Below are 72,089 nucleotides of genomic sequence, written 5' to 3'. Positions count from 1 at the left end.
CTTCCATGAGAATCTGATTATAGCCTGCGTATCCATCCATGAACGAGAGAAGTGCGTGATTTGTTGTGTTATCCACCAAAATATCGATGTGTGGTAAAGGGAAGTCGTCCTTTGGACTTGCCTTATTTAGATCTTGATAGTCGACACACATTCTTACCCTTCTGTCTTTTTTCGGAACTGGGACGACGTTGGCAACCCATTCGGGGTATTTGGATACCTTGATGAAACCTGCAGTTATTTGTTTTTGAACTTCTTCTTTTATTTTAAGAGCTACGTCGGGTTTCATTCGACGTAACTTTTGTTTTACAGGTTTCATTCCCGAAATTAGTGGTATAGTGTGTTGAGCTATTTCCCTATTAATGCCTGGAATATCTTTGTATGACCAAGCAAATACATCGATGAATTCTTTAAGCAAGTTAATTAAATCGGTTCTTTCTTGTTCATTAAGTGTTAGTCCGATTTTAACTTCTCTTTTATTGGTTGAATCATTTGAGATATTAACCGTCTCGGTTTCTTCAATTATCGGTGTTTTCTTTTCGAATGTTTCCATTGCTTTAATAAGTTCTTTGTCTTTTTCATTGTTAGTTAAGCAATGCTCGTCATCTTGGGTTAAAGAAAAACACAAGGAGTAAGGAGAAGAAGTTATATTATTATACTCTGAGATCATTACATCAAAGAGTGATATGTCCTCAAGGACTTGATCACTAACTATTCTAGGAGAAGAGATAGAAGGGGAAGGTGCTACAACTAAAGACTTAGATGACTCTATAGGAAAAGACTCTGACTCTGACTCTGACTCGGACGACTCTTCGAACATCGGTCCTTGCCCTGTCGTGATGGAGATCTTTCTTCCACTTGGAGTAGTCACTTTGACGGTCTTGCGCCACCCTTGTATTGATCCTTCCGCTGAAGTGATTAGCTTCGAGGGATCAAAGTTTTCACTTTGTAGGACTATTTGAATGAGCGAGTAGTTATCCTCTTTGTATGTCGGCTCATCCTTTTCTTGCCCAAATAATAATCCCATGACGTTAAAGTCAAAGCATGGAGATGCTTTCTCCATATGGACAGGAGTTGGGATTTCGTCCATGAAATAGAAATCTAAGAAAATTTCGAATCCCGGCTGCCTTATGTCGTTTACGACAAATGGTTCAGGAAATTCGTAGCATGGATAGTCCTCTCCTTCTTTTATGAATTGGCCATTAAGTGTAAGAGGGTACTGATCCATTAGGATTGCTTTCTTTTGAATGCGAGCGTCCTTACGTGCCTTTGACTTTTCCTGGGCTCGCTTATGATCTTTCCGAGTCGGTTCGAAACCAAGTCCGAAAGTATCTAATTTAGGGATGACAGGTGATTCCAGCGGTTTTGCTATTCCTTTCGTCTTTCCTAGGGTCATCCTAGGGAAATGTCCTTGCTTCTTCATAATAGCATTCACGATCATGTTGGAATGGGAGCGTGGCAGAGAGGGGTCCTTTCATCCTCCTGGATTAAGGAGATCTCTTCGTTAAAGCCCCATAAATCTTCATCATCCTCATTGTGCTCCACGTTAATTATTGGATTTTCTATAGACTTGATTCTCATAGGTGAAGCATCGATGGTAATAGGAATTCCTCCAACTATAGCTTTCACTTGTTGGTGGAGGGATGAGGGGACGGCCTTTAGGTCATGAAGACAAGGGCGTCCCAACAATAGATTGAATGAAGCTTTAATATCTACTACTTGGAAAGTAGTAGCGTGTTCTATCGCTCCCGCCATTACATTCATGGTAATTTTACCGAGAGCTTGACGACGAGTGTTGTCATAAGCTCTAATTCCTTGCGTTGACAGGGTTAAGTCTTCATCCCTTATTCCTAACATCCTCGCAGTTCTAAGTGGACAGACGTTAATGGCTGATCCATTGTCTAGAAGAGTCATAGGGATGTTCATTCTCTTGCAAACTACTGTGAGGTTTAATGCCTTATAGTGTTTGTCACCTTCTGGGGGTAAATCCTTGTCGGAAAAGGTGATCAAATTGATGGGACTAGGGAGATCACTCGTGAGGAAGTTAGCCAACCCCTCAGGAGTGGTGTCCGAATCTATCCCTATTTAGTCCAAGGCATTCATTACAGCTAACCTATGTTCTCGAGATGTTGCCAGAAGCTTCCATACGTTCATTTCAACTTTTGTTTTCTTGAACTGTTTGACAATGTCATAATCTTCAATGATAGGCATGGGAAACTGCTGTGTGGTTGGCATGGGTTGTGTTGAAACAGGAGGTTGCATTCTCCCGGATCTTGTGAGGCTATCTATTGATGAATCTTCTTCAACCCAAAAGTCATCCATGGCATATGACACCGAAGGTGGAGGTCCTACAATGTCTTTTAAATAGATGTCTTCTTCGTCGCTGTCCCAAACTCCATTAATATTTACATCCTCTTCTTGTGGAACTTGGACTAGCTTTTTATCATCAATCATTTTCTGAATTAAATCCTTGAATTTAAAACAGTTTTCGATAGTGTGACCCCCTGATTGATGATATGGGCAGTAATATCTATCTGTCCTTTTCAATGATTCAAATGGTTTCGGTTCGAGAGGTTTGATCTCGCCACTCTCGAAGAGCATTTTGAACATTAGTACGCATGGGATCCCAATTGGAGTGTAGAGTCTATTACTCTTCTTGGGTTTTTCGGTGACTTGTAAAGAAAAACATTTCGCCTCATAAGTCGTTCCCATGGGTGTAAACTCTTCCTTGGGTTTACTTTTCGAGGGTGGAACCTCGTCATATTTCTGCTGAAGTTCATTTATAACTTTGAGAGCTTCACGTAGCAAGTGTGAACCTTCCATCATAGACAGTGTAAGCAATTGTATATCCTCTTTACTTGCTAATTCTGGAAGGTTATCCATGGCGTCGAAAAAGATCTCCTCCTCTTCTTTGATGGCATGGATTTCTTTAACAGGTTTGATGAGAGATGAGGGATCAACCTCGTTTTCCTCATCAGAGATGGCCAAGGAGTGAGCGAGAGACGCATTATCAATACTTGGCTTCTTACTGGCAGGGGGCAATGGTAGCTTGTTATTGTCGATTAAGTCTTGGATAGCTTCTTTAAGCTTCCAACAGTTCTCGGTGAGATGGCCCCTACCTTGGTGATACTTGCAATGTGCATTGGGGTTCCAGTTAACCGTCCTTTTTTCGACTAGTGGGTCCCCAAATGGTCCAATAGAAGTTATAAGACCTTTTGCATTTAATCATCAAATGCGGTGTCATAACTCATGCCAATAGGAGTAAAGTTCCTCCTAAATGGTTTCTTTTGTCCTTGATTATTCATAGCAAGGACTTCACCTAGGTTAAAAGTGCTAACATTGTTTGAGTGGGTGGTTTTGGAAGAAAAAGGATTGTCGTTCTTCTTGTCTTTCCAGCCACTGTTGGAGTTATTGTTGGCAGCTTTCAACTTAGCCAGGTTGTCTTCAATATTAATTCCAATGTCGTAGACGGCCTTGAAGGTATGGAGATTATTCTGATATTTGAGATGCTTGAAGTATTTTTCTTGAAGGTTTTTGATGAATAACCTTACGGACTCTTTTCCACTTGGCACCTCAATCATCTTAGCTGAGGTTTCTCTCCATTTGTTAAAGAAGGAGGTGAAGCCTTCATTCTCCTTCTGCTTGAGGATTTCAAGTTCCCTATGATCAGTCTCAACTTGAATGTTGCATTTGTATCTATCAACGAAAGCGTTTGTTATGGAATCCCAAGTGGAGGTTTTTTCTTTCTCGAGAGAAAAGAACTATTGCTGGAAAACGTTCGAGAGATAGTGAGAACAGGGAGGGGAACACCTTCTTGTCGATACCCTTAATACTCATTATTGTTTCGAAGGCTCTTAAATGAAAATAAGGGTTATCGGTTGCTTTGAATTTCGGGATGTCGTTGGCATTGAACTTCTGCGGAAGAAGATCTTTGTCCACCGAGACCCCTTGTGAGCTAATCCCTTGAAACTTGTAGTCGCTTGATAGCTTGCTCAGACTCTCTTGCATGAGGTCCATCTGTTGTTGTTTCACGGGATCATCGATCTTAAGGGTTAGGATCTTTAGTGCCTCAGTCAAGGTAACCAGTTGGTTCCTAAGCTCATTGACTTCTTCTTGTGTTGCCATTACTGTCCTAGCTTTCCTCTTACGAGCGATGGGTTTGTCGAAAAGTTTGACTTTTACAAAAAGATTGTATTTGATTAATCGCCCTTCCTTTCTTGACCACGCGCTGTAATTTAAACCATTTTTGTTTTAATACTTTACTCAAATCGACCTTGACTTTACGGTTTTAAAGAGGAAAAAAAAATAGGTGCATATATTTGGCAAAAATAAGGTAGATATTTTTAGGAATCAAGTGTGATTTTTAATCAAGGGAATTAAATTGGAGGATTAATATCCGACTTACCCCCCTAAAAAATGACGGAAAAAACGCGCATACAAGACTTTCTTAGACATGGTCAAAGTATGTGTATTGGTGTGTGCGTTGAGTGTAAGTGACATGTTTGGACTTTTGTGTAAGACCATGGGACTTGGTGCCTAGACTCAATTAATGAGCTAACAAGGTATTATTGACAGTAAAATTTAACCGAATTACTTAGCAAACTGGTTAATTAGTCACAAAGTGATGACTCGATCAATAATCCGAACTGTCGTCAAAACGACAGGACTGGCGCCTCTCTTTGAAGTGTAGCGCCAGACGACAGCATTGTCGCCAGGCGCCACACTCCACAGAGTGGTGCTACAGTTCAAACTTCGGCGCCATTGCTGGAGCGTCGATCTGAAACTGTTTTCGGTATTATTAATCAATAGGGGTATGCCTAAAGTCGTACTAGGTCAATTCTGGTTAAAATATTAGACTTTATTTACTTAAATTAATTAATTAATTAGGCAAAGTGCTTTTAGTCATTAATTTATTTAATCTTAGCACAAGTCAAAGAAACAGTTAAGAAAAACACATATACCATATGCACAACAAATAATGCACAATTAGTCAAGTAGGCACGATATGATGCAATGAGTTTGCAACCTAACCATGGCTCTAGTTCTCTAAAGTTCGGGATATGGGTTAGTCAAAGAGTGTCCATGGTTAATTGTCAGGATGCACCGCGCGGAATCCTAACCGTGAAGGGTTGGCGCGAGTGGATGGGACACCGCGAGTTTCAGAAAAACTCGCTTCCATGGTTTGGTGAATTCAACATTCTCGGATGTACCCTTTGTTGCTCAGAGCGTTCAATCAGGTATATGGAGCATGAATTCCCAGAGGGTTATGTCTATATGTAGAACACATATGGGTTTCAGAAAAGTGAGAAAAACTCAATCAGGAAGTAGGATCGAGCAAACAATGCTAAAAACTGGTCGAAATTAGGACGCATATTTCTGGCTCGGTATTGGAAGAATTTGGCGCCAGCAAACAGAGATTGGCGCCAACTTTTGGCTTTAGCGCCTGGCGAAAGAGCTGTTGTCTGGCGCTAAAGTCAAAATGCTGGCACTAACTTCTGTTCGCTGACGCTAATTCCTACATGCCTCAGCAGCTTTCTGTGCTCGATAAAATTTTCCAGTTTCGTGCAGTGTTATTTCGATCCTAGTTGTTAAAAAGATATTTCTCAAATTTCCTACGTGTAAAAATCCTATGTTTTAACTCATTACGGATGGTCTTTCCAATGAGATCTATTTTATGCGTATGACAATAATGTTAATCAAAATTACGCACATGAAATACTTAGAACGTTTCGAGTCTCATCCACTCATTATAAATCATTGCCGAAATAAATTTCGGGAATGAAAATAGAAATCCTCCCTAGTGGAGTCGCCAAAAACTGTAGGGAATATTTCAAGCATTACCCCCAAATTGAATCCCACTATGATCATACACTAAAGTACAGTGGCGTCCAAAGGGAAAGAAGATAGAACAAAAGAGTCGCCAACAAGTTTTAGGAACTTGTAAACCGTTCATGAGGTGAAGATTACACCCCTTAACGATCCAGGAGATCGTCAACTCCAATAGGTCCTGAACCATGACTGGTAGTTCGCGAATGAAGGTACAAATCCAAACTAAAAGAGATTGAACCTGCCCTAATAATAGGCCTCTACTTTATTCTGATCGTATTCATGTGCGCTTTCTGACTAACATACAATCAATAGGATTATCCTAAACCTTTTTATCTATGTTGGTTGAATATTAATGCACAAACAAATCTATTATTGGCGATCACTTGAATTATAATCAAATTAATCCTAAACAAAATTATTAATTATCTGATTAAGCGTGATTACAAATACAAATTCCCTTTAAACATGCAAAAAAGGTGTGATCAAGCAATAACAATAAATATCAAGCAACATAATAATAATCACAATAATTATAATCAAAATAATCATAATATTCATGTTAAAACATAATAATAGCAAGATCCTAGGCATGATACTAACAAGATTAATAACAAACCCTAGCATGTCACTAAACAATAAAAATCAAAACTTTAACCCTAACATTATACCAACAATCATAAATATTAGGAAGAACATAAAAGGCATCATACTTTTAATCATACATGGTGTTAAAGTTACCCTAGACATAATACTATGAGTTTATTGTTGTCACCCTAAACATCAAATTAAGGAAAACATCCTAACATGATACTAGGAATCAAAATAACAATCTAAGCATGATTTCTATATCATAATATCAATTAAACCATTAAAGTAATTACTTGGATGCCTCGTACCTCTTTCCAATAACAAAATACACGCGTTAGTAACTTCAAGGACAATAATAATACAAACAATTAAATTAAATAATTGAAATAGAGATTTGGGACCAAACCCTCATAAATTAAAACCTTTCACGTCTAGGGCGAAGGCAACTTCGAACAATGCTAGGTCTATCTAAGTCTTGCAAATGCGGAATTGTGTTTGTAAAAGGGTAGTTTAGAAAAGAGAGAGAGAAAGTAATCAAGAATTTCTTGATGAGAGTTGGTGAGAATTGGTGAATGAAAACGGAGTTTTTAGGAGGCTATTTATAGAGAAAATCAGCCAAAAAGATAAAAAAATCGAAACAGAGTTCTGACGCGCAAAACGAGGTTAGCGTCAGGCACTAATGCTGGCGTTTGGTGCTAACTTAATTATCGACGTGTTTTCTAAAATCAGATAGAAATTGCCGTACAGGAGGATAAAATCGTATTTTCCTCAAAAACATTCTTTTATTCTGATTAAAACTCTAAAAAAGTCAACAAAAGTCAATTTATCAATGCTAATTGAATTAGGAATAAAAAGAACCTTCTAGAAGAATCTAGAAGACTAAAACCATTCCTAATTGCATTAGGAATGATAAATCCATATTAGGCCGTCCTCTAGATCATTGGGCCGCATATAAGGCTCAAACCGGGCCAAGTTTAGTAATTTGGCCATAACTTCCTCAATATTCATCGGAATTGGGCTTATAATATATCGTTGGAAAGCTCTTTTCAAGCCCTATCCAACTACACTAATATCGGACCCATATCATGGACTAAACAAATTGGATTCACTGTTTTCTTAAAATAGGTTTTCAAAAATAGAGAGAAGAGAAAAAAAATTAAAACTATCCGCAACACTAGACTTTCCACACTTTCACTTCATTCGATTACGATTCGACGTGAAAGGTACTCATCACTGGGTTTGGTTTTGGGGAGACACAAATGGGTGTCTACAGTGGTCCTCACCTAACCATGTGACACTTGTTACTTATTCCTTGGTTTATTTAACTAAGGATTGAATTCATCAATCTTTCCATGTGGGATCTTTTTGTGAAAAAGTCCCACATTAAAAGATGAGTGGAATTCACAAGCTATCCTTCCTTATTAATAGCCAAAGCATGGCTTGAGAATTCTTTGCTTGAGTAGGAGTTAGAAAGAGCATTGCATTTTGGCAAAAATTCTTAAACTCCATTAACACTTGGGTTTTGGTCGGACCTTGCTAACTCCAAGGTAGCGGACCTAAAAAGTCGGTGTTCGTCCTTTGTGGGTGGATACCGTTGGAGGCTCGGTATTTTCGGAGCTAAAGCTTTCAAGTAAGAGCCCATTAGGTCAGGCGAAGCACGCGTCAAAGCTAAATTCCGATTTTAACCTTTTATGTACATTTGTTATGCTTTACGGTTTTATTAATTGCGAGTGGTTCTTTGGTTCGGGGTCGTTTCCGCGGTAAGTTGGACTTACCAAACCCCAACAGCGGTATCGGAGCCACGCTCGTTTAATTTTAAAATCACAATATTTTTGCAAGGTGATTTTTATGGCTTAATTTTTCTGGTTTAAGTTGCTAATTAGATTAGTAGCTCGTATTATCTATTTTAACCTCGTATTTAAGCTACCTTCAGTCCTGAACCCAGATTTCGACTCAAAAAAAGTGAATTTTGTGTGGAAAAGGCGTTCTGGAAATGGTTTTACCCTTTTAGAACTCGGTTTTTAGCCAAAAACGACCAGAAATGCACTTTTCGAGGGATTTTTCGTTTTGACAAAAAATTTTAAGTCTTTCTAACCTTGAAAATTAATTGCATATTTATGGTGGTTATGTAATTGGTTCAATACATATTTTATATGCAATTTTAAACCTCTTTAGGCATGATTACTTGGTAGTAATTTGTGCTTGAATGCTTGGTTTTATTTTTTCACATAATTGCAAACTAATTGCATTAAGTGTGAAATTGTTGTTCTTTGAGGCTTCCAAGTATTAAAGATTCAATCTTAATTATGTTAAGTGATTGAAACTTTATGTTACTAAATTCCATGAATTTTTGTTAAACTTTGTTAATTTAATCATTTTTTAGTTGATTGGAATCATAAAGTTTGAAACTTTGTGATAGAAAAATTGTTTATCTTCATATTGGAAGATATAATTTTTCAAGGATTCACAAGTATTAAAGTTGGAATCTTTATTGAACTTATGTTCATTTTTCCAACTCCCTTTTATTTTGTCGAAAACTCAAGATTAATTTAAATTAATTAAATTAATAGTGATTAATTGCCCTCTTATTTTTGTTGCACGAAGTTAAACCAATTTAATTAAAGAATGGTTCTTGGGAATTATTTTGGTAAGATGCACTTTAAAAATTTTATTTTAAGTTAGACTTGTTTAAATTTTCATTATTGCTCAATGAATTAATTCTAAAATTAATTTAGAATTGATTAGAGATGTCACACAAAATCGGGAATTAATCCCGAGGCACAAGCACGCAAACCAAGGCACAATAGCCATGTGCATCCCTCGGCCAGCTGGGCTGCTCGCACAGCCGCATGTGGCTGCCGAGGGACGAGGCTGCTGCGCTTGGTGTGTGTGGTGCTAGGTGTGTGCGAGGAGCCGTGTGCTGACTTGGTGCATAAGGGGCGTGCGAGATGATGCTAGGCATAGCAGCAATGCTAGGCAGCTGCAGCTAGACGCGCATCGAGTGCGCGCTTCCAAGAAGCGCCCAGCAGCATCACAGCATGCAAGGCCGAGGCTGCTAGGCAAGTGCTCAGCACTTGCGTGCGTGGGAGTGCTCAAGGGTGCTAGCCTTGGGTAGTCGATGCATTTTTTCTCTCGTTTTTAATTTTGCTTTTTGGACGTTTTGTTTATTTTAATTATTTTAAGGAAAAATTGATATTTACTACCAGCCAAAGCACAATGTATCAGATTTACTACCCATTTAAAAAAATATTTTATATTACTACCACCCAAAATTAAAAAATTAAAATTTCACTACCACTTAACAAAATCCGTTAAGGTTCCGTTAAGTTTATTCAAAAAAAAAATTAAGATTTTATTTTTAAAAAAAAATAACCCAGCCACCCTTCCTTAACTGCCACCCCTTCTCTCCCCCCAGCCGGCGACTGGCGGCCGGCGTCCAGAGCTTCGGTCGGCGCCGGCGCAAACCCACTCCCCTCCCTCTCCCCCACCCCTACGCAGCCAACAAATCCCCCTTCCCTTTCCCCGTTCTTGCTGCCTCGACCCCCACCCCCACCCTGAATTGAACTACTTCCATTAATTCCATTAATTCTGGCGTTTTCAACCTCGGTTCCTAGCACTAAAGCGTCGAAAATGGATTGAAGAGTCGTTGAAGTGATTTGATAGAAGATTTTGATTAAAATTAAATCACAATTGAAGCAATTAGGGTTTTGAAAAAGGGGAAATTTTTCAGCGGCGATGGTGGCTTAAGGTTGATGGATATGGAGTCCAAGCATTATCTTGCATCAATGGGAGCATTCATCTTGTATATATAGCAGCGACGTGTATTTAGCTTCAATTGATGGTGGTGCGGGGCTGCTGGTGGAGCGAGAAGCTTCTTGCGGTGGTGCTCGCTGCAGTGTTGCGTTGTGTGTTGCGGTGTGGGCTGAGCTTGGTGATGTTGGAGAGAGCAGGGGATCGGAGTTGTGGTGGTTCGGCGTTACGGGTGACGGTGTGAACGGAGGGGTCGGGGCACCAAGTATGGGAAAAGGGAGAGGGTTGGTTGCGCAAGTGTGGGAAAGGGAGGGGGTGGGGTCGCGCCGGCTGGGGGGGGGGGGGGGTGGGGTCGTGCCGGCGCCGGCAGGGGGGAGGGGGGAGGGGGTGGCAGTTGAGGTGACGGGTGGCAGTGAAGTGGAGAGGTGGCCGCAAGGTGGTTGAACGGTGGCTAAACCCAACTAACGGAAACAGTAACGGTCTTAGTCTTTGGTAGTGAAATATATATTTTAGGGATTTGTGTGGTAGCAAAATAAAATATTTTTTTAATTAAAATTTTGGAGGCTAGGCCTTGGGTTTTGAGCGGCATTGACAAATTTTATATTTGACAAAATTTGGAATTTACCGGCTTAATTAATTGGATTAATTAAGTTGGATGCGGAATTTAGTGGGAGCTTCGAATGTTAATTGCGCTTATTTACATACCCGGTTAAAACAACTTTGACTAGTTTTAATTAGGCGTGTTAATTGGATTAACCACCTAGATTAGTTACTAGTTCACCCGTGTTTTTTGCATTGTTACTTGTTTATCGTTGTAAAATGCATGGGCCATTCACAAATAGTGAATGGATGAATGGAATGTATATTCTCTCAGAGGTTTTATGAAATGGCAACTAGTGGGGCCCGATTAGGATAGAAAATACGGACTGCGATCCGTAATATATTTTTGTAAATCTAAATACGGTCTCCGTACCGTTGAGTATATTTGTACCTTAATATTTAGATTAGTCCTAATCGTAGATACTAGTAGTTGCATTTAATTATGGTCAAGTCTTGAAGATGGAGGTTCTTGGAAGACGTAGCCATGAAGTTGCAAATGAAGACCTGTTGAAGATTTGAAGATCTCAAGGGGTCATGCTAGTTGCCAAATGCATCTATATTTATGTTTTTCGATATATATATATATATATATATATATATATATATATATATATATATATATATATATATATATATATATATATATATATATATATATATATATATGTTTATGTATATGAATTATATGTTAGATGCATGTTTAGGATTTTGAATGTTGTGATGATTAATTAAGTTCACTTAAATCAACCAACATAGAAACCCTAGGTCCCTAAATATTGAGTAAAAACTTGTCATTCCAAAACAACACTTACCGGCCGAACGAGGGTAGTGGTGGGCTACGCCAAAGCGAGGCATCACTACCTCTCCTAGGAAGTAAGGCATACTAGGTATGCAAGTTGGTTTTGGTTGTACTCAACGACATGAGTGATGGAGTCCTAACATGTCGTGGCAAAGTGAATAAATTGTTGAGAGAGCATTAGATGCGACGATTTATTCAACCAAGAGTGGCTTAGAGCCATTAGCAAAGCGTTGCTTACCTTTGGAGATTGAGTGTTAAGACAAGCCAAAGCATGCTTAACCACTCTTTGTTTCTTTGGATCTTGGAATCGACTTATTCTCGCCAAATGGGGACAATTTTAATGCGTGGATAAGACGTTTAATAAGATTGAAGATTTGCATGAATACCTTTTAATTTTCAAACTTATTATGTTATTTACTTGATAAATGGTTATACTTTGCACTTATATTTGTAGAATTTCAAATCAAACTGTATTGTTTTCCATGATTGGTAAAGGAAATCTTTGAAAATGGTTCTCAAAGAAAAGTAAAGCATTTCTAAAATACAATTCTCATAAATGACTTATATAAAGTCCGAAAGGACGGTTGGACATCATGTATTCAAAATACTAGGTAGTTTTGATAAAACATGAAGTATTGAGTTGCAAACTCAAAATTGTCAATATTGACAACCAACATATCTTTTCGCTTAATACATAGATGAGTAGGACTCATTGATGTAGTCATTCAAGCGTGAATTAAAGGAAAAGATGGAACTTTGTTTTACGGCACATTAGATGCTTAATTATGCCTAACAAAGAATAAAAGTCAAAGACTCTTAAAGAAATGCTTCTTAAAAGATTATGAGATAAAGTATGATAAGAAATATAGGAAACGAGGAACGAAGAAAAGGAATAAGATTCCATTTCAACCCATGAGTTCATGTTATTGTAGTTAACTTAGAAATTCGTTATCTTCACAAGTATCGGATACTTCTTGAGTGTTCCACTTTGAAAGTGACCTCAAACTATTGAAGATAAGCTAAGTTATCGACTTACAAGCTTAAAATGAAGCAACTGGTGCTACATCAGTTGTAAGGTCGTATGCTTTGTTTAAAGACCTTTAAGCCAAGGCTGGAACAAATAAATGGTTATTGTGTTCCATAATCAGCAATTGATCCGTTTACACACGGAAAGACTCACATTCAAAGCAATGAGCAATAGTTGCAAATTTAGTTGAATGGAATGGATATCTAAACCATGAGTCAAGAATGCTTGATTATAAACAAACATTATCTTAACATGATAAACTAGCAAGAGCTCAAATTCATGGGCATGATTTGCGTTCCGAACATCTTTAGCAATGTCACATCGACAAGAAAGTACTCAAGGCTCTATTAGATAGGCTCTTGATAGTTGATCGATTCGGAATCGTTCTAAGATAAGCAAGTCTTACTTGTTGAAACCGAAAAAGTAAAGAGCTATTGTTCTTGGTATAGACAATTGACTCCGAAAGCTAAAAAGGAATCATTTACTTCAACGTCTCACAAATAATTTGAAAGAATATGGCTATATTCATCAAATGTGAAAAAACTTGACCTTGAATAGTTCAAGAGTTCAGTGAAGTACAGAATCGACTTGGCAAGACATCAAAACGTCTAGATTAGATCGAGCAATGTTTGCTTGAGCCAAGCGTGACCATCACAAAGTTATGAAATTGAAATTTTCATAAATAACTCCACAAAGAACATAGTGTGTCTTCATGGAGACCTCGATGCCATTTAAAAATGACTCGAACAATGATGGATCACATCCCTTCCTATAAAGTTATTAAGATTTGCACGAAGGACTAATGTTACACTAAACAAAATGTCGAAGCTAAGAAAGGATGTCATATTCAGTTATGGATAGAATTATCTTCTAAATGTCGTTTCAAGTATATGTCTAAAACTCTTAGTCACAGTGGGAGTTCATTGGCTTAGTGGGAGCTCACCAGCTTAGCAAGAGCTAGGTGGTTGAGTGGGAGCTTAATGGCTCATTAAAGGCTAAGATAGCTCAAGTGGGAGCTAACTGTTTGTTTCACAACGAACTTTTACCCAAAGACAATATACATGTCTCTTTGTAAGCATTCAAGTGAGACCATGGGCATTACCTCCATAACCTAATTGAGAACATAGTGTTTGTTGCTCAAAGTGGTGTCTTTCTGGAAAGTAACACGTTTCCAAAACGACAAGTGGGAGGAAAATGAACTCGATGACCATCGAGCTTAGCAACAAACTAGAACTGAGAATCTCATAAGACCTTAAAAGGACTTCGTGAGAATGCTTGATCAAGAATACTCAAAAGGACTTTACAAGTGCCTTAAAAGAGAATTCATTACTCACAAAACATCAGAAATGATGGAGTAAGATCAACATAATAAAAGGGCTTTGAAAGAGCCTTGAAACTCAGTGGTTGATGCAATTGCCCCGTATAGGTATAGACTTCACAAAAGGCTTGGATTGAATCCTATAAATTTCTATTAAGTTAGAAATAAACCTAAGACATACAAGCATACTATCTGATAGTAAAGGAATAATGTCTTGTAAGATAGCTACGACAAATCCAAATTCCGAATAATGGTTAGAGGCCATAAAAAATCCGAGATAGATTCCATGTTTGAAAATCATGTTTGAAACTAGATTAATTTGCATAAAGGGTGAAAGACCCATAGATTGCAAATAAGTTTTCCAGTAGAAAACTAAAAAATGTATAAATGTATATGCATACATAGCTAGATTGGTTGAAAAGGATACAATTAAATTCACGGAGTTGATTTTAATAAAAACCTATTCACCAATCAGAATGCTAAAGTCTTTTCGTGATTGTTTTAGCAAAATTGCTCATATGAAATATGGCAAAATAGATACCAAAACCGCCTTCCCAAAATAGGATTTTGGAAGTAACTATGGAATAGTCTAAGGGTTTTAAAATTCTAAATAATGCTAGATTTGAAAGCAAGCTCAAGGAATCTGTTATGGGATTTAAGGGAGCATTGCATATAAGAATTGGAACGTGTTTTCTCATAAAGTTAATAAGAGGATTGGCTTATGGAGAAACATAGAAATTCTTATGAATAAGAAGTTTAGTGGGAGCAAAAGTAAAGGTCCAACAAGAAGTTTACGAACACTATTGTGAAATAACTATCAAATGCTAAATGCTTATATTTGAAAGTATTTTCGACAATGGACCAAGCAAAAGACGATACTTAGTACGCATTGGGTATTAAGTTCTATTGTATAGACTTGATAAAATGTTTGAACGTGTAAAGGAATTTACCGTGTTAAACATGAATTGAAGGACTTTGAAAGACTTTTGACCCGTATGTATAAAACTAAGTAAATGTTTGAATTAAGTATAAGCTCGGCTAAATACTAAGTCAAACATGAAAGACTCTAATAGAGACTTTGAACCATATCACACAGAAAACTGTTTAGCAAAGACTCAGTGAAACTAAATGAGCTAAAATGACAACTTGATGGAATAAGATTGAGAACTACTCTGCAATTTAATCCATCATGTACGATGTTATATGGAATCGTCGCACGACTTACTTGCTTAGAGCATCTGAAGTATGTAGTACCAATCAACCTGAATCTATGTAATAGATCGTTAGATTATGGCCAAGAACATCCAAAGCACTTGGATAAGTAATAGGATGAGTTCTTGACTTGTGGAAACAAATAAAATTTGAGAATTGATGTTGCAAGCACAAGCCTTAACAAGGATTAGATCCTTAACAAGGAAGCCATTTATAAGCATGAGCTAACAATAAGTCGTGGCTTGAGAATGGTAACATGGACGTGGATCCATGTGTAATGTGCAGGAATTTAAGGAAAATTTCCATGATCACAAGTGATTAGGGTATCCCAAATCATTGTGAGCCGTTTGGAATGAAACCCAAGCAAAGCATCATCAGGAAGTCTACTAAAATATATGTTGAGAATATTGTTGCCTTAATGGCGATAATAAAGAAGATGTTCTATGGAAAGTTTGTTGTTGAACATTAATGATTGTAGGTTGTCAAGTTAAAGGCCTCAATCATGAAAATGAGTGGGAGCCACCACTTGGACAATAAATCCTAAATCACATCCATGACACTCTCAAATTTTATCATCTTATTATGAAAGTGATCAGTAATGAAGATGCTAAGATTAGCAAAGTAGTAATAACTAAACCTATGCAATAAGTGAACGACAACATTTACAATTGCATGAAAGAAATCAAGCATATTAGATATGGGTGTGATTTCTATAGATGTTTTACAAAGAGTGATACTCTTAACAAATTCGGAAAAACCATTTATCAAAAGATGAACCATTCAGGTTTTGGAGTAATTTAAAATTTCATGCAATTTTTATCACTCCGTTTGCTATTTAATTGTGGTTTAGAATTAAATAATGAGTCCATTCGATTCTTGGAATATTCAAAATAGGGTATCAAGACCAGTCTTGGGAAGGAAACACCTATTAAGTGAATGTTGAATATTATAATAAAAAATTATCCCTAATCGAGGTCATTTAAACGATGGGCGATTAATGACTAGTTAAGATTAGTGTGTAGTTTGATTCATAGCATCGTTTCATGTGCTACAAGGACATGATTGTCATGAATCATTTGCACAGGTATTGGTTTAGAACCATACTGGATCAACCTATGAGAATACTTTAAGAGATTAAAAATCGTCATAAGTATACTTCTCATTATGGCTATCGGAACCTATTTCCTTGACCATGAGTATTGTGAGTTCTCTTGTTTGAGTACTAGTCCGCTTTGATGTTGTCAAACGTCTGCCGTAATAGGGGATTATAACGGCAACACTCGGGCGGCTAGGTCCTCTCAGTAAGAGGTGCTACATTACAAGACTGGGAATGTTCCCCTACTAAAATAGGGAAGATGTCTTTGTTGTATACAAGGCCTCTCGTAGAGCGAGACTGTAAAAATGCATGGCCGTGCTCGGATAGATTTTAGAAATCATCTGTTTATTGACAGTCGGACTCAGAATTGAGAAACACTTCTGGACGTAATAAGGATGACGAAATAATCTTACCTTAGAGTTCATGAAGAGACATAGGAAAGGGACTATACACTAAATGCTCACTTGTCCGGAAGGACAAGTGGGAGATTGAAAGGAATGGTGTCCTTCGAACAAGTGTATTATTTTGATAGCGGGTTCAGAATTATTAGAAAGCTAATATATTCAGTAGGGTCAAGTGATCGAAATGCCTGGGTGGAGGCCGCTTCCGATCAGTAATATTAATGTATACTTAATATTACAGCTTAATCTTGACTGAACCCTTTGGGTCACACCCTAGCAACTATACGAACCGACTCGACGAATTAATTCGGAAGAAATTCTTTTTTTAAGCCAATTCGGAAGAAATTAATTCATCGCCCGAGTGTTAAATATTTAGACGTCGGAAATTCGAGCTTGGAGCGTCGAAACCAAGCGTCGGAGAATCTCAAATGTCGAGCCAAAATTTAGGATTTGGCGAGACGGGAAAATGCTTCAAGTAACAAGTAAAATCCTAGCCACGCGAAAGGCTAGGAAAACGCGCCCAATAGGTGCGTGCCACGTGGCAGCACACATGGCAAAGCGCCATGTGACAGCACACGTGGCAGCCGCCACGTGGCAGCGTGCCATGTAGGCAGCATGCCACATGGGCAACGCGCCACTGTGGCGACACATGTGGCAAGGGTCGTGGCCCCGGGGCAATGGGTCATGGACACGGCCAAAATAAAATAGCCCAACCAAACCCAACTTGGGGCTCAAGGTTGGGTGACACATGGTTAGTTCACATTGCATGTGAATTGCCTTGGGGACCAAGTAAGAAAGTGGTCCTCACCTAACCATGTGACACTTGTTACTTATTCCTTGGTTTATTTAACTAAGGATTGAATTCATCAATCTTTCCATGTGGGATCTTTTTGTGAAAAAGTCCCACATTGAAAGATGAGTGGAATTCACAAGCTATCCTTCCTTATAAATAGCCAAAGCATGGCTTGAGAATTCTTTGCTTGAGTGGGAGTTAGAAAGAGCATTGCATTTTGGCAAAAACTCTTAAACTCCATTAACACTTGAGTTTTGGTCGGACCTTGCTAACTCCAAGGTAGCGGACCTAAAAAGTCGGTGTTCGTCCTTTGTGGGTGGATACCGTTGGAGGCTCGGTACTTTCGGAGCTAAAGCTTTCAAGTAAGAGCCCATTAGGTCGGGCGAAGCACGCGTCAAAGGTAAATTCCGATTTTATCCTTTTATGTATATTTGTTATGCTTTATGGTTTTATTAATTGCGAGTGGTTCTTTGGGTCGGGGTCGTTTCCGCGGTAAGTTAGACTTACCAAACCCCAACAGTTATTTATGTCGAAAATCAATCTAGGCGTCGAGAAAACACGCATATTGTATTTACCACCTGACGCCCTTGCCTAAGCGTCGAGTCTAAAGCGTCGAGAAAAGACTCAATTTGTAGTAGTGCATGGTATAATGCGTAAAGAAATAGAAGTGTATGTGGATGATATGATTGTAAAGTCCAAAGATAGAATGGGACATATAAAAGTTTTACGCAAATTCTTCACTCGCATAAAAGAATATAAAATGTGATTGAATCCACAAAAATGCGCCTTTGGAGTAACTTCTGGCAAGTTGATACGTAGTAAGCACACGCGGTATTGAGATCAATCCCTCTAAAATAAAGACAATTGTTGATATGCCTCCCCCTCAAACAGAAAAAGAAATTAGGGGGTTCCTTGGTAAACTACAATACATAAGTTAATTTATCAACAAATTGACTATGACTTGTGAGCCAATATTTAAAACATTGAAAAAAGATGAAAAACATGAATGGGACGATCAATTCCAAAAGGCCTTTGAGAAAATCAAAGATTATCTCAAAAGTCCACCAGTTTTAGCATCACTAGTACCTAAACTACCTCTTAGGCTATACATCACAGTCACAGACACGACTACAGGAGCCATGTTAGTACAAGAGGTAGAAAAAGTCGAGCGTGTAATATATTATATAAGTAAAAAAATTCATTCAATATGAAACAAAATATAGCACCTTGGAGAAAACAAGTTTAGCATTAGTGTGGGCAACTAAAAAATTACGACATTAAAGGAATAATATCTAAGTGGTTGGTAATGTTGGCCGAATTTGAACTAAAATATATCCCTGAAAAATCAATAAAAGGGAAAGTCATATCTTATTTTCTGGCCCAACATCCTATTCAAACTAGTCATGCAGAATCTACTCATCTTCCAGATGAAGAGATTCTCATGACGCAAGATGACAAATGGGTAATGTACTTCGACGGTGCATCCAATCAAAAAGGATGTGGTGTAGGAGTGTTACTCATAAGTCCAGAGGGAGCACATACTCCAATCTCTATTAAACTAGAATTTGAGGTTACTTATAATGCCGCAGAATGTGAAGCGTGCATTATTGGACTAGAAGCTGCATCTAGCATAGGTGTGCAAAAATTAGAGGTATAAGGAGATTCTAGTTTGATAACAAATCATATACTTAAAAAATGGAAAATAAAGAACTCCACAATAATATTATACTAAGCACATCTAGAGTAACTCATCGGGCATTTTGAACATATTGACTTCAAATATCTCCCAAGGGATGATAATCAATTTGCCGATGCGCTAGCAAAATTATCCTCAATGATCAACATTCCAGATCATTTAAATATGATGTCGTTAGTGTGTTGATAGAAGAGAAGAACCAGCGTATTGCAACGGAATAGAGGAAATAAGTGACATTGAAAGAGACAATCCTTGGTATGATCATATCCTCCAATATATTACTCATGGCACATTTCCTGAAAATACTTCATCGAAAGACCAACGAGCCTTGAGAACACTCGCAGCCCAATATGGTCTATTAAATGGTCAATTATGCAAAAAGGGGCCTAATGGTCAAAGCTTATTGTGTATAGACCAACCAGAATCCACACGCCACATGGAAGACACTCACAAAGGTGTTTGTGGACCTCACATGAACGGAAAAATGCTTGCTAAAATAATCTCACGACAAGGGTACTATTGGTCCACTATGGAACATGATTGCATACAATATGTCAAGAAATGTCCAGAGTGCCAAATGTTCACTAACTTACAACATCTCCCATTGTCTGAATTGTACAACCTCACTTCCCCATGGCCTTTCTCGACTTGGGGAATTGACATAATTGGTAAAGTTTCTCCAACAGGAACAGGAGGACACGAGTACGTACTAGTAGCCATCAATTACTTTACTAAGTGGATTGAGGCATGTCGCAAAGTGAAGTTCCACACTTCTAAACATGTCGCAAAGTTTCTCAAAACAAAACATATTTTGTAGATATGAAGCTTCACACGAACTAATTAGTGATCAGGGATCTCAATTCAAAGCAGAAGTTGAGACCCTCTTAGCTCGTTATAAAGTAAAACATCATCACTTATCTCTATACAAACCTCAAATGAATGGAGCTGTAGAATCGGCAAATAAAAACATAACAGTCAGCATTTAGAAAGCGGCAGAAAATTATAAAGACTGGCCGAATAAACTACACTTCACTCTATGGGGTTATAAAACATCAATAGGAGTAACTCCATACTCCTTAGTTTTCGGAGGACGCAGTTCAACCTGTTGAACTGGAAGTACCATCGCTACGCATCATACTCGAAAGTAAGCTACCGTAAGCTGAAGGGGTAAGAGCGAGGTATGAAGAGCTTTTATTTCTTGACGAGCGACAATTAAGAGCCTTGCATCATGTACAAGTCTACCAATGACGCATTGCGCGACATTTTAACAAAAGGGTACGACCCCGAAATACTAAAGAAGGTGACTTTGTACTAAAAGAGGTTAGGGGTCCACCAACCGATCCAAGAAGGAAATTCAAACCTAATTGGATAGGACCTTACCGCGTAATTGAAATTCTATCAGGAAGAGTTGTCAGATTAATGGATATTGGGGGTGATGAAATTCGCTAATAAATAAACATTGATCGACTTAAAAAATATTACATATGAAATCCGGATAAACTCGTTCATTCATTACACAATTATTTTAACATTCATATAAAGATTCTAAGTGTTATGCACTTTACCAAATAACGCGCTAAAGTTCATAACACTTAGGGGTGTAATTAAAAAGGCACATACCATTCAAAGTGTTCAGATTTTTTTGAACATCACGAAAAAACTCTTCTCGCTTGGGGGGGTAATAATACGATAAATAATTAAAATCACTCATAGCACAGGTGTCGCGCGCAACTAAAATAAATGCGTGCTGATGTCACGCGCAACTAAATCATTTGCGCGCGACAGGCACGCGCAACCTAGGATGTTTCGCGCGCCACCTGATGTCAAACTGCGAACTAAGAATTTTACGCTCGAATAAAATTTCGATTTTTACTTGCGATAAAAAAGGTCGTTCTCAAACATCATATGCTCGAAAAACGAAATTCAAACTTTGATTTACAATTATTAAACAAAGCTTGATAAATTTTTCATTTAATTTCTACAGAGGGAATGAAAGAAAAATTTTAATAAAAAAATATAATAATTTTGCAAGAACTACACAAAGACCTGAATTTCCTGATACGAATACGTAGGCAATATTTATGATTTGATCATATAAATAAAATAAAGCTGATTTTTATTCCATTCAATTTTTTTTTTTTAGAAAAAAATAAACAAAAGGCATCATTGAACTAGATAAAAAAAATTAAAAAAAAAAAACATAGTAGTGATTACACTTTATTCGAATTAAAACTATTGATAATTTTGTAACACTCTAAGGTTTTACAATATCCTTAATTGGCATAGTGGACGGAGGAGTAGTTTCAATTGTAGTGCTTTCGGCAACCTTAGAGCTTTCCCCTTCGCTCTTCTTCTTGACCCAAACGTTCTTCTTCAACCTTGGAATAGGAGCTTTTTCAATTCTTTTCCCTTTTCCTTTTTCATTCGGTGGAGCCTTTTGGCTAGGATTTGGTGAAAGTTCCTTAATCTTCACACCCTTGTGCACAGGTTTTGGTGGAGCCTTTCTTTTTGGTTCCCTTGAACGAGCCTTAGGTGATTGTGGCCGAATGATGAGGAGAAGTCTAACTTTCTTCTCACTCCTTTGTTTTGGCCATTGGAAGGAGTAGTAGTGGCCGAATGCATCAAAGGCTTAGGTCGATTGTGGGACAAAGCAGCTTGATTTTGTGATCGAGCCTTATTTAGCTCTCCCTTGTCCGCCACATTCATCCAAGCTTTGTAAAAAGATGATAGTACAATACTTGATGTGGGATTTTTCACTACCCACCTAGGAAGACTTGACCAATATTCCATCCAACAGGGAATTCGTTCGGGTTTAAAGATCACATCCTTAGGGGCATCAAAATCTTGTGGGGGAATAATCCGTTTCATCCCATATTGTCTCATCACCCTGCAAGGAAAGATGTAAGTAGTGCTAGAAAGGCCTAAAAGCCTAATGTAGTGACAATTAAAACTATTCCCAATCATACTACTTATGTTTCACCAAGGAATCACAAAGCGTATGTTAGGAATCCCATGACAGAAAAACGATGCCCATTCTTCTTCATTCTTATGCTTGTAGAGAATTTGACGTCCGGGGAATGTTCTCACTCCGTTAGCCTCAAGATTTTGCGGCCGATCAACGATTCACAAACGCTCCATGAGCCAAATCTGAAAAAAAAAAAAGAAAAAAATTATTGCAACGCTACATAAGCAGGTGGCGCGCGCATCACATCCCGTTGCGCGCTCCACTCGCGCGCATCCCAGAAGACTGCGCTAATTTGACCAGCGTAACTTTATTACTGGCGCTGAACACACGACAAAAATTCGTACTTGTAATAGGAGTGGACTTCCCGTGAAACCGTTCTCGTTAGGGTCTCCTCTAAGGCGATTCAAGCAAAAAACAATTTCAGCTAGAGCTACAGGGGCCGGTGAGTGACACCCCTCTATTTGCTCCACTATGGAGACCATGGAATAATCTCCGTACTCTTTACCTGTCCTAAGTAAACAATTGACAACAAGAAAAAAACATAAGGCACGAATTTTAAAACGTTGTCTAGCCAAGTTGTCATGAGGGGCAACAAAGTGTTCAATAAATTAAACTAAATTCACGCCTTCTTCAGTTCCCATATTGGCATATCGTTGTAATTCAAACCAAAAAATCTTTGGAATATAGGTTTGTAATCCGACAAGTTAGGGGCATATGTCATGGGAAGAGTATTTGCAGGGAAACCTAGTAGAGCCTCAAACTCGGCAGGTAATGAGACTAATTCATCCCCTTTGAAAAGGAAAAGATGGTGATTCGAATCCCAATGATTAACAGCGGCATGAAGGAAGTCAAAATTGATTACTAATTGCATATAGTTCAATAGAGGGTCAAGGTGGTATATTTTGAAGGCTAATTTATCCTCAATTGAAAGAGAAGTGACCCATTGTTTTAAACGTTGTTCAAAGGTTTTCACCATTATTCAAAAAAAATAAGAGAGAGAAAGTAGAGAGTTTAATTCTTTTTCTTTATAGTACTACTAAGGAATGAATGCGAGATGATCAAAAGCCTACACGAAACCGCGTTTAAATAGACCCAAAAGGGGCAAAAGTTCGGCAATTTTCGCTCAAAGGAAAGTTTACCCGTAGGCGGCTCGTGCATCTCATGAGTTGCGCGCACTAACCGCGCGTATCTAATTCACATGCGCGCGACAGCCGCGCGCAACCCATCCAGTTGCGCGCGATTTTACTGTCGCAATATGTTATTAGGCTTATTTTCGTATTTTTGAACCACAAAATAACAGAATATTGACGAAATCTTATGACTAATCATACGCTTGACTTTGTTAACACTTGTTTCCTTTCTTATCCCTTTTTCTTTGTGTCTTTTATTTTATTATTTTATATTCTTTCTAACTTCTTTTTTTTTATATTATATTTATTTTTATTTTTCTTTTTTTCCTTTTCTTTTTTCCTTTACCTCTTTCTTTTTCCTTTCTTTTTCTTTCCTTTTCTTTTTTCCCTTTCATTTTTGTTTTTGTTATTTTTTCGCGGGGAGTAAGTCGGGAACCCTTTCTCTCCCTTGGAAATCCTTTCCCTCCCTCAGAATTTTTTCCTTGCAAAAAAAAAATTCATGGAAACAAAGGAATATATGATATATAAATACAAAACATGTGTGTCATATGTACAAAAAAATAATATATATACATTTGTTTTCCATAATAAAAAAAAATACAAAAGAAGTCAGGGTGCTCGGCAACTCCCGGAAGGCTGCTGTACATCCTGCAAAATCCAAGAGAAAGATTAATACACAAAATGTGTAATAACTTTAACAAAAAAAAGGGAAAGAAAAAGACTACCTGTGACCATCCGATGATCACAGCATGACAAATCCACGAGGGCTCTCCGATAAGCAGCTCGAAAAGCACGCAAAGTTCTCACCATGCCGTTCACGGTCTCTCGCGGAACCTGTTCCCAAAAAAAAAAAACAAGGACAGTTATCAAACAAATGTATATGAAAGAAAAAATAATAAATACATATACAAAATAAATATACCGACTCAACCATCTCGAGAACAAACGGTATGTCCTTATCCTCCGCTGCTGGGAGAATCTCACGAATTACTGACCCAAAAGCATCGGTATATGTGATCTCCGCTGTAAGAGGCACCCAACCGCCTAGCTCGACTCACTGAAATACAATAAAAGAGTCAAAGTTCCGTAAATAAAAAAAATACAAAAAATAAATAAATAAAAAAGACAGTAAAAATACTAACCGGAACAAAAGCTGGAAAATAAGTCAGCCTGGATGCAACAAATGTCAGGTAAGATGAATCTGGTAGCACCAGCTGCTCCGCTGGATAATTAAGGATCGCCTAAGCTCGATCCTCGGTAAACAGCGGGTCCGGACGCAGCATTCAGATCGGAGGGTTCGCAAGAATCAAAGGCTCATAGGACGAAGCCTGCCAGAGAACACGCTCGCCTAAAAACCAAGCACATGTCCTTTAGAGCACTTGAAGTCCCTGATAAAGGGCCCGAAAATGGCAACGAACCATGCCAGACCGGACAGCCTCAAGGACTCCGACGATCAAACTCCAAGGACGGAGATCAATCTACACAACCACATGAAAAATCATCAAAAAGTATAATAATAACAATAAACATATACATGTGTTGTTGAGATACTCACTGACGCACGAGTCGCCGAAAGAATCCTCTGGCGAAAGTCACCGGCTAAAGTCGCTCGCTTCTTCTTAATCATAACCAGACGATGGTCGATAAAAGCGAGCCGCCCCAAGCATCCTGGGGGCTAAGAAAGGCAGGTACGAGTACCCCCAAGCCTAAAAGAAAGAAAATGAGATCAATAGGAGAAATGGTGATTAAAAAACATAACAAGGTAAAAAATGAACACGCACCTCGAGGATACGACCATGCCATGAAATGGAGATCTGAGGCACCTCAGTAGCTGCCGCGGAATCCATCACCCGGGTCGCCTTGCCCATAGTTGTAAGTATACGGGCATACGACACCTCCGCCCAACTCAGGCTACCTACTTGCCCAAAATCACTGATGCAAATAAGTAACCCAATAGCGAAACGCTCTCCCCGATAACTCAAGATGGTGACGGAAAGAACGTGAGCAATGTATATTCGAGCCAGCTGCTAAGGAGTACACTGCCGATCAATCTCATCAGCCGACAACTCGTCGGCAAGAACTGAGTACGGACAAGACTGTGCATACAAGTGGAAGGTTGTTGCAAGGCGGTCCCCCACAAGGTCACGCAATCTCTCGTATGACCCCTTAATGACTTCTATGACTACAGGCTCACCTCTAAAAGGAAAACCCGTAATCATAGAAAAATTGTAAGGGGTAACCATCATCTCTCCCTATGGGAAATGGAAAGTGTTGGTAGAATCCCACCAAAACTCTAGCAACCCACAAAGAAAAGTTGACGACGTAGGCTAACTCGATAAATCCCAAAGAGCCGCCAGCTGGGGGCTGATCCCCGAAAGCTCCACTACCTCCTTTACCACGTCAGGTAAACTCCCAAACGGCCCCTCAAGTCACCCGAGTCGTACAAACGCATGCTAGGCTCACTCTAAAACAAACATATGAAAAATAATACAGTTGCGGTTTGGCTTAAAGAAAAAGGAGAGAAACAAAAAAAAAACGGAGACGCAAAAAACTCACTATGCCAGGCCAATTCCTGATCGATACGTGACGATCTAGGTCTCACTTAAGGACCCGAGGGTCCCAGTTGGGAGGAGCCTCCCAGACCACATTCTCTTGGCAACGCCGATCAGCTCTGACACGTCGCTCCTGAACCTCCTCACGAGGACGTGTTACCCTCTTTCAAGGATGAACTACCTCGTCAGATACGAAAACCTCCAGATCCTCCTCGGCATCATCAAACAGAGGGGTATCCATGCTATAAACGAACAAGGTTCCCTATTAGTTTATTTCCTAAAAACTAGAACTAAACTAAATGTACATGTTCTAGACCCATTTCAATAGCATAACGGTTATCAAAAGGACAAAACACAAAAATCGAATGCCACCCATGCTTGAGGGCTACGATACCTGCAGTTAAACTTAATAAACGGGGGCTTTTAACACCCACAAAAGCCACCCTATACCAGTTTCAACTAAAGCATTCAAGAGATTATATTCCTAAATCTCAAAGAATCAACTATTTTTAGACGACTAATAATAGCACAAACATAATTATCGTCTACCAAGCAATCTTGAAGTTTGCACATGACAAAAAACAAGCCAAGAGTATACTTTGCGCCATTTTCCAAATTCAAAATTTTCAAAATATGATTCATGAAAGTAATACTAGTTCTAATACTATAATTTAATTCATAATCAACAAGTATAACCAAAATGAGCAAGCAAAACAACAAATTCGAGCAAAATTTCGAAGAAAATTTGCAAAAACACACTTAAACAAGGAAATGCTCATACAAGGTTCAATACTTAACTGTTTTTCAAGAAATTTGTTGCAAAATACCCCTTAAACATAGCATAACAACATGGAATAAACAATTTCAAGAAAAAGGAACCGAATCAAAACCCTCCAAATTTGAAATTTGGGGTTTTGCGGTTCAAAAATCGTCCAAATAAAGCCAAAAACAAACAATTTTTAGCAAAAACTTACATTGGATCATGGAAAATGTGAATTGAGGACGAGATCTACTTCCTTTATCTTCAAAAAACAAAAAAAAAATCCAAGCGTTTTAGAGACAGAAAGGCTCGAAAATGGCGAAGGAAGGAGAGAGAAGAAGTAAAATGAAAATCGCTCTCCGCGATTTCTTTTTGTTGATTTAAACGTCGCGTGCAACTAAATCAGTTACGCGTGACAGACCAGTGCAACTCTGAAAAATGCGCGCGCCTGGCCAGCGCGACCCACTGAATGCGCGTGGATCCTGGTTACTTAAAATACCCGTGTTTGAATTTCGATCTGTTTGATTAAATTTTTAAAGGTTTTTGCTCGTTGTTAGACCTAATGATGCGCAAATTATCGAGATTTCTTTTAATTGCTTTGTATTTTGTAGTTTGTTTTCTTTTTTGATAGTTCTTTGCATCATCCTACATGCACACCGTGCTTTGTGCCTTCCCTAAGCATACGTCTTGGACGTTTTTCGTAAGAGTGTCTTAAGACATTTCGTAGTAGTGCTTTACGTAAAAGCTCCCATAGACAATTTTGTCATTTTACTATACTGGCTTTATAAATGTCTGGTATTTTTTTCCTTTTTCACGTCCACAACAAAAAGGAAGGCGTTATCATACAGCGTAAAATTGTAAGGCGTTATCATATAGCGTAAAAATGTATGGCTTAGGTGTTGCGAAAAATTTCACCTCTTCATAGCTTAACGGGATCTACCTCTCGTAGTTAAAAGGTAGAATTACTTTACTTTAGGCGTTATCTCACGAGTCAACAGGCGCGCCGAACCATTCGAGAACAGACAGTTCTTGATTGGAAGCAAATAAGGTAGTTAGTGAGCTTACTGGCTTGGCGGACAGTTAGGGTGTCGTCCACCCCCTGTATAAAGAGCGAGGTGCGTTGTCGCATCTATTTAGGCACGTGCCCCCAGTCCTGAGACACGTGTACTCATCTTGTGGACAAAACTACTGAGAGAGTTGCCGATTTCCTTCTCTCACTGGATTTGGATATATGTCTCCAGTCCTGAGACATGTATTTCTATCTTGTGGACTTCGAGTATTGTGACACCTGCTGCGGCAGAATGTTTAAAACCCTAATCTTACCCATTCCTTATAAATAGGGGCTTAATACGAGGCTCAAACAGACAGAAATTAACCTAAAACGCTGGCAGAAATCTTGTGAACTTGTGTGCTACCAAACCCTCTTGTCCTAAACACTCACCCCCTTTAATATTTGTTACTACGATGGAGGTTCCTGAACAAGAAGGAGTCCATAAGTGTTCTAAACGAAAATCTAGCAAAGAGAAGTGGTAAATTTCTGAGCACTTAGATCAATCACCTTTATTTTTATTGTTTAAAATAACTTTAATTAATTAATTAATTAGTGTTGTTTGATCACTTTAAACGGATTTCTAATTAATCAATTCCACATGGCATCTTGCGCTAAATAAGAATAGAATTGAATAATTAATTGTTGAGTGATCACTTAAGCCAAGGCGAATCTTGTTTATTTTGTTCTTCTCACGAATTTGAATTAAATAAAGAATAACGACTTTGCAATGTAATTCCTACGTGATCAATGCGTTTAAATAAAATCAACTAACTTAGTTTTAGGTATCACGTTTCATATATTATTTGGTAATGAAATTGTGAAAAAGGAAGAGCTAGTAGAGGTTGTAATTAGGGCTAGAATAGGGATTCCTCCCTAAAAGAAACGTTATTTCAGTACCCTCGCTCCCAAACTCATTTCTGGTACACGTAGACCAATTTGGGCATGGGTAAACTTACGATTCATGCTAATTATCCCTTGAACTCTACTTGGGAGAAAGGCATGAATGAGGTTTATGTGTTTTCTTAAAACTCATTGGCGACTCCTACTTGTTTCTTACAAAAAAGCATGATGAGAGTATCATTTCTAATTTAAGGTCTCCCAAACAGTTAGGAATTCAAATCTTAATTAATATACTCTAACAAGTGTAAATTCCTAGACTTGTAAAGGGCCATGGGAATCTAAGGAGAAAGATCCCCTACGATTGTAACACCCTCCTTACAGAAAGCATCTTTGATTTCATCATCAGAAAAAGGGTTGGTTAAGTCATCATTATCTGAGAGAGAGAGAGATAACAGAGTGAACCCATTATATAGATTTAGGTCTTGAGTAATTTTAATCTGATTTAAAACGTTTGGAAAATTCATCAAAAAACAGTTGAGTAATTTCTGTAGGAGAATCTACCCAAACGTCTTCATTATCCTTCAATTTAAAGATTTGAGATCGATGTTTTCGATATTTCATGGTGTCATGAAAAATATCGTAAATTTCTATCTCCTTGAGTTAACCAAGATTTACGAGCTAGTTTTCCCCAATATTTCTTGCCAAACAACAGTAATTTTTCCCTTTTGCTTTAGGAGACGCAGTAAATGCTGTTTAATGTGCACATTAAAGTGGAAAGCTTGAAGTTGTTCCTCAATTCTTTAGTTTTTCCTGATTAGTGACCTATTTTGACTGGATATTACCATATTTTTGAAATTCCAATGCTTGGGATTGGTTGGGATTGGTTTTTATCCGAGTTAATTTCTTAGTTATGCAAAAGAACCTGGAACCAGTTTATCTATGTGCCCAATTCTTTAAGACTATATCATAAGACTCGGAATTCAGAGTCCAAGTGTTTTGAAAACGAAAATCCAAATTGGAGATATATACAAATTGGGCCATGATCAGAACATGTGATCAAAGTTTCAAAAGACAATGCTGCATGAGGAAATTGCAGTGCCCAACTTTGGCTAGTTAAGCATCTGTCTAAAACTCTAAACGTTCATACACTAAATGTGTATGAATCTGTTTTTTCCAAGAAAATGCTATACCAACAGGACGAATGTCACCTACTTGCATAATCTGTACAAAATTTTGCAATTTTAAACGCCTACGAGGTAAAGGCGAAACACCTCCTTTCTTGTCTGCCAAACACAGTAACTCATTATAATCACTTATTATACACTAAGGAAGGGAACAAGATTGAACAAGCTAGGAAAACGGGTTCCAAAAATCCATCTTTTGACTTTCTTGGGCCGGGGCATAAATACCAAATAATTCAAAAACAAAATTTGATGTGTAATCAGTAATACGAAGATGGGCTAAACGATGAGAAAAACTAATAATATGTACAGTAATACATTTAGTATTCCAACAAATCCACATTCCTCCACAATGGGCATTTGGGTTGATAAAATGGATTTCATCAAAGGCTAATGTTCGTGATAATCTCCGACTTGTAACTATAGAAACCATGGTTTCATTAACAAATAAAATATCTGGATTAAATTTTTTCCGAATAAAAATAAGTTCACTAATAGCTTGGGACTTCTTAGCTCCACATATATATATTCCAACTCGTTATTCGTGGACTATTCATTGAACAAGTCGCCAAAAAGAATACTGAACTTTCGAATTTTCAGTAAGAATGTCACAATTGTATCCAAAATACATGGGCAGTGGCCTTGAAAGGCTAGCCTGATAGCTTGCAGTATATCAATAAGTACAAAAAGTATAGCGAATAAAATCCATCATAGCATGCATATAACCAACCAAAAAGAGATAGCCAAAGTAAAGACTGCAATGGAGTGCAGTGTAATATGCATAATAGAGGCCAAATAAACGAGGCCAAAAGAAAAGAAGTTGTGACAACAAACTAAGCAAACTGACTAAGAAAATAAAGCACCAACTCCTAAGCCAAAGTATACAACAAACTAGATAAACAATGCTGGGCGGAACTTGGCATTGTGAATATAACATAACCTGAAGTAGCTCCCTACACGTGGGAAGATAGTAGTAAACCAAAGGCAGCGAACAAAGTCTCAAAAGAGCATCCAAGTCGGCTAATCTGCATATAAAGACAAAAGATATAAAAACAAACAAAGTCTGAATTAAAACTTAAGTTAAAAGAAGAGGTATGAAAAATGTTAGAGGTGCTCCAAGAGCACAGGGTCCAAAGAGTAGCAAGAAAAAAATTGTTAATAGTCTTAAAAGATAAGCTAATCCAAAGGTACAGGCACAATGAAAACAAAACCCATAATAAAAGACAACTATGTGTGCTGAAAGCATTTGTAGAATTAAAAAAATATTGTCCAATATAAAACAAAATGAGTGCAATTCCACTCCAAGACTGCCAAAATGTCTAAACAACCATGTAAAGCAATAAGTAGGAGCAGAATAAATCAAGTGTAGTAGTTGCATATATAACAGTATACCATGTAACTTAAAACAAACAAAAAAAGACAGCATACCATCTATGAAAGGGAATGCAGAAAGAGATGGCATAAAAGACAAACAGTAGACCAATAAAAGCTGATGCTTCAGACTTGCAAGATAGTGGAGCTGAAGAATTCCAATAGAAAACTAAGTGTGGAAACCAATAAGATCAAACCAATCATTAAAAAGAGGCTATAAAGTAAAAGAAGCAAATATTTTATTATGTTCATAAACCTCACAAAGGTGAGCAACCCAAAATCAAGCAGTACCACTACATCCGCTATACATATGGAATGAGAGGCTAGTAGAGAAACTACATAAGTACAAAGAAACAGAAAACTATACTGCATCAATAGTCTGTACAAATAGGTGCATAGAACCATAAAACTATACAACATCACTAGACTATCATAGGTAGAAAAAGCATCAGACAACCCCCAAAAAAAAAAAGAAACATACTAGCCGAACGTAAGAGGTTCACATTTTAGTAGTCTTAGAGGTGACTTAATCATCAGAATCATCTACCCTTCTGCGCTTCCCAGAGTCAGAAGAAGCTGAAGATGGTGCATCCATTGCATTGCATCCAGAAATTCTTATTCTTCCTCAAGAAGCAAACCTGAAGCAAAAGATTCATTTGCTCCAAACTCATACAAAGACGGAGTAGAAAACTCAGAAATAGCAGAGGAGTTGGCTTCCTATATATATATATATATATATATATATATATATATATATAGAGAGAGAGAGAGAGAGAGAGGGGTTGAGAGAGAAAGGTGCTATGAAAGAGAGAGAGAAGGCGCGCTAAAAGAGAAAGAGAGAAAAGACAAGCCATGAGTTAAGAGTAAAGGGCATGTTAGGGGATGATAGAGAAGGGGCGAGAAAGAGGAGTTGGGAAAAGAGAGAAAGAGAATAATAAAGAAGATTGGGAAAAATAGAGTGAGATAGAGAGCAAACGAAGACTAAGAGAGATACAAGAGGTCAGAAGATCGATCGAAACAAAAAATAAAGCGTTAAATAGAGATAAAGGGGGGTTGGGAGAGAGAGAGAGAGAACGGAAATAAGTGGTAGATAGAGAGAAGCTAGGGGAGATGGAAGGCTCAAAGGAAAGAGATAAAGAGAAAAAAGATATATGTCGTTGGGGGGGGATCAAGAAAGTGCAACTTATAGTTTTAAAAGCCTTTTGTTAGAAATTTTCTATTTTAAAAAGTCTCACAAACAACAATACAATTCTTTCATATCTTTTACATTTAATCCATTTTACATAACTTTAACCTTTAAAAACGCATTTTCTTATCACTATGCCTTATTAATACTTACAAATTCATGTATCATTGCTATTACAAAACTCAAACACAACCACGAATATCACTAAGCCCGAACACAACCACAAATTTTACTTATCTTAGCGTGGGGGGGGGGGGCACGCGCTACAATGACTAGTAATTATAAAAACGAAAGGCTATTTAAGTAGTTTAGCAGAAATACAGAGTTACCATTGAGAATTTCCCTTATTTATTTTTTAGCTTAATTCTTCTAATTGAGGCATTTAAAATACATATTTTTTTAGTAGTATGAATAGTAGTTTAATACATAACCAAGAGACAAAAAAAATTTGTGGCACCACAGCAAAACATTTAGGGCTCTAGAAATAGTGTGAATTTTTACCAAAATGAAGTGCTCGAGGAGATATAAATGAATCTAATTGGACGCATTGATGTAATTTCAAATCAAGCGGTGCATCATTCCAAAGCTACCTCAGAATGAAGCAATCCCTTTGTAACACCCTCAAATCTCCCTCTACGGAAATACTAGTATAATACGTATAATTATACCGTAGAGATAGACTTAGGCGTATTACCGCCGCGTGACTACGCAAGGCTACTCAAAATACTTAACTCAACAACAAAACTTGCAGCGAAACTCGACTTTCTTTTATTAATACTTATAAAAATAGTAACATTGTGATGAGTACTCAAAATAAAGACAAAACCAACATCCCTAAACTAGGTGAAACAAATCCCGGGACACTCATATGCTCATTCATGACTCCACCTGAAAATAGTCAACACTGCTTACCATCACTACAAAAAAACCAGTGAATTGCGACCGTCAGAACCGGTCGCAATTTTTGAGGAAAACGGTCGCTATTCACAATTGCGACCGTCACCGGTCGCAACTGCACGGTCGTAATTTTAATGGTCGCAAAAAAAATAAATTGCGGCCACTTGGCGGTCGCAGATCAAATTGCGACCGTTTTTCATATTTTCAACGACCGTTGTTTTAACTGACGTAATTTGATATTTACAACAGGCAAAGCGGTCGCAATTTCTGGAAATTACGACCGCCTATGACGGTCGCAAATCTCGGGGATCTGCGACAGGCAGTGACGGTCGCAATTTCCAATGAATTACGACCGCCTGAGACGGTCGCAAATTCCATTGATCTGCGACAGGGCCTGGCGGTCGCAAAAACATGGGATCTGCGACAGGCCCTGCCGGTCGCAATTTTCAGTAAATTACGACCGCCTGTGACGGTCGCAAATTCATGTGATCTGCGACAGGCCCTAACGGTCGCAAAAACATGGGATCTGCGACAGGTTAGATAAACGGTCGCAATTCCTCATACAATTGCAACAGGGCAATTTTATTATTATAACGCAATTTACAAATAATTACAATTTGCATTAACAATGCCATCCTAACCTGAACCTATAACCTGTTATCATGTGATTTAATTTCAAAATTAATATAAAATAAAAATAAAATGCACAATCCATATAGATAATAATATTAACAATTAAAAAGTCCAACTTCGAACAATACATACAATAATAATGTTCAAGTTAATAGTAATATTAATTAGTTAGTAATAGTTTTATAACCTTAAATTTAAAACTAAGTTAGGTCTATATGAATAAGTAATGGCCTATGTTCCTTCCAAAAATAGATAAGGCCAACATGTAACAATATAATACCAATTTCAGGCCTATATTCCCCAAAAAATAATGAAATGGCTTATATCCCCCCCAAAAAAAACCTAAGGCCTATTCCCAAAAAAAACCTAAGGCCTATTCCCAAAAAAAAACCTAAGGCCTATATTCCCCCCAAAAAATACTAAGGCATATATCAACAATACTAATGTAAGAGCTTTATGAACAAAAACTACGACACCGAAGTCTGGTGACCAAGCCCACCACCACTCATGTCCGGGTCATCTTCCCTACGAAACTGAAATGGAGGACCACCTAAACAGTTAGGGAACAAGTTCTGCAACATTGTCTCCATCATTCGCTTACTCTCAATTGTTGCCTCCTCCCGCTCCTTCTTCAATGCCTCCTGCAATTGCGTTGCAAACTGTGCCTCCATTTGTGCCTGCATTTGCACTTTTGCCTCCTCTATTCACTCGGCAACCTCGGCTTGCACACGTTCCTCCAACTGTGAAGCTATAGAAGGATTGTACGATTGCGAGCCTTTCTCGGAAGAGGGGGTGTAAAACAAACTAGCACTTGCACCTAGGCCCTTCACTACACCCTTTTTCCTACCACCAACGACCTCCCAGTATAGCTGGTTAGGGTATGGTTGTGACCCTTCTTGAGTGGAAGACTCGTCAAGCTTCTTTTGGTAGGCTTCCTGAAATCAAACAAAACAAATTATGCATATTAAACATGTTTATAGGTTCAAATTGCGAAAACATGAATACTGACCACCAAACTTGCCATTAGGAGCAAACCCATCGGTACACATACCAAGTCTCACATTTCTAGGTTCAGATGCGAAATCGGGGAAGGATCTATCCAAGTGCTTCCAAGCTTCACTATCACTAGGATGCGCCATTGTGCCTTGGACTCTTGGATTTTTGGAATGCCAAGTCATTTCCTCCGCAACGTTCTTTGTTGCAAACAACCGTTGTAGCCTTGGAGTGATTGGAAAATAGATGAGTTCTTTTATTGGAACCAATGACCCCTTTGAAGTCCTCTTGTATCTATCCCTTTCGCACACTCTACACTTATCCAACTCAGCATCAGCTTTCCAAAATAACATACAACCCTTTGGGCATGCATGGATCTTCTTGTGCGGAAGCTCAAGTCCGTTAAGAATCTTCTTTGTATCATAGAATGTTTTCCCCATCTTATTATTGTCGGGAATCGCTTCGTTCAGTAATGAAGCAAACCCATCAACGCACCTGTGGGGCAAATTGTATTCCGTCTTCAAAGATACAATTCGAGATGCCATTTCTAGAACAGACATGGAGCTACCTTCGTATAGTGGTTGCTCGGCAGCCTTTAAAAGCTCTTGAAATGCTTTTGCTTGAGCATTTGGCTCTTCGTCTGAACCACTAGTATTATCGTCACCTGGTGGTTCATTATTACTCCCAAGAGCATCGAGAACCATTTCACGGTAAGTATTTGGTTGCTCTACACTTGATGTAGGGAACCCTTCACCATGAGAAACCCAATCATAGTAATCAGGTATAAACCCCTTTTTGTACAAATAGAGTTTTACTGTGTTGGCATCATGAAGACGTCTATTCTTACATAACAGACAAGGGCATCTTACTTCATCTATGCCTGGGCTCTCAGGATGAGCTTCACAAAACCGTATGAATTGTTCAACACCATCCACAAACTCTGGCCTAAGTCTACAAGCATTACCGCCATCATGTCTATCGTACATCCACCAACGCTCTTTCCTTTTCATGGTGACAAGTTCTACAACACTATGAAAAACAAATCACATTAATCATTCACACTGAACTTGTATTCATTACAATAATGGCATACGATACAATTAGAATCGGAATGATATCCAAAGGTCCTTATCATGACTTGAACAGGAAAGCTGATTTCACATTCTTTATTAAGAGATTTAAACATATTTTATGTCACATGCTTCTAACTTGATAAATAATTATAATTTTTACAACATTTTTTCTAAGATACTTATTATTTATAATTTACAATATTGATTAAATTATTTATAACTTACACTAAAAAATTATATTTATACCATTTCAAAGTAAATTGATGTAACATTAATAAAATAATAGAAGCAATATGATTTGTATACTTAACAAAGATGGGAGTTTGATAACAAAAATCAAAATATTAAAAAAAACAACAACATGTAACCCTTCATGAAAAAACAAAATAATTTACAAAATACTTTATAGAACCATAATACAAATTATTGTTCAAAAGATTATAATAACCCCTTAAACATACATATTTCTAATAAAGCCATTGTAATTCAATAAGAATCATTTATTTTTACAACGAAAACTAAAAATATCCAACACATGAGTTCACACCATCCAATAGTCCTGCATTGGACATAAAGCAAAATAAATTTCTATTCCAACAAAAACACATCCAAGTTCTAGCCTACGCATAATAAAGCGTAAAAAATCCAACAATGAACCAAGCTATCAATACCAAACTAAAATTATCCAACACATGAGATCACAACTCCATAAACAACTAACATAAATATGAATCATATTGCACAAGTAAAAGAAGTAGATAAATAATGGAAGAAAAACACACAGCGGAGGAGTTGACCAGAAAAGCAGAGGCGGCGACGAAGGTGTTCCTGGTATATGGTGGTGTTACACTTTTAGGCAGGGTTTTTATAAAAAATTTTAAAATGAAAAAAATAAACAACTACAGCCGACTTACCTAGTGGGGGCGATGGAAAAAGACAGCAAAAGGAGGAAGGTCAGGCAGAAGCGGAATCTGGCGGCGATGGAGCTGCAAAAGGGGTTAATTTGCAACTCACAATTAGCTATTTCACATTAAATAACGAAATTAAAAAAAATTAAAAAAAAAATCAACCAAAAGGTCAAGACTGAGAACATAGCTTTAATCAAAAGTTCAAGAGTTAAATTTCACCAACTTTTGTGCAACGAGTGTATTTTATACAATAGAATAAATGGTTTAATTGAAATCAAGACCCATAAAACAGAAAAGGCAAAGGTAGTAAAACATCTCATCTTGCAATCTTTACTCAATAAGCTAAAATTCTCCAAAGCAGTAAAGCACATAGTCCTAAGAGGCTCAACCACCATAATGAAAGAAAAATCAAGTATATATATCAAATGAAAAATAGGTTTTTTTTCCCAACGCTAAAATTATCATATCACAATGCCACACTGATATAACCTAGAGAAGTTCAAAAAATAATTCATTCAGAAAATGATAATCGAACTTAATATACGCACATAACACTTCACACCATCCATAAATAGTTGCCATAAGTAGTATCTCCAAAGACAGGCAATAACTACTTTTACACAATCAGCAATACCACATCCACTTTCACATCTCAAGACATTATAAAAAGTCCAACAGGCCCGCAAGATGTACCATACTAAAATGCATAATACTCAAGAAGGAACATGCAAGCAACCTTTGCAGATCAAAGATTAAACTACTAAGCTTAACATAGCCTTAAATAAGAGTGACAGTCTACACTCTACAGTCTTCTAGTAGTTCCAAAGAATGCTAATTTAGAACTTAGGACCAATGACATTAGGGCACAGACTTACTCACTTTCCAGTTTGATTAATTTTCATAGCTCTCAAGTCCCAACCTTCAGCAGTGTATGCCTAAGGGAATAAAAACGGGGTAACAGAAACAGCAAAATGTTATCTTTAACGTATGAATGTATGATTCACAATTGAAACTTTTAGGGTGTTCCAAGTGCTGACAAGTGCTGAAAATTGCATCCCAAAAAGCCATTTCTGTGATTCTTAGAAGGGAAGCTACTAAAGCTGTTATTGAGAAGAAGAAAGGGATTAGTTTGATTAATTTTTGAGACAAAGTGCTTGTTTTGTATTGTGTATTAATATGATATATAAGCTAGATGAGTGTGTGTTTGAACAGCATTGATCCGTCCCGAAATTGGAGCAATTAAGAGCAGGAGCTAAATGGAAATGTTGTTCTTAGTCCATCAGAGTGAAATCGAATGGAATGGACTGATTTCAATGGAATGTATACTTCTTAATAATGTTTCATTCTCTCCCAATTCAAGCTACAATTTTCTAATTGTCACACATCTAATCCAAATTTGTCAAATTCTTAAATTAAAAAGTATTCAAAATCTCTACAATCTACTAACCACATAATCACTAGACATGTACATCATACAAATTATCACAACCACAACTTATCATACAAATTATATTGATAAAAACAAAATATATATAAACCCAAGTCAGCATCAATAAAATTAAGTCAACCAAAGAACTTCAAAGCAACTGATAATAATACTACCAAAATCAAATATCACCATCACCAAGATCACAACATTCCAAACAAATGAAAGATACCCAGATCAAAACAACAAAACCCCATTTCAAATTATCAAGCAAACAATTAAACATGGCACAAAGCATTAGCAGAATAAGAACTTGCATGAATTACCTGGAGTACGGTGGACAGCTAACGGAGGAGGCGAAGAGAGAAGAGGACACCGGCGACGGTAGGCCTGCGAAGGAGAAGTTTTTTACCCAAATTTTAGGGTTTTCGCTCAAATAAACTGAAATTCAAAAAAAAAAAAATTAACATCCACTTACCTGAGTACCGCCGCCGGAATACAAAGGAGGGAAGAGCAGGAGGGGAATCCGGCGACGGGGGGCCTGCGTGGTGTTGATTTGCGACCCTAAGTTAGGGTTTTCGCACAAAATAACGGCCTTAATAAAATTAAAAAAAAAAGCAAAATTAAAACGACATACCTGTGTAGCGTCGACGGCCGGAGTGAGGTTGCCGGCGGGAACAACAGCAGAGCAGCGACCGCTTCTCTTCGCTGTTTGTGGTTCACCCTCTTCCCCCTTCTTCTTCTCTGTTCTTATTTCCCTTTCCCCTGGTTTATACAAAAGCAAAATCGATTTGTTTTATTTTGTTTTAAAAACTGTTACGACCGGTTCTACGACCGTCAGACCGGTCGTAATTATTTTTTTTTTTAAAAAAAAAATCATATAATTGTAACGACCGTTATAACGGTCGCAATAAATAAAAAAACGGTCGCAATTAATGAAAATTACGACAGGCTATAAAACGGTCGTAATTAATATAAATTGCGACCATTTTTAAGACGGTCGCAATAACACAGTCGCAATATTCCCAAATTTTAGTAGTGCATTATGGTAAACAGGGCGAACCAAAACAAATAGGAAATACGGATTAGCAAATTATGCTAAGTACGATAAGTGCAAGATAGTGTAAACTCAATTTATTTGCAAACATGCTTTTAAAACCAATTCCAATAATTAATCAAATAATTCAAAACTCGTTATTCCAAAACCGATTCCAATGATTCATATTCAAAATAATAGTTAATAAAACCAATTCCTTTATTAAGAACCAATTCCTTTTAATTATAATCCAATTTCTCACCCAAGTGTGCACACCCCCCAAGCTAGTCTCCTTATATTACAAGGCTATTCTTAAGGAAAGACCCGATCATACAAAGCCCAAGGCCTTATCAAAAACCAAATCCACATAGTGGGATTAGTAACATGCTTATACAGCATTAATAATAATAATTTAATGGTTCAATAAATCCTTTTAATATCCAATAATTCCAATATAATTCAAAATCCTTTTTAATAATTCCACATGATTTCAAAATCAAACCTTGTAAATAAATTCTTGAGAATAAAATCTCATATTAATAACTTTTCAAAATCAATAACTCTTCCTTGAAAAACCTTTATTTAATTCAACAAACCTTTTAAAATTAATTCCTTTATTTAAACACGATAAGTAATTCAAACCATTCAAAACATGATTTAAAAATCAATTATTCAAAATAATTTTATTAAAATCTATACCTTCAAACATAATTTATTTCAAAATCATAATTCAAATCAATTTAATTTAATCATCAATCAAATCATGTAAAACATGTTATTCAAACTAATCACTTTCAAAGGTATCTAGCCACCTAAACGTACCTTGATCCTTGCTAGAAAAACCACACAAAAAGAACCTCAAGAACCTTTATCGAACACACCCTATAAATAAATATAACCTTAATCAATATAAGGTTAACAAATAATTAAAAACCCCCAACTATATGTACATGAACCTTTTAAATTAATTTCTCATAAACGTCATTAAAAAAATATGATTTTATATAATTAAAACTACTCATAATAATTAATTATAAATCCCCCATAATAATAATAATAATAATAATAATAATTGAATAAGAGAAGAGAATAAGAAAAGATAAGAAACCAAGGAAAAGAGAAGAATTGGATTTGCGTTGGAAAGAATAGGAAGAACTTGTAGAGGCTATAACTCCTTCGATATAACTCCGAATTGGGTGATTCTTGAGCCTACCCTCAAGGATTTTTTTAGAGGAACAATCTTTTGTGAAACGTCAATACCCCAAAAACTGACGAAAATTGGCTTCAAAGATAAACGGGATGATTTGTGTAAAATTGAGGAGAAAAAAAAGAAGAGAATTGGTGTGAAGAATGTGAGACGTATGAAGGGGTATTTATAGGCTAGCTCATGCAAGAATTATGGCAACAGAATGTGGGAAGAATTAAAGGCAAGTAGGGTTTATGAGATTACTTGGAGAAGTGAGTAAAAGAATTAAGGAAAGTTTGGATATTAAGGTGATTGTGTATACTTGAATATGGAAGGTATGTATGTTATGAAAAATAATAAGGAAATTAGAATTACTTGGGGAATAATTAAGAAGAATAATTGGCAAGAAAATATGATGATTGATATTAAAAAGATGGAGAATTAGAATTAAGGAAAATAGGAGATTTTGGTAGATAATTAAAAAATAACTTTACCAATTAAATTCCCCCAAAATAATTCAATAGTGCCGAAAATATTGAGCTTACCATAGCTCAAATATTCGGATTCCTCTAGATATATTTAGGAAGATTTTGCTCGGTTTGTAAGGAATAAAATAATTGTATAAAAATATAGTATAAATAATTAAATAATTAATTAATTAATTACCAATTATTTACCAATAAATAACTAAGAAAAATCAGATTTTCCATACATGGAAAATTCGAAAATCCTAGCTATTATTGGAAAATTTCGGCCATAATAAAATAATTAATAAAATATTATTTTTCTTTAATTAAAATATCGGAAATATGTAAATAATCCGGTTTTTAAAATAGGATAAATGGATAATATATCTTATCCAAAAAAAAAAATGATTAATTTTCAAAATACTTTTGGCGCCAAAATTCAAATATTATTTTGGCTCCAAATAATAAATTTACTAAAATACCCTTTTTATAAAAATACTTCTTAATTAATTAATTAGAAAATACGTATGAAAATACGGGGCATTACACCCTTATAAAATGTTCATGTAGAGCATGCCACCATTTATCTCACCGATAAACAAAACTTGTATATCGAGGTACATACTTGTAAATAATAGCACTTGCACATGTAAACGCTGAATTAAATATTACGGAGTATATACTAGGAAAAGATTGAGGAATCTATCAGTAGTTATCGTTTGCAATGTAATCTACGGCCGTTAGAATCCAAATCCCTTAGAATGTATTTCATGCATTCTATAATTTTTAACTTAAGCGACTTAGAGCAACTTCAATGGTAACCTAATTTGACAATTAACTAGTCATGCCACATAAACTTTTAAGCTAAGTATCATTTTAGCTACTTTTTGCTTCAATGGCTAGCTATTAGCTTAGTATTAGTTGTTGGATAGAAATTACATGGAAAGAGCTTACTTGGTGCAATGAGCATTTTTATTTTGGCATGTTTAATTCTCAAGCAAATTAGCTTGGCAAAGCTAATTTGCTTAGCCAAGCTAATTGAGTTTTCTAGCTCCAATGGTCAAGCTAGTAGCTAGGGCACTATTGAAATTTCAAGCAAGTCCCTAGCTACAACCATTGGAGTTGCTCTTATGAGAAATTATTATGTTTTTTCAATCTTAAGTTCACCAGGAAACAATGGAATACCCAAAAAGCTCTTTTGACAAATAGTGGTTAATGAAATCCATTTAATTCACTCAGTATTGTCTCTTTTAAGTAGGGCCATGGACCAGGATGCCCAATCGTTAGCAAACCTCTTCTTTCTCGTCAGTGGCGATTCCAGAAATTGTTCGTTATGGGTTCGAAGTCACTAAACACATGTACAAATATATAGTAGTAAAATCTAATACAATAGCATAATCTACAATACAAACCAAAAAAAAAAATATACAGGTGTGCACATGTAATAAAAGAAAAAAATTTAAGAAAAATTATAATTTGAAGTCGACGATCATGGAAGTTCTTCAAACAAAAATTAAAAATTTATGGACTAAAAGTTATAAATTTTAAGAATAGATTAGAAAGAGAGGCAGGGGATGTTAGGAATGGATTCTATTAGAATGTTGTCAAACTTTAAAAGGTTAACATTGGGTTAATAGGTGATTGGGTATAAGTATTATATATGGGTACGCAAAAGGGGGAAAAAAAAATAGAAACATTAAAAAAAATAACCAAAAAATGAAGCTTGGCAGGATTTGAACTCGCGACCTGTGAGTTAGATGAACATAGCTCCTACCGTTGCACTGCTGTAACGGATAACAAATATATTTGCGTTTTATTTTATTAACTAATTCACTAGTATTATTAATTTTAAAACCTGATCAGTTTTTCTCCAAATCCAGTATGGGTTCAGCTGAACCCACTGAACCCATACTGGAATCGCCATTGTTTCTCGTGTACTTGTTTCTAACCCACCTCATATCTTTAGCGTATCATTTGTGTTGGACTTTTAGACTTGTTAACTCTTACATTTCGTGAGTCCATGAGTGTGATACGAAGTATAAATAATTAAACTAAACACTAACACAAACAAAAACACAAACTAAATCAATTCATCACATTAAATCGACCAAAGTCCATCTAAATCATCATCTCTACGACTCTACCACCACCACTCTCTATCAATCCTCGTATAACAGCAAACTATTCTATCATAAACACAAAGAAAATTGACAATGATGGGATGAAATAGGCAAGTAGCCAATTTCCAACTTATCATTCCAGGTAATTCCCAACACCAAAAAACTGTTCACTCCACCCAAAAAGGTAAAAAGACAAATACCCATTTCATAAAAGTGTTTTCTTCCCCAAAATCATCAAACCAAATTCCAATAATATATCATCATACTCCATTTAAAGCAACCCCACTTCACCACCATTACCAAGTTTACAGCCAACATTTATATTATTATTATTATTATTATTATTATTATTATTATTATTATTATTATTATTATTATTATCATAAATTTATTAAAAAAAAAATAAAAATATTATCATAAATATTAATATAAATTCTAATAAAATATAAAAATGGTGATTATTCCCTCCACTTCTTCTCTCTTTTCTTCTTGTCCGATCACTCTTTGTTAGAGTGCTACTACTCTCTTCTTGAAACCCCACAATTTTATTCTTTTCCTCTACTGATAATTCTCCCTAATAATTCCCCAATATTTAGGTTTTTTTTTTTTTCTTTTAATTTCCACAATTTCGCGAAATAAAATTCAACAACTTAATCATGGGTAACGTCGGAAGCAGCGGCCAAAACGGTGGAAATCGACGGCGTCAAAATAGCCGTCGAAACCACCCACAACCCCCACCACCGCCACCGCCACCTCAACCACCGCAACCGGAGATCACCGGTAATCGGTACGTTTTCGCAGCGGCAACACCGTTTCCTTCAACGGGCTATTACCAGTATCATCCACCGGCTCCCGGATATTATCCACCTCCACCACCACCACCACCCCTTTCTTCGGCGATGCCGATGCCGATGCCAGCACCGTATGATCACCACCATCAGGGCCACCATCATGCTAATTGGACTGCTGGGAGGTACCATTATGGACCCATGATCCCGCCGCCGGCTACGCCGTATATTGAACACCAAAAGGCAGTTACTATTAGGAATGATGTGAATTTGAAGAAGGAGAGTTTGAGGGTTGAGCGTGATTCTGAGAATCCTGGCAAATTTCTTGTTGCCTTCACTTTTGATGCTACTGTTGCTGGGAGGTATAATATTTTTTCTGGGGTTTTGTTTTAATTAATTTTTCTTCTGATTCTTGATTGGTGTTGGTGTTGGCGTTGGTTTTTATTATGATATGAATTATATTATTTATGTTTAGTTTATGTTTATGTTTTGTTATGAAATTGTGTTGATGATTATTATATGAATTATATTATGTTTAGTTTAATGTTTTGTTATGAAGATGTGTTGATGATTGTTAGTTTGTTATTATAATTTATTTTACTTGAACTTGGATGCTAGGTTATTTTGTGAATATCTTCATGATTATACTCGTTTTAGCAATATGAAGTGTATTGGTGTTCATGCTCGTGTCGGTGTGTTGAGACGTGAATTGAAGAGTAACATAAGTTATGTACTTATTATGTTTCATTTTTTGATTTGTATGCTGTTTTACCATAATTAATTAATTACTGCGTGTTCTTTGAACATTTCTAATTTTGATTTGATCTGATTTATACAGTGTTAATGCTCCCCCAGTTTTCAGTTGTGCAAAACCTTATGTAATGCATTTTTGTAGAGTGATTGTTAGTTGGTTGTCCTACTTGTAATTAGGTAAACAAATTCTCTATATGAGCTATATGGTGAAGCCTTTTGAATGTTTTTGTGAGTTGATAAGTTTGGTTGGCAACTTTAGTGATTTGTTATTCGGCATTTGCTGGTGATAATATAGGTGCGTGATCACCATGATGCGAAGGTAAATTAGAGGAAGAGATTGAAACTAGGTCTATCCATTAGCTCTAGTTAATTTATCTAGAGTGATTTGAGAAGTATGTCCTACCCTTCATTTTTTTTTTCGAAATTGAAAATTTGACCCTTAAAGCCAGTCGGAATAGAACTGCTCAGTTGAGCTTTATGGATTCTCAGCATGCACAACTATCAGATCCATTACTGTGATTAGAGGAGCAAAAATGTCATTATGTGTGTGAAGCATTCCTGTTATTTTATAGGAGGAATCCTCTTCAACTAGTAGCATTTAATCATCGTTGCTACAATTCATTTAAGCTTTTCTCTCGTATAGCCTGAATGTGCTATTAGTTTCTTTGCAGTTTGGAATTTAAAGTCTTTGTAATTGTGATATTTCTAAAATATTCGAGTGGGCTGTAAGACTTGCTTGCATCTGTAAATAAATCTGGAGTTAAAGTTATGGTGATTCATGATATTACACTACATTTTTTTTTTCCGAGAGAATAGTTTAACAATATACGAGTATTTAACAATGCATAGATGCTTCGTATTTTTCTGGAATGATAATTCCATGTTTCTGTTATCTTTTTTTTGACACAATGTGTTTCTGTTATCTTGTGTGCCTATTCCTTCAATTTTCGTATAGTGATTTGTCCAGTCTTTCTGTGCAAGTGCTCTTTTTCCTATGTAACTATTGGTTGTTATCATAGTTTTCCCTGACATAAGGTTATCATTCTATTTGTTACCGCTATTAATGTAATTGCTGTCATTATCATTCGTTTGTACGTTTTTCCTAACCTTTTTCCAAAATATAAGTTACTTACATTTAATATTTTGAGTCCCTTCTGGGACCCAAAATGTGGAAAAATTACTCTCTTGAACCTTTTAGAAGTGGCCTTTCAACAGCTTTTGGATTGTTGAATTAAGGTAGGGTTAAGGCTGGAGTACATTAAAACCTCCTTTGACCCTGTTTTTTAAGACTTGTACTGGGCAGTTGTGGCTATATTACATATACCTCTTCAGTCTTCACAGTTAGTGGAAGTCATATTGTTCATACATTTCGTAGCTTCGCTTATAAAAAAAACTGTTGTTCTGCTTGCAGCATATTGATTTGCACACTCTATCGGTCAATCCTCACCCTTTTCAAGATTGACCAGAAAAACTCTTCAGCTTTGTTGTTGAAGCTCATTAACTAATGTAGTCACTCTAAGCTAAGGCCAGCTGCTTCTCTTATTTATGAGCTATGGTGTCCGAGGTTTTCCCAAAATTTCCTGTATAGGAGATTCCAAATAATTGGGCTAATTTGTGGTAGTGCTTTTCTCAGTTACTTTGTTTGGACACCTTGGCCTCTCTTTGTACTTTGTTCTGACATTTTAAAAAAAAAAGTTCCACCCCCCCCCCCTCCCCAAAAAAAAAAAAAAAAAAAAAAAAAAAACCTAAGTTTTTTATATTTCAGTAGTCTGTTTGATAGTAGGTAGGCTCAAGACGAGTTTTATCTATTGTACGCTAAAATTTTATGGGGGCATTTGGTTTGGAAAATGGAAACAGAGTGGAAAGGAAACAAATATGAAGAGGGGGGGGGGGGGAAATCATTTAACTATTATCTTTTCACTTGTTTGGTTTAATCATAGAAAGAGTATTTGTTAAAAGGAGGGTAAGGGTATTTGTTACCCCAAGTTTTTGAGAGGTAACAAATGAGGGGTAACTATTACCCTGAGGTAATGGTAGTTGTTACCATGCCTTCTAACCAAACACACGCTAATGGTATCGATTTAATTGAATCCGTTTCCAATCTAAAAAATACCCTAATTAAACGCCCCCTAAATATAAACATCTCACATCTGCAATATCCCCATGAAAAGCCCAGTAAATAATGTAGAACAGAGTGCAAAAGGCTAAAGAATTAATACTTTGTATATTATATATTGGAAGGCCCTTATATTAAGACCAAATGAACAGTGTGTACTTGTTATACCCTCTATTAAAAGCTGCTGAGAGAGAAGCGGGGCGAGGTGGGGCTGTTGGGTATCTTATTTTATTTATTAACTTTTTCTTTGAGAGGTAAACTTATAATGTTGCAATTTCTTGATTGGTGTCTTGGTGATATAAATGGAGAAATTTGAATAAGACATACTAACATGGTCCAGGCAATGGCCTGAGAAAAGTAGTTCATTTTTATTACTTTTGTATTAGTGATGTCATCTGTATAATGGTTGGGCTTAAAATTCCATGTATGAGAGTTGCAAGGAATTTGACTGACTTTTAAGGCATTGTGTGCTTTGGGCTGGGATGGAATGGTCCCAGAAATTTAATCTAGATGCCACTTTATTACCTCCTTTGTGACAGTTTTGATGGTATTGTGATGGGTAATTAATGATGAAGGCAGAATAGATTTGTCATTTCAGAAGAGAATTTGACTAACCACTATGAAATCTTAGATTTTACTAATAGTTCCTTTAAGGTTGCAAGTTTATTTAGATATGTTTTGATTTTTCTGCTTGATGTGCTCTCGTTAAAGAATGGTGTTACCAGACAAATAAATTCTGCTCTGAAAACCTGTTACAGATTTTCCATTAACATAAAAACTCTTAATGTGCATATCTTTTCCTCTAGAAATAGGCAACATTATTTCTTCCTGTATTCTGTCAATTAAAACAGGCACCACATTCTTAATAGTCTCCAAAAAGCTTTAAGAGTAGAAGTGTACTATATCTAAAATTAGTATTTCTAGTTAAACCTGCCCTTATTCTACTCTTCTGTGTACCGTCTTTGCTTTAGTTGATGATTTTAGTCATGGTGGAAACTCAAATAATTAAGGTGGAACAGAAATTTGACCGTCACATATCATTATTCTTTAATCTGCTCCTCAAGGATTTTAGCCTTTATGAACTGACAATGTTCCCTTTTTGTGGTTTCTGGAAACAGCATAACTATAATATTCTTTGCAAAGGAAGGTGAAAATTGCAGGCTGACACCAACGAAAGAAAGCATTCTCCCTCCAGTGATTGTACACTTTGAGCAAGGCTTAGGCCAAAACTTCATACAGCCTTCTGGAACTGGGATTGCCTTTTCTATGTTTGAGGAGGCTGAATTACTCCAGGATGTAGATGTATATCCTTTAGCGATAAAGGCGGATGCATGCCCAGCTAATCTAACAGATGCTGATGGAGAGCCTGTTCCTGGCAGCACAAACTCTCAGATAACTCAAGCAGTATTTGATAAAGACAAAGGGGAATATAAAGTGAAGGTGCTTAAGCAGATTCTGTGGGTTAATGGGATGAGGTACGAGCTACAAGAAATTTATGGAATAGGGAACTCGGTTGAAAGTGATTTTAATGGAAATGACCCTGGAAAAGAATGTGTTATCTGCTTATCAGAGCCTAGAGATACAACAGTTCTCCCATGCCGGCACATGGTAAATGTCTTTTCTTTCTAGTTAGTTATTAGTACCTTAGCTACACAAGACCATTGCAATGAATTTCTATTTTTTAAGGCATGCCTGCCTCAGACAGCCCGGTGGCAATCACACAATACCCTCACAAGCTTATCTTTTTTCGCATGAACTTGGTGTGGGATATTCTTGTTTTGGGTACTGGATTGAGCCAGGGATGTCAATATGCCGTGTGCTTGCCTTCAAATACCACAATTGATCGCAGATAAATTATAGTACTTTTATTTGTCGGCCTTTGGGTACTGAAGTTTGCACCGTTTTCCTTTTGCAGTGTATGTGTAGTGGATGCGCAAAAGTTTTGAGGTTTCAGACTAACCGTTGCCCCATATGCCGGCAACCAGTTGAGAGGCTTCTGGAGATCAAAGTCAATAATGGGAATGAAGAAGAAAGCAACTGAGTTGCTCAATGGTTATTGGCTTCTTCAGATTGGTTGCTGCCAAAATTTCCCTTTTTTTTAAAAAATTTTATTATTACGATTTCTATATATTTTAGTTGTAGAGCTCTTATTTGCTCTATTATCCTGAAAAAAAAAGTGATGTCACAAAAGTCCTTGTATAAAGGAATGAACAAGAATTTGACACTAAAAATATTTCCACACATAAGTTGATGGGGTTAATTGTAAGTAATATAGTAAAGTTTGAATAACATATTGGTGATTACTATATTTATCTTGTTAACTTGATTCCTTTGATGAAATGTTCAAACTTGTCCAGTGGGTTGAACTTACTTTTACTAGCCTTACTAATGTGGCTCGAACTTTTCTAATGTGACCTGACTTTGTCTAATTAAAAATTTGTTTAAGCAAGTTAATTAGTACTCCGTTTATATAGCGTCTCAAAAGACTGCTTGGGCGCTAAATGGCCATCCCACATCAACCTGCAACAGCACAAACAATGGAATGCACCTCATACATCAACATCTCAATCATTTATAGACTGCAGATACACATTACGTCATTACATAATGATGGTCAACACAATGGTTAAACTAAATCATACAAAGTTTACCACACATCGCCTCAATATACTAAGAGTTCGGAGGCATTTTATTAAATGCTGAAATAAGAACACGAGCTTACTGGAACTTTTGATAATTTAACAGCCCCACCATTGATGGGGCAAAACACGAGCTACTGAAACTTTTGATAATTTAGTTACCCCACCATTGATGGGCAAACACACCAATGCTCCTCAGGCTCTTAAAGAGATTGGTGTGGCTTTCACCAATACCAGCACCATTGTCATAATCTGCATTGGAGAACTGCAGAAACAGTTCGTCAACATAGCAAATGATGCCACTTTCAAACAGTTCGGATAGAAATTTCATTTCAGCCTTTCCCATATTCATCTTCAAGACCACGAAATCAGCAAGTTCTACAGTTTCCTTGAACCAAACAAGGAAATCGAAATCTTCATCATCTACGAGTGGCTCACCATCATTCAAAGAGTTCGATTTATCTTTGATAACACTTCCACCCAACGCTGGGTGATAGATGAAGGTAACACCGGGGCATTTCACATGGGAAGACATAACCAAGGCATCATGATCGACAATGTAAACACTAAAAGCTTTTGAATCGATAGGGTATGATGGCAAGAACCAATTGCTATTGCTAAAATTCGCAGCTTCCTTTGCACCCATATCGACATAAACCATTTTACCCTTCGGGGGTACACCGACCAAGTTAGGTAGATACTCAATTCTCTTATCATCTGCCTTGGGCTTCTTGTCAATTACAGGTTCTATTTTGTTCATGAGAGGTTTGTTGCGCTTGATAGAAGGACAGTTTGTTGGCAGGTGATACTGCTCAAAAGAACCTAACTTGTTACCTCTCTTCTTAAAAGCAACCAATGTAAAGCTGCCCAAGCTCACAACATCAATCACACTGGATCTTTTGAGAAACGACGACACTGTAGTTGCTGACCTAATCAAACTATCGTGATTGGAACCATCACTATCCACTGTAATAGCAGCAATCCCACCGGATTTGAGAATGCGTTCAACTTCGCTCACAAGGACAGCAGGAACAGAGACCTTACTAAGGTCATTCGCAATGACAAAATCAAATGAATTGTCATCGAAATCAAGCTCACAAACAACTTGCTTTTGCTTAAGCATGAAAAAAGGGTGCCTCCGAATCTCCTCAACATTCAAAAACCCGATTTCACGCAATGCAGAGACAGCCGATGCTGTCCCCTGCCCAATACAAAGAGCTTTTGATCCATAATTCAGCAAATTCTTACCCATAAGCTCCCTTACCACATCAATAGTCAAATTTACATTATTTTGACACATTTCAGATCTCAGATGTGGCAATGCGAATGGAGCAATGGGTTTAAATACCCGGCCGACAATCGAATTCAGGCCGAAATAACCCAATTCAGTGCTACATCCATCAGTGTTCAAATACATGGGTTTTGCAGGATCAAAATCAATCACAAGTTGCAAAAGGGGCAACATGGAAATGACAAGAGCAAACATTAAAGTTCGGATCGCCAATCGTCTGGCTAATGACCCATGAAGTGCTTGCCATTTCACAGCCTTCAAACCCCCGAAATTATGCACCCCACCCATATTTATCATCGATTTCAACAATTCGAAGCACAAAATGGGGGAAAATTACAGCAGTTTTTTAGCAATTAAGCCTGACCCACAACTTAATGGGATCTGGGTACTAGACAAGATCAGAATCAAACTCTAATTCTTCGCAAATTCAGTGAAAATAATCAATAGAAATGCCAAAAGACGGTAAAATTGATGAAATTTAACGAGTACAAAACCTGGAGGAAGTGTGATTTCCACCCACGAGGAGACCCATTGATTTTTGGTACCCTAACCAAACCCTCCTTGGAATTCTTCTAGACATTGGTTCAAACCAAGCAAAATCCATCTTTGTTACTCAAAATTAAATTACCCCATTATTTTTTTGCAAGAAAAACTACATAATTTGTGTGTGTTTTTTTTGGCAATTAGATCTGGAAAAAAAAAGTGGAAGTTGCAGTGTAAGTGTGGGTTTTTGGGAAGAAGAGTGAATGTGAAGTGAGAGAGTGAGAAACAATGAATCTGGTGGTTGCTTACAATAATGTAAAAGGAGGCAATTTTTTTGACATCATTTGGGGTGGGCTATATTTTGGACGAAGGTTCCATGTGTGTGAACTGATTATTAATCAGTTATCGTCAATCAATGCGTGTCAGTAATCAGTATGTGTCAATTTCAAGTACGTACTTTGCCGATTTGGCATGATTGTATGCATGATGGATTGATGGCATCTAAAGTTGCGGATGGGTGAATGGGTCGGCTGGTAAAATGGCTCAACCCGACATACAAGCCCAACTTCGCAGGAAACACATGTTGGTGAGTATTGGATTGTAAATGGACATCATTTTAAAATATTCACATGACCATATGAGTAAAAGTTTTAAAATCATACCCGATCCGACCCGATTTGAAACTAAGTCGAAAAATATTCGATTTAAATTTCAACACACATGAACTCAATATAATTTTGGTGAGTATTGGATTGTAAATGGACATCATTTTAAAATATTCACATAATCATATGAGTAAAGGTTTTAAAACCATACCCGATCCGACCCGATTTGAAACTAAGTCGAAAAATATTCGATTTAAATTTCAACACGCATGGACTCAATATAATTTTGGTGAGTATTGGATTGTAAATGGACATCATTTTAAAATATTCACATGACCATATGAGTAAAGGTTTTAAAATCATACCCGATCCGACCCGATTTGAAACTGAGTCGAAAAATATTCGATTTAAATTCCAACACGCATGGACTCAATATAATTTAACATGATTTAACTTTAAAAATTAACCCGACCCGACCTCACCGAATCCGATTCGTTCATCCGAATTGACACTCTTACTCGAGTCAATATGTGTGTTGGCTCACATATTTTTGGCTTGTTTACAAAACAATTTTGTCTTTATTGCATGGATTGGATTTTTATTAGATTACATGTGCATAATTTATGTACGTTTATTTCCTCATCCACTTTTCCCCTAACTTCTAAAAATTAGTGAAGATTTGATATAATATTATGGTTGTATGTATTATTTTGGAGGATGAGTTATTTCTCAAAGAAAGCATATCAAGAATGTTGGACTACACAATTCAAGTCAGCAGTAAAGTTAGCTAGGGGCAGCAGCATAGGAGGAATTTTAAAGGGAGGAAAGTTAGGCATTTGTAAATGCATAACATTGATTAAATTATTATTAAAACACATGATAGAGAGAGAAAAGAGGAGAAAGATAGGAAGAGAGAGGTCTGTAGGTGGACCCCACCTATTTTTTGGTCTGATTGTATCACGTGATGGGAGACCACATGTTGATTGTTCCACTGAAAGTTTATATGGTACCATTGAATCCTCAGTGGTACTATTTATGCATAAATTTTATACAACTGAATGCATATATAATATCATTATGTGCATATATAGTATCACTGTATATTCAGTAGTACCATTTGATCATCCAATGATACCAAAATATGCATTCGTTTGTACATATATATAATTACATAAATACTCCTTGTTATGCATCTGTAAATGCCTAACTTTCCTCCATTTCTAGTTCCTCGCAGCATAGTCAGCAAGTTCCAGCTCAGCAAATTAGTTTGTTAGAAAGTTGTTAGAGGTTGTTAGAATTCTATAACTAACTATTGTATAAATACCAAACTCATGTTATTTGTATAAATACCAAACTCATCAATTCAATAATAATAATTATAGACACCTAAAAATGTCTCCCCGAAACCAAACTTGATAATGAACAACCTTTCACCGCCATTATTGGTCGAGTTGAGTATTTAACCTTTGGTGTGCTTAATCCATGTTTCCATTAAATACATTTCATAAACCAATCCAATTCATAGCTCATTTCCCTAAACCATAACTTACTTTCCACTTTTCGTGTCCACATTACAAAACCGAGAGAAAATGATTTTTTTGCCCTATAATTCTGATCCATTTATTATTTATTTGGATAGGCCTTGAAATAAGCTTTCCAACAATATATCATAAGTCCAATTCCGATTTAAAAGGAAGAAGATATGAGGAAAATACTAAACGCGGCCCAAAACCGACACCCTTTCACTTAAATGGACATATCTTAAAATCTACAAATTATTTTGATCTGATTCCATTTGGGTTGGAAATTATACTTGATAAGCTTTCCAATGATATATTATATGCCTTATTTTGAGTTACGGATCAAAAGTTATAGTAGTTTTAAAAACTTGTAAAAAACTGGAATTACTGCGCAGCAGCTAAAATGTCGCGATGAGCCAAATGCTGCCGTGGCACAGTGCATATTGCCGTGACACGGTACTCTTCACCGTGTCACGGTGCTTTTTCTTGTATTTTCCGCATTTCCTCACGCAATTCGAATAAAAAAGTACACCGTGACACGCGCCACATGCCGCACCACGGTGGACTTTGCCGCGTCACCGCATTTTCTGTCGTGTCACGGTACATGTGCTGTGTCATGGAATTTTCGCGTGTTTTCTCCGCGTAAAACCTGCATACGTTTTATCTTTTTAGGGCAGTAATTTTGCCGCGTCGCGGTAGACTTTGCCGTGTCGCAGCAATTTCTGCCGTGTCACGGTGCCGCAAAACTAGGGTTTTATCTTTTTAGAGTTTCGTGTGTTCCCTCTACTCATTTTCCCTATAAATACCCCCCTCCTTTTTACAGTTCGGGGCACCAGATCATTCTCTCTTCCTCTCTTCTACACAAAAAAAATAAAAAAAAACATTCTCCTCTTTCTCTCTCTCTCATACTCTAAGCCTTAAACTTATATTCCTATCTACATTATTCCTTCCTTAAGCACTCCAAGGAGTCCATACTTAAACCGAGGTTCCGTCTGAAACCAAGACGTGAAAGGTATAATTGATCGAGGGTTTAGACCAAATCAACTCTACTTTTTATTTAATTTAATTGTTTTAATTTGATTTAGATTTTTATTGAAGTTACTAACAATTTATTTATGATGTAGCAATTTAAAGGAGTGCGCGAAATGTGAGTAATTAATTAATTTAATTACTTATTTTATTCTTGTTGCTAGTATCATGATTAGGTTTATTATGATTTGATTTGACTAAAAATTTATTCTTGAATTGCTTCCAATATTAATGTTTATTCTATTATTTTTTATTGATCACCATATTGCATGTTTAAAGGGAATATGTAATTGAAAATCACGCCTAATAAGATAATTTGGACAACCGATTTAAGTTCCTTTTTAATCTTGTTATTAATTCAAGTGATCACAATATTTTAAAATTATGTGTTGCATTAGTATTCAACCAATTTAGCCTAATAATAGTTTGGAGCGAATTGAATATTTTGTTTGCATGCCTTTGAGATCGCAGGGAATACTTTTCACTATAAGAATTGAGTAGAGGCCAATACGGGTGAATGTGAGTCCATGACTCACTTCGTACCATCATCCCCGATCCTCCTTTCGTGGTTCTGAACCATATGGAGTTAGTAATCTCATGGATAATGAATGAGGTGTAACCTTCACGGGTCAATCGTTGTTGCATTTCATTGTCCCTTTATCGTTGTTGCCTTTTATGATCCGTGAACGGTTTACAAGTTCCTTAAAAACTTGTTGGTGGCTCCCTACTTTATTTGCCCCTTATCGTATACATCAATTCCCACTTCCTATGAGTGACAAGCATATTCACAACATGCTTTATGTAGGCGCACTTTGAACGACGCCTACAATAATCTTTTATCTTCTTCTACAAGTTTCTCTTCATTTTTTCTCTCTATTTTCTAGAGAATTCTTCCATAATGAAGTTCAACTAATGAACTTCAACATGGTATCGGAGTTAAATTTTGCTCAAATTTGATTCAAATTTCGCTTTATCTTTCTCTTTTTGAGTTCGATTAACAAATTTTTCATCATTTTATCTTGTGTTTGATCATTTTTTGGAGTAATGGCACCTCGAAATTCTGCAAGTCATTTAACAAGTTCTGATGTAAATGCAAAATTTGATCTATCACAGAATCCAAATTCTGTATACTTCTTGAGTAATTCTGATTTTACAGCAACAAAATTGGCGAATGTTGTGTTTGATGGAACGAGTTTCAATGATTGGAAACGATCCATGGCAATTGCTTTATCAGTAAGGAACTGATCCGTGCCATTTATGGCACCTTTAGGCTATGTTTTCTTTATATTTCTATGCTCGTTTTTAGTTGTTTATGTCGTGTTTTTAGAGAATAATGCTCGATTTGCGTGTTTTTGTGTTAGTTTAGAGAAATGCGTGCTTTTAATGGTTTTCTTATCATTTTATTCATTTCTCGGCTATTTCTCTTGCTTCTCCGTTTCTTTGTCTTGTTTTGTAGGTACGTCGAGTTCCCGCGGATTTAATAATCAAGGAGGGAGCTCAAGTTCATTCAAGGAAGTTAATGGAGCCAAGTTAGGGAAGCCAAGCACGCAATTCAAGCCAGTCCAAGAAACAAAGGAAAATGAAGGCTTGCAAAGTATCAAAAAGGACCTTTGTGCATTGTTTCAGCCATATCTCGAGTTCTACAGATCGGATTGAGGTGATTAAAGTTGGGTTAGAAACTAGACTTGAAGAGCTATCCAATGATAGGTTTCACGCCTTCATACAATTCCTAGATTATGAGTTACAGCCTTCCAAAGTTGGCCCTGCAAATCTGCCGCGGGCTGTCCGCGGGCGCGGGCTACAGGTTCCGCGGGCGCGGGGCTGCCGCAACCTATTTCTGCCCATTTTCGACCAGGAACTTGGAGAGGGCTGGCCGCGGGCACCCCGCGGGCGCGGTTGATTTCTCCGCGGGCGCGACTTTCTGGGTTTTACTCGCGATTTCTTTTATTTCCTCCTTTTGTATATATAGTGTACGACCTTCTTTATTCTTCATTCATGAAATAATTTAGTTTAGGATAGTTTCTCTCTCCTATAAGGAGGATTAACTTAGATTAGGAGTTCCTCTCTCTAGATTAGGAGTAGTTTTAGAGAGATAAAGTGAAGGATTTCAATGGTGATTGAGAGATTGAAGATACAAGGGTGACAATTGTGTTCAAGATTTTCTCTATTATCAATGAGCATTCTTAACTCTATCTCACCTTATTTCTTTGTTTAATTTCATGTTTGTTTGGTTTAATTTTTATGTTTGGTGCTTGATTAGTGTAATTGTTCTTGATATTTTGTTGATTCTTGATTTCCATAGTTGTTAGTTGATATATGATGATTCTTGAATAGTTGTTTGGCTAGGAATTGGGTGAAACTTGTATGATTGATTAATTGTGATTAATTTGGGAATTGTGTTGATAGATTGTTGAGATTAAAGTGATTAGTGAAGGTTTGCATGTGTGTAATTCAATTAGGCCTTGAGAATTATGCTAGATTACATTGTAATTGCTAATGACATAAACAATTGATTTAGATTGGTTTTGATTGTGATTCTCTTAGTTTGTTATTCATAGTGAACCCTAGATTAACAATTAGGAGATAGCTCTTTGATTCCAATTGATGGCTCTTATCATTAGTCTTCACAACCTTTGATTGGCATGCTCTTCCCAAGTTGTTGCAATTGACATGATTACTTGTTAATCCCCGTTCCTAGTGTTTTATTTCTTTGGTTACCTGTTTTGTTAGTTGTTAGTATTCTCCTTTTACCTTTGATTTCGATCTAATTTAGGCGCATAATTGAAAGTGCATGAACATTACCGTTCCTTTGGGTTCGACCATTGACTTTTCTCTAGCTATACTCGTATTTAGGTTTGTTAAGAGTTTATAAATTTAGTTTGACCGAGGGAAGATTAGATAACGACCTAGTTTTCCTCTCGTCAAAATGGCGCCGTTGCCGGGGAGCGGTGTCTATGTTTGAGTATTTTTGATTGCTTGAGTCTAGGTCTTTGTATATACCTTTCTTTTATTTGATTTTTGTTTGTTTTGTATAAAAATGGCAAGTCTCTCATTTCCTCAATATGATAATGAGCCTTTTTGTGAATATTTCAATAGACTTGAGGGATTTTTGGACTATAATTGTTGTAGTCTTTTAGAGGCTTGTGAGATTTGTTATTTTGGTTTGAATGAGCAAACTAGGGATGAAATTGAATGCATGCATAATGGTGAATTTAGAGCATTGTGAATTGATGATGCTTGGGATTTTTATGTTTGGTTTGCTTAGGATGTTTATAATAGGGGTAGTCATGATTCTAATGTTGATGTGCAATGTGTTGATTCTTCTAATGTTAGCATGAATTCCCAAGATTTGTCACATGAGCCCTTAAGTGAACCTAGAACACAAGATTTCAACTTTATTTCTCCTTTTGTTCATGATGATGAAGTGCAAGCTCAAGTTGATGCTAATGGTGTGTTTCAATATTCTTCATTATTTACCATGCCTTCTTGTGATGTAGTTCATTCCCTTAATAACGAATCTCATATGCTTGATTGTGCCCCCACTCCCCAATGTGATGTATATGCTCATGATCTTAATGTTGATTCTTCCAATCTTGGTTGTACTTCTTCTTCTCTTGTTGAGCCTCAACCTTCTACATCTTTTGAATCTCGTGTTGATATATTTGAGTTTCAAATTAGGTGCATTGAGATTGATAATGAGCATGGGCCTAGTAAGTAGATGATTCTTAATTCTATGAGAGGTCAATTAGAGATAATGAAAAAGAATGAGGAGCGTATTGAGGAGGAAAAGAGAAGAGGAGAAGAGTTAGAAAGTCAGTTGTCATCCTTGATGCTTGTTTGTGAAAAATCCCAATCCAATGTGTGTGTTGAGGATGATGATGATGATTTTGAGAAACCAAGAGAGGGTGAGGACCCCTTTAGCGAGCATTTTAGTGATGGCGAAGGAGTTGAAAACCAAGAGAGTGTTGAATTTGATTATCCTAACCCTCATTCCCATCTTGATGAGTCTCTTGTGCATGATTGCGATTCTTCTATCCATGAGTATCTAGACTCGTTTGAGGTTATGTCCAATGCGTTCTTTGAGAGTCAAAAGAAAACCCATAGCCTTTTAAATGAGTTCATTGAGGATGCTTCATGGGAGAGAGATGAGTTTGAAATGAATTTGCATCCATTCATGCATGGTTTTGAGACCTTGGGCTTTAAAGTTGTTGAGGGAGTTATTGTTCATAGTTGTGATGGAGGGGATTATGTTGTTCCTCTTGGAGGTTGGATGTTTAAGGGAGATGGATATCATGAGTGTTCTTCTTTTGAAGACTCTATGTTTGATTTCCATGCTCTTATTGGTCATTTGAGGCATGGTGGTGAGAAAAAGTTCATTTGTGAGACCATAGCCCCTTTTCTCTTTTCTCATACGCCTTTTTCAAGAAGATTCAACCATATCCCTTACACTCCTATTTCCCTCCCTTCTTTTGTCAATGAGTCTATTGGGGACCCTCTTGTCTATGATGATTAGTATGAAGCTCATTTTTCCCCGATTGAGGAAAAGGGTTATGTTGCCACCCAAAAATATTTTGAAGAGAGTTTGCCTTCTTCTTCTTCTTTTTCTTTTCTTCATATTTTGTTGAATTTTCTTTTGATTCTTTCTCTTCCTTTACTTGGCATCTCTCTCCTCATTTGCGTGCACTATCCTTGTTGCACATACTCTTCCCGTCATTTTCCTACCTTTTCTCCTATGAAATGTGTAGTAGTGCATTTGACAAGCTCTTGCGTGCGTTGAATTATTATTTTCTAGAGCGGTCAAGCTTGGACCCTAAGCAAGCCTTTCTCGGGAAGTAACCCGTTGATATGTCCATTTTATATAGTGTTTTATCCCCTTCCCTTGGTCGTTATTAGTAGTGTTTTTGGCTCTTTCGGGCCACTTTTATTACTAATTTGTGTGTTCTAGTGTTTTCGTAGTTTTAGTTGTATTTTACAGGAAATTGCACTCTTGGAGCATTTTCCCGGGCTTTATTGGATCGACTACGGAAGCTAGAAGGACACAACCACTTTTTGAGCCCAAGACCGGTGAGAGCCGGTGATTAAGGGCTCGGTAATCGGGATACCGAGGTATATGGACCGAGTGATCAAGACCCTAAGTGGATATCCGGATTGGGCCGAAGAAATAAGCTCAATCGAAGCTCCGAGCCTCGAGGTGAAGCAAGGGCCCGATCGAGCTAGGTGAAGCAAGGGCCCGATCGGGAAGCTTAGCTCGATCGGGCAAGGCGCGCAAGAGTGTGCTGGTGCGTGGCCAAAGGCGCGCCCGATCGGGTGAGCTATCGGGCAAGGCGCGCAAGAGTGTGCTGGTGCGTGGCCAAAGGCGCGCCCGATCGGGTGAGCTGCTAGCTCGATCGGGCGCGTGTTTCTGGAAGAACTCTTTTGTCGAGCAATTAGTTTCTAATTAGGAAGTTGTTTTAGTTTTGTTTAAGTACGGTTTTAGAGGGATTAATTTGACTTACCTTCTTTCTTAGATTTTCTCTCTCTCTTAAACTCTCTCTAAACTTTTGTTCTTAATTCTACTCTTAATTCCAGATTTATTTCGGTAACGATTTCTCTTCCCTTAATCTTAGTTATTTATTCTATTCCTTTAATCATGTCTTATTTTATTGCTTTGATTTGTTTAGTTTCTATTATGTGTGAGTAGTTTAATTTCTAGGGTTTATGGGAATCTAATAAATAATATGAAGGAGTAAATTAATGTTGTTGTTTATCAATGCTAGATTAATTTCCTATTGATTGATTTAATGCTCTGTGACTAGATTAGGCCTATCTTTTATGCATGAGTTTGACAATATTGATTCAAAAATCGAGAGATGAGAATTAATGTTTAGGTCTAGTTTCAATAGGCAAGTTAATTTATAAATGGTTAAGTCAAGATTCGAGAGATGAGATTTAATACCGGTAAATTAATTGTGTGATTGTAATACGTAGCAAGAGCCCTTTACAATCTGGTTAATTGATGCATTGATGATTGACTATTATTGATTATTGGTATTGCATGATAATTTCTTATTGAATTGTTTTAACGTTTTACAATTGCGGCTTGTAAAAGTATAGCAATATTAAATTAATGAATCGAGCAGATGTTAATTTGATATTAAAGGCTATTTTCAATAAGAACTTAGATCTAGTAAATTACGAGAGCCTGTTAGATCTATGTTGATTAATAAATTGCGAGAGCCTGTTAATCATGTTATTTATGCAATGCCAATGATTGATTACTATGTTTTACCCTGGAGTATTATTTATTGGTGAACCTATGCCCTAGATCCTTTCATATATTGTTTTCTTCCTATTCTCAACCTTAGTAGTTTAGTTTCTTACTTAATTATAAATATTGGTTACTTAAATAATTTAGATTATAATAATTAATTAGGAATAAAAAGACTTGTTTCCCTGTGGAGATCGACTCTACTTCCCTATCTACTTTAGTTAGAGGACTTAGGAATTATTTTTTATTAGGGGATACGACTTTACCCTGTCAAAATTTGGCGCCGTTGCCGGGGAGACGGTTTTATTTTTATTTCTGATTGTTTTTGTGGTCTAGATTATTTCTCTTTTGTCTCAGAGAGCGTCAGTTCTCTGAGACAAATCTCATAATTTCTTCTAGTTTTTGTTTAGGCCCAGGTGTTCCAGATCAGGTTACATCCTATTCGATCCTGAGATCGAACGTTCCTTCCATAGACAGAAAAACTTCTACAAGCAAATCCTGGCGGATTCTGGTGATAATAACAATAATCACCGCGATCCTCCAACTGATTCTAGCGATTTAGAGGCATCATCAGACGCAGAATCAGAGATGACGGCTCCAAAGAAGCTTAGTGATTATTCACAACCAAAGCTTACGGATTTTCCACATCTCACCCCTACTCCAGCTCTTGATAAGGTTCAATTTGAAATTAAACCTCAATTTATAACGATGATAGAGAGGAAGCAATTCAGTGGAGCAAAGGGTGAAGACCCGAATCTTCACATTGCCGACTATTGTCAATATTGCAACACCATCAGACAAGCCGGGGTCACTCAAGACCAAATCAGGGAGCTTCTCTTTCCTTTCTCTTTAACTGGAAAAGCTAAATTGTGGTTTAATGGCTTAAATAGAACTACACTTGGTATAACTGACTGGGAAACTCTTGTTTTGAATTTCTATAACAAGTATTATCCTGCAGAGAGAACAGCAGTACTGCGGAGTGCGATTCAGAACTTTGCCCAAGAAGCCGATGAGTCTTTATATGAGGCTTGGGAGAGGTTCAAGGACCTACAAAGAGAATGCCCTCACCATAATTTAGCACAATGGCAGTTAATCCAAGCCTTTTATAACGGCATTGGAAATTCCTCTAGAATAATTTTAGACTCTGCAGCTAGTGGGAGATTTATGAATCTTAATGTTGATGATGCAGGTCAGGTTATTGAAGATATGGCGATACATAATTCCCAATATGGGAATCCCAGAGGATTTGCTAACAAGGGGAAGCATAGTGTCGACTCTGTATCCTTTTTGCAAGCTCAACTAACCTCTATTTGCCAAAAATTAGATAATCTGAGTACTGCTAATGTAGCCAATGTTTCTGCGATTAATAATAATTCTAATGAGGCTTTCTGTGAAAATTGTGGTATTGTAGGTCATTGGGAGCAGGATTGCAGGAGTTCCGTGGAGCAAGTTAATGCCTTCCAAGCTTATAGGTAGAATAACCCATACTCCAACTCTTACAATCCTGGGTATCGAAATCATCCATACCTTTCCTACCGGAGTACTAATGTTCAAAATCCACCACCACAAGAACCACAGGCGCCACAGCAACAGCAGCAGAAATATTATCATCCCAATGCTAGCTAGAAGAATCAACCACAACAACCCCCCTCATCTTCCGACCCTTCTCTGGCGGAAATTAGAGAAATGTTGGTCAATATGCAAAAGCACATGGAGAGCAGAGATGCGACAATTGATCAAATTCTAGCGCATAATAAAATTGTAGATAATCAAATTGCGCAACTCTCCGCTACTCTACAAGCACGCCAACAGGGAGCCTTGCCGGCACAGCCGACTAGGCCTACGGATCAAGAATTTACAATTACTCTAAGGAGTGGTTCAAACTATGAAGGGCCCTCTATGCCCAGAGTTGATGAACCTGTTTTATCAAATAATGCTAATCTTGATTCCATTAAACCAAACAATGTAGTTGATAGCCCTGCAGGGCTAAAAGATAATACTAACATATCTAATTCTACATTGCAGGGTACAACTCCAGAGAAGGTGGCTACTCCAGACAAAGATAAGAATGCTCCAAAGCCAATCATCAAACTTCTTTTCCCCAATCGGTAATTGAAGACAAACTTGGATAAGCAGTTTGGTAAGTTCCTGGAGGTGGTAAAAGATTTGAAGGTAACAGTCCCCTTTACTGAATTAATCACACAAATCCCCTCGTATGCAAAATTTATGAAAGAAATATTGACGAGAAAAAGGTCTATTAGTGAGGTAGAGACAGTAGCTTTCACTGCAGAGTGTAGTGCCGTACTTCAAAATAAGTCTCCACCTAAATTAAAAGATCCGGGTAGTTTTTCTATCCCTTGTCATATTGGCAATCTCTTGATTGATAATGCATTATGTGATTTGGGTGCTAGTGTTAGCGTCATGCCATTATCTGTGTGTTCTAAGTTGAATATGGGTAAGTTAAAAGCTACCAATATAACTCTACAAATGGCCGACCGTTCTTTCAAATACCCCTTAGGTGTTTTAGAGGATGTCCCTGTTAGAGTAGGTAAATTTTATATACCCGTGTATTTTGTTGTTCTTGATATGGCTGAGGATATGCAAACCCCAATTATTTTGGGTAGAGCATTCCTTAACACTGCAGGATCAGTCATAGATGTAAGAAGTGGTAAGTTAACACTATCAGTAGGGGACGATAAAGTGGTTTTTAATCTGAATAATGCCCCTAAATGCTCCATGACTGAGGAGAAATGTTTCAGTGTTAATGTGGTTGTAAATTATTCTAACAAGCCCCAAGCTCTTGAAAAAGATCCCTTGGAGGCGGTATCTTGTGTTGCATCCTTTTCAGGTGAGATAGAAAAATGGCAGAAGGAAGTCGATGCAATAGAAAGAGCACTCTACAATGTTGGTCTTGGTTTTGAGGATGAACAAGTGGAACCGATTGAGCAAGTTGTGCGAATCGAGCCTACGGTAAGTGTTCCGCCAGATCGAGTTGCAAGTGTTGAACGCAATGACAATTTGAAGCTACATTCGATCGAAGAAGGGTTTTAGTGCGTAGCATTGAAGATCCCCCAGTCCAAGTCAAGGAGGATCCACCAGATAAGGCGACTTGGCGTCCCACATGTTATGTCAGGAAGTCGCATCGCAGCCTAAACATCGCTAGACCGGGTGAGAAACCACCCGATCAAGCGTTAGGCCAAGGGTCCTAGAAATTGTACTTGGTAAGAAGGTCGTGCGGGACCTAGATAAACCAGCGCTTTGCGGGAGGCAACCCGTATTTCATGCTTTCTAAGCTAGTTTTTCCCTTTTATTTATTTTCTTTTTGAGAGGCGAGGAGAGTGTAATTTTACCGTTTATAAGTGTTTTTGTACAGGTATAGGTTAAAGAGATCGAAAGACTTAGAAAAAAATTTGAAGACGAAGAAGAGCTAAGAAAACGACTGGGCACGGGCCCGATCGGGCGCGCAAGAGAAAGTTTTATCCAGCCTTTAATTCGCCCGATCGGGCGTGGTTGCCCGATCGGGCGCGAGAGGAGAGCTGGAAACGAGCTTTTTTTCGCCCGATCGGGCGCGCAAGTTCAGTCACAAACTCGAGCAAATTTCGCCCGATCGGGCGAGGTCGCCCGATCGGGCGCAAATCGAGTGAGGGAAAAGATATGTCGGGCGAAGCTCTCCCGATCGGGCGAACCATAGGGCGAATTTTTCGTTCGTGTTCGCGCCCGATCGGGCGCGCTGAGATTCCGGAATAACAATTATCCGCCCGATCGGGCGAGGCTTGCCCGATCGGGCGCGCCTAGTTTTGGCCGTCCCTTATATTTTTCTTCTCCTTTCTTTCCTCATTTCCTCCTTACTTCATCTTCTTCTACTTTACTTTCTCTCTCTAAAACCTCCATTTTTATACCTTCAAACCACTTATTCTTCAAGATCCTCTTCAATTCTTCCATCAAGACTAAATTTTTTTTACATATTTCTAATCCTTTCACCTTTCTCTGCAATCTAAACCCAATTTCTACCATTCTCTCTCAACTTTTTCTAAAACCTAAGAGAGAGAAACCACTCAATTCCTATTCTTTACACCATCAATGGCTTTCAAGAGATCAAGAACGGTGAGGGGCGAAGGCTCAAGGAACCAAGAGGCGAGAATTGACCCGGACTTGCCAATTCCGGGATGGGAGAGGGTGGTCATCACCACCCAAGAGCAAAAACAGAGGATGCTTAACCTCATCACGAGGCAGGTAATTCCCACTCGTTTCATTCATCACCCTACTCTTATTAGACTAGGTATTGATAAGCATGTAGAAAAATTATTTAAAGGAGTTGGCATGAGCGGTTTCTTTGACATGCATTACGATACTTATGATTATTTAACCTTAGAATTCGTTTCTAGTTTTAATGTCATAAAATCAAATGCCTTAATTTCTCATGTTCAATTTCGGTTATTCAATAATGATATTAGATTGACTTTGAAAGAGTTTGGTAAAATTTTTGAGCTGAAATCGGATAGGCCTCTTGAACCACCCCAAGACAACATTGCCGTTGTCTATCAATCCCTTACGGGGGATCCTAACTTGAACCTCCAACATGCTAAGGGTACTTGGATACAACATCCCGTGCCAAAGATTTGGCAACGGTTTGTTGGCCTTACCATTTTTGGTAGGCATGAACCCGCCAATGTTAGGCGGGATGAGCTTGAATTACTAGGGTCATACATGATCCCTAGGAGTGAAAAGCTCAATATAGTCCACAAAATGGCCAACCAATTCCAACGGGTGGCCAATGCGGCCGAGGCGGGTAGGTCTAGGGTGCCCATTTACTTTGGTGGCCTAGTTACACATATAGCGGTCAAACACCTTAGCTTTGTCCCTAACGATGATGGTAAGGTAGCCGGACCTACTCTTATGGACCTACCTTATCTAGGTAGCCTTAATTGGGTTAATGTCATAGGAGGGGATACTTGGTGGGTGATTCAACGGGAATCGGGTAGGAGGGATAATGCTTTCACTTTACCCCACCCCACCTTGACCAAATTTGAGAAGGGAAAGCCTTCTTACACTTTTGCGCTTGACGGTCAAGGTGAGGTGCAACCGCCTCACCCTTCACCCCAACCCCATCACTCACCAATTGACCACTCACCTCCTCACCATTCACCACACTATCCACCACCTCAACCCTTTACATACGATATCCCCACTTCCTCTACCAACTACAACATAGACCCTAACGCCCCTTATGACTTCTCGGCTTTTAGGAGCCAATTGGATAGGATTGAGACGGGGCAAGGGAGAGTTGAGGGTTTGGTTAGGAATTTGGATGCTAGAGTAGGGTCTCTAGATAGAAGGGTAGGTCATGTGGAGAGGAACCTAGGGAGGGGTTTATACCCCATGTATGATGACTACGCCCGTCGGGGGGCTATTCCCCCCGATTCACTTGTCCCTGATTGGTTCCAATATCTGCAGGGTGGATATACGAACCCAAGTGCCTTTGGTACCTACGTCGACTACTCATCGGTCCATGGTTATGGGACCGATGTACCTTTTGGTGGGCTTGGGGGGAATATGGACCCTAACTACTTTGCAGGTGGTTCGGGGTATGGAGGTGGTGGCTCTAGCCATGGAGGTGGTGGTTCCAGCCACGGCGGGGGCTATTCGAGGATGGATGAGGATGAGGAGTAGGCTACTCTCCCAAGTCAATGAGGGCATTGCTTGATTTGGCTTGGGGGGGTGTTCTTTCACTTGGTAATTCTCTTCCTTTTCTCTCTTTATTTGCTTTCTAGTATAGTTTTTATTTGCTTTCCTAGTGTAGTTTTTATTGCTTTCTTATATATGAAAAATACAAAAAATTGAAAAATAAAAAAATTCAAAAATACGTTCCAATGAATTGTAAATCATGCTTCCCTGTGCCCCGTACTTGAGAAAAATTATTTTGATTTTTGGTATTTGATGATGAATATTGTGGATTTGTTGGTCATGATTTGAAGTTTGATTGCTTGGATTCCTAAACATGCGTCAATTTCGTCCAACTACTTGTGAATATAGTGCTTGACTAGTTGATTTGGTCAGGAAATGTGTGATAGTTCCATAATTCCTGGTATGTCAATGAATTTGAGTATTGATTTGCAACTATGAGTAGTGTTTCATGACTTATTATTATGCACATGAGGAGGACGAAGGCGTTCATTCTTTTAGGTAGCCTTCAGAGTATTAGATACATTTGTTCCCTGCTTGTTACCCATGTTGTTGCTTGTGCCCTTTTATTGTTTATTTAGCCACATTACAAGCCTACATGAGCCCCATTGGTTACTAGTCCCAAGCTTGGCTTGGGGGAGCTATTAGTGAGTGAGGTGAGGGAGTTTGTAGTGTGCACGCTATTTGCACAATTTGGGTGGGTTTTGAGAAGTAATTCATTCTTGATCATATTTTTGTTTTGTTGAGTTTAAAATTTGTATATTTTTGAGAAAAATAAAAGTGTGATGAAAAAAAAGAAGTTCAAAAAAAAAAAAAAAGTGAAAAATTTGAAAAAAAGGGTGAACTTCTAAGAAAGAAAGAAAAGAAGAAAAAAATGTTTGATGTTCAAATGTTCTAAGTGAAGGTTAATCAAAAGAAAAGAAAGGAAAAGAATAAGTGGTTCAAAGTTTGTTTCAATTCACTCTATTCCTTATTATTATATTCTTATGAGTGAAATTGTAAGTGTTGGGATTGTTTATATTGTTTGGAGTATATTTGGTGGATTGTTGTTTGGAGTTGGTTATGTTGGAGATGTGTATGATCATTATTTTTTATCATGGGTTTGTTAGGATTTGGCTCCCTTTTAGCATAACTTTTCTCTCACATAATCCCAAATTTATCCTACCTTTACCGTAGCCTTACATTGCAAGCTTACAAGACCTTCCGACCTTGTGCATAGAAGTTATGTAAATGTGAAAGTGTTGTTTATCAATGCAAGTTATAACTAGGCATATTTCGAGTCGACTAGTAGGATGAGCGTTCAATGTTTTTATACACACGAGAGTGTGAGTTGGGAGGGCATTGTTCACATTAAAGGGGTTGGTTGGAGAGCGATCGAGTACATTCTTTACTCGCCACATAAATGAGAGTTGAGTGTGTGAGCACTAGTCTTGAATTCTATATGATCTTGTGGTTTGCTCTATTTGACAATTGTTAAGGAGGAAGGGTGATTAGATGAATAACATTGATTGATGTTGAAGCATGTTCATTAGATTTGCCTTGAATCGTTGGTTTTTGATTTGATTATTGGGGTGAAGTATGATTTATATGTTCATTGATGAGCTCTTTGCTTAGGGACAAGCAAAGGTTTGGCTTGGGGGAGTTTGATATGTCCATTTTATATAGTGTTTTATCCCCGTCCCTTGGTCGTTATTAGTAGTGTTTTTGGCTCTTTCGGGCCACTTTTATTACTAATTTGTGTGTTCTAGTGTTTTCGTAGTTTTAGTTGTATTTTACAGGAAATTGCACTCTTGGAGCATTTTCCCGGGCTTTATTGGATCGACTACGGAAGCTAGAAGGACACAACCACTTTTTGAGCCCAAGACCGGTGAGAGCCGGTGATTAAGGGCTCGGTAATCGGGATACCGAGGTATATGGACCGAGTGATCAAGACCCTAAGTGGATATCCGGATTAGGCCAAAGAAATAAGCCCAATCGAAGCTCCGAGCCTCGAGGTGAAGCAAGGGCCCGATCGGGCAGCTTAGCTCGATCGGGCAAGGCGCGCAAGAGTGTGCTGGTGCGTGGCCAAAGGCGCGCCCGATCGGGTGAGCTGCTAGCTCGATCGGGCGCGTGTTTCTGGAAGAACTCTTTTGTCGAGAAATTAGTTTCTAATTAGGAAGTTGTTTTAGTTTTGTTTAAGTACGGTTTTAGAGGGATTAATTTGACTTACCTTCTTTCTTAGATTTTCTCTCTCTCTTAAACTCTCTCTAAACTTTTGTTCTTAATTCTACTCTTAATTCCAGATTTATTTCGGTAACAATTTCTCTTCCCTTAATCTTAGTTATTTATTCTATTCCTTTAATCATGTCTTATTTTATTGCTTTGATTTGTTTAGTTTCTATTATGTGTGAGTAGTTTAATTTCTAGGGTTCATGGGAATCTAATAAATAATATGAAGGGGTAAATTAATGTTGTTGTTTATCAATACTAGATTAATTTCCTATTGATTGATTTAATGCTCTGTGACTAGATTAGGCCTATCTTTTATGCATGAGTTTGACAATATTGATTCAAAAATCGAGAGATGAGAATTAATGTTTAGGTCTAGTTTCAATAGGCAAGTTAATTTATAAATGGTTAAGTCAAGATTCGAGAGATGAGATTTAATACCGGTAAATTAATTGTGTGATTGTAATACGTAGCGAGAGCCCTTTACAATCTGGTTAATTGATGCATTGATGATTGACTATTATTGATTATTGGTATTGCATGATAATTTCTTATTGAATTGTTTTAACGTTTTACAATTGCGGCTTGTAAAAGTATAGCAATATTAAATTAATGAATCGAGCAGATGTTAATTTGATATTAAAGGCTATTTTCAATAAGAACTTAGATCTAGTAAATTGCGAGAGCCTGTTAGATCTATGTTGATTAATAAATTGCGAGAGCCTGTTAATCATGTTATTTATGCAATGTCAATGATTGATTACTATGTTTTACCCTGGAGTATTATTTATTGGTGAACCTATGCCCTAGATCCTTTCATATATTGTTTTCTTCCTATTCTCAACCTTAGTAGTTTAGTTTCTTACTTAATTATAAATATTGGTTACTTAAATAATTTAGATTATAATAATTAATTAGGAATAAAAAGACTTGTTTCCCTGTGGAGATCGACTCTACTTCCCTATCTACTTTAGTTAGAGGACTTAGGAATTATTTTTGATTAGGGGATACGACTTTACCCTGTCACCCGTGCTTTATTGCTTTCATTTTCTTTTCTTTTTAGAATATATTTTCTCTCATGGAAATGTTTATGAGCCTTTTGCTAGGTACATGACTTGATATACTTTGGTGCTTCAATTTGGATCAAGAATCAAGAAAGGTTGACTCCTATTTTTGCTAGCATATGGGAACAAGGTTCAATTCTTGAGGAAATTAGTTTTGAAAGGTTTAATTGGGTCATTTGCGGGTATTTACACCCACCTAATATCCGGTAATATCCTTCCTTGCTCTTTCTCAAGTGGATGAGGACTTGTTGGACATATGTTGGTTTGATTGAATTAATCTCCTTGTTTTCCCCTCCCATGGATTATTTGATTTATGTTTGAGCATGTTGTCTCATTCAAGCTTTGGGGAGGGTATTCTATCATGTTTGGTGGGATGTTGATTCATATATGTCATGCACCTTTGTATATGCCTTTCCATGTTCTTTTATTTTCAAAACTCCAAAATGATTTTTGTTTCTATCAAGGCAAATTTGCAATGTGTCTTGTTTTGTTTTGCTTTGGACATAATAACATTTGGACTTGTAAACTTTAATGTTTTTCTTCCTAAGTGGTAGTGGTGTGCACGGTTTGAGAGTATGCTTGGTTGATTCTAGGATAAAGAATGCTAAGGTAGTTGTCTAGAACTAGGGGGATCATGAAGCCGGATTCTATTTGTTTATGGCATGATTGGTAGTTGCTCCCTATAGTCAATTTGACACCTATAGTGAGTTTTTGGCTACATCCGTGTGAGGTTCATTATTTTTCAAGCCTTCAACATTTACTTGCATGAGCGGCATGGATCCTTAACTATTGCGAACCTAATCTAGAATCTTGACATATGGTTCCCAAGACCGAGACCGAACCACCTAGGGAGGACAAAGACATCTTTTCGGGGTGGTAATTTTTCTTTTCTAGGATAGTTTTCATTTTCTTCGGTTTTGGGGTTTACATCTGCCTACTTGCTAACCCTTTGAGCCTTTTTCCCTTCTTTTCAAGCCACATCTCTAGATCTTGAGCCTTTTGTTTCATTTTCGTTTCCATTCTTGGTTTTTGTGAAGCAATTGTTCATTATTGTTGGAGTTTGTGGTGGAGGAATTTGGATATTTGGTTATCTTGAAAGTAAGTTTGTGTTGGGTATATTTTGTGAATAATGGCAAGTGAATAAATGAAAAAGCCGTCCAAAGTAAAAAAAAAAAAGACAAGGACAAAGCAAGTGCAAAGTTTGAAAATAAAAGCCGTCCAAAGTTAAAAGAGGCAAGGACAACTAACACTAATAAAAAAAAAAAAGTGAAAAATGCAAAAATGCAAAAATATTTTTATGTGAGTATTCTTCCTTTTTGAGCATTGAGGACAATGCTCCATTTAAGCTTGGGGGGAAGTGTTCTCACGCTTTTTGTGTATTTGTTTGTGATCTTAGATTTGAATAAGCTTGGGGGTGTTGGTATTTTTGTTTGGTGATTACTTGGTTATGGTGTAAAGAAATGCGCAATCTTTACTTCACAATTTAGGTTAACCACCAAATTTTAAATTTAGCCTACCTTAACCCTTTTTGCCTTACGTTACAACCTTTGGAAGACCTTTTGACCTAGGGGGGAGTCATTCATCGGTGGAGGGAATCATGGGTTATAGCCTAAGGAAAGGGGATGTGTAGTTAAGACGTCGAGTAGCCATAAATTTGATCATTTTCCGGTTCCTTCGTGGAACTTATGAGATGCTCACTAAGGGGAGATATGAGATTAGTAGGGGGAACGCGGTAAGACCGTTTGGGATGAAAGTGGAGTGTGATAACTAGTTCCTATGCTTAGCATATTTATGTTTCAATCAACCATATGTATCTTGGAGCGTGCACTCCCTTACTTATTTAGAAAGATTTGCATTCATTTGTTCTTGTACATTTTAAAAAGTTCCTTCATGAACATGTGTTTGCTCTTCTTTTCTTTTGATTTCCTTCTTTATGCTTTGCCTTGTTTGTATTATTATGAGAGTTATGGGTTAATCTCTTAGGAAACCTTTACGAGAGCATCACTCGTCCTCTAGGGCGATCTAGGGGTTTAAATGGCTTGTCTTTAGTTGCTAAAATTGACCGTGATTCCTACGAAAGTAAGTTAGTGTATATTCCCATCTTCTCTAGTTTTCTTAATTCGTTCATTGCTTGAATAATGTCTTCATTTTTCCCTTGGGTTGGATTTTGTTTTGCTCGAGGACGAGCAAAAGTTTAGCTTGGGGGAATTTGATCCGTGCCATTTATGGCACATTTAGGCTATGTTTTCTTTATATTTATATGCTCGTTTTTAGTCATTTATGTCGTGTTTTTAGAGAATAATGCTCGATTTGCGTGTTTTTGTGTTAGTTTAGAGAAATGCGTGCTTTTAATGGTTTTCTTATCATTTAATTCATTTCTCAGCTATTTCTCTCGCTTCTCCGTTTCTTTGTCTTGTTTTGTAGGTACGTCGAGTTCCCGCGGATTTAATAATCAAGGAGGGAGCTCAAGTTCATTCAAGGAATTTAACAGAGCCAAGTTAGGGAAGCCAAGCACGCAAGTCAAGCCAATCCAAGAAACAAAGGAAAATGAAGGCTTGCAAAGTATCAAAAAGGACCTTTATGCATTGTTTCAGCCATATCTCGAGTTCTACAGATCAGATTGAGGTGATTAAAGTTGGGTTGGAAACTAGACTTGAAGAGGTTTCCAATTATAGGTTGTACGCCTTTATAAAATTCCTAGATTGTGAGTTAAATCCTTCCAAAGTTGGCCTTGCAAATCTGTCGCGGGCTGTTCGCGGGATATAGTACCCGCAGGCGTGGGC

At 37.3% G+C, this 72,089-nt stretch overlaps 2 protein-coding genes and 1 non-coding gene across 3 annotated transcripts; 1 reads left to right on the top strand and 2 right to left on the bottom strand.

Moving 5' to 3' along the window:
• Positions 1–43,132: 43,132 nt before the first annotated feature.
• On the top strand, positions 43,133–48,846 carry LOC145623969 (putative E3 ubiquitin-protein ligase LUL2). The gene is made up of 3 exons (XM_081676888.1): positions 43,133–44,031; positions 47,657–48,146; positions 48,454–48,846. The coding sequence occupies exons 1-3, from the start codon at positions 43,538–43,540 to the stop codon at positions 48,577–48,579; spliced, it is 1,110 nt and encodes a 369-aa protein (XP_081533014.1). The 5' UTR covers positions 43,133–43,537; the 3' UTR covers positions 48,580–48,846.
• Positions 48,847–49,090: 244 nt separating this feature from the next.
• On the bottom strand, positions 49,091–51,296 carry LOC145613706 (uncharacterized). Its single transcript, XM_081668784.1, has one exon. It carries the CDS (start codon positions 50,763–50,765, stop codon positions 49,332–49,334), a length of 1,434 nt encoding a protein of 477 aa, XP_081524910.1. The 5' UTR covers positions 50,766–51,296; the 3' UTR covers positions 49,091–49,331.
• Positions 51,297–61,321: 10,025 nt separating this feature from the next.
• Positions 61,322–61,428, bottom strand: LOC145625927 (small nucleolar RNA R71). Its single transcript, XR_014110819.1, has one exon. It is a non-coding gene; the product is annotated as a small nucleolar RNA R71 (small nucleolar RNA).
• Positions 61,429–72,089: the final 10,661 nt, after the last annotated feature.

Source organism: Chenopodium album, chromosome 3 (assembly GCF_948465745.1).
Source record: "Chenopodium album chromosome 3, dcCheAlbu1.1, whole genome shotgun sequence".
Taxonomy (NCBI): domain Eukaryota; kingdom Viridiplantae; phylum Streptophyta; class Magnoliopsida; order Caryophyllales; family Amaranthaceae; genus Chenopodium; species Chenopodium album.
Note: the sequence above shows the minus strand (reverse complement) of the source record. Positions and strands in the feature narration are given on the sequence as shown.

Excerpts from the sequence above, each read along its gene's own strand:
- LOC145623969 (XM_081676888.1), top strand. The coding sequence starts at position 43,538 with ATGGGTAACGTCGGAAGCAGCGGCCAAAACGGTGGAAATCGACGGCGT. Across the intron at positions 44,032-47,656 it reads GATGCTACTGTTGCTGGGAG|CATAACTATAATATTCTTTG; the intron begins GTATAATATTTT and ends TTCTGGAAACAG. Across the intron at positions 48,147-48,453 it reads TTCTCCCATGCCGGCACATG|TGTATGTGTAGTGGATGCGC; the intron begins GTAAATGTCTTT and ends TTCCTTTTGCAG.
- LOC145613706 (XM_081668784.1), bottom strand. The coding sequence starts at position 50,765 with ATGATAAATATGGGTGGGGTGCATAATTTCGGGGGTTTGAAGGCTGTG.